At 42.5% G+C, this 72,089-nt stretch overlaps 1 protein-coding gene across 6 annotated transcripts; it reads left to right on the forward strand.

Annotated features, from left to right (window-relative positions):
* Window positions 1-22,752: 22,752 nt before the first annotated feature.
* Window positions 22,753-39,783, forward strand: LOC148028758 (RNA polymerase Rpb7 N-terminal domain-containing protein). 6 transcript variants are annotated; one of them, XR_015692323.1, is made up of 9 exons: window positions 22,753-23,003; window positions 23,110-23,205; window positions 23,297-23,384; window positions 36,861-36,936; window positions 37,074-37,143; window positions 37,228-37,317; window positions 38,679-38,779; window positions 38,887-39,060; window positions 39,198-39,783. XR_015692323.1 is itself a non-coding variant. In XM_087687543.1 (8 exons), the coding sequence occupies exons 1-8, from the start codon at window positions 22,893-22,895 to the stop codon at window positions 38,884-38,886; spliced, it is 657 nt and encodes a 218-aa protein (XP_087543669.1). In that variant the 5' UTR covers window positions 22,753-22,892; the 3' UTR covers window positions 38,887-39,764. The 6 variants fall into 6 exon arrangements, 5 of the variants coding, with proteins under 5 accessions (XP_087543669.1, XP_087543666.1, XP_087543668.1 ...); XM_087687543.1 differs by having other exon boundaries at window positions 38,862-39,764; XM_087687540.1 differs by having other exon boundaries at window positions 38,887-39,759.
* The last annotated feature ends 32,306 nt before the right edge of the window (window positions 39,784-72,089 follow it).

The raw sequence follows: 72,089 nt of genomic DNA on the forward strand, positions 1-72,089 counted from the left end.
CGATGGTATTTTGGAAGCTGCAAGTGTAGTAGAAACAAGTGTTATTGAGGATGTTGCATGTTTTAGTTCTACTCTACTAAATGCTAGAGCACCACTACCATCTACTCTTGAGTAGATTCATTAGGAAAATAGAGATGCAAAGGCTCTAGCCTTAATTGCATTCTTTGGTGAATGTACCATGATCCCACATATTTTTTCATGTAAGACAAATAATGAATATATGGAGGAAATTGACTTTTATAGACACTTTTTGACAAAGATCGAAGATATGAGGAGCATTTTATTACTGTGAGGAGATTTTTCCAAACAGTTCACTTGTGCAAATTAATATTGATGGTCTTCTTGATTTTAATCAAAGTTTCGTATCTACTCTCCATATAATGATGAAAGGCAATCTAATGCTTCATCATTTAAGGAGCTAGTATATCTTTTCTATGAGAGGAACAATCTAGCTAAAATGGGCCCGTTATGCATGTTCCAAATCAAGCTTTTGTAGCTAAGGAAAAGCTATCTTTTTGGCTAGTAAGTAGAAATTTGCAAATACTATTCAAACAAAGAAAGTGGTTAAGGATGAGAAGAAGAAAGACACTAAAATCTATTGCAAGTATTATAAGGTAAATGGTCATGTCATTAGGGTTAATCCTCTTTACTTTTATGTATAAAAAAGACACATGTATGCTCACAAGATATTTACTTGTTGCCTCTTTTCGGTGGTGGATAGTCAAATGTAGCACCAAATGCAACAATTTTTTAGCCATATTGGTTTCTTATGATTCCTAGATCAACCTACTTCTAATGTATGTGTGATTGATGCAATTCTTGATAAGAGAGTAGAGATTAAGCAATCCAGGACTATATCAGAATGGTTGGTGTAAACATCTTGATTGATGCAATCCTTGATAAGAGAGTAGAGATTAAGCAATCTAGGACTATATCAAAATGGTTGGTGTAAACATTTACCGTTGTCAAAAATGATACTCAGTTCTTATGTGACTTGCATCTTGCCAAAAGCCCATTGATACTAAGTGGGTTTACAAGTTGAAGTGTGTAAGCCATATAGTAATATTGATTGCTATAAGACTAGACTTGACAAAGGGTTATTCTCAACAAAAGGGCATTGACTTGATAAAATTAGTCGTGAAGACCTTACGGAGAACCAATTAAGTTAGTTGCATAACATTAGAGCTTTAGATAGAAATAAATTCACTAAAAGACTACTAGTTAGTACTCTTTTATGGACACAAGTAAGTAACCTAGGATTGTGTCTTTTATTGGTTTGAAGCAAGCACCTAGACTTGGTATGAGAATATTCATGCATATTGTTTTTAGAATGGTCCAATTGTGAGCACCTTATGCATTAGACGTGAGGGTTGTTAAAATGTATAGTGCTAGAGGCACATATATGTACCACATGCACATGTAATGAATCCCATAAGCATAGAGAAAGGTGTGTATCCAAGTTAAAAAGCTATAAAACGGTGCACTTGCAACCATCAAATCAAACAAGTCTCCTTCACGCCAACATGATTTCCTACTTGTTCTTCTTCTTTCCCCCCATAACCTACTCTTACATTCTCACTCAACCATGTTTTGCAACATGGTATTAGAGCCTCTCTCCTAGAGGTTGTGGGAGCCTTTGTAGCTCTCTCTTTAGGATAAGGTCCCATGAAAACTTCTAATTTTTTCATTTCTTTAGTACTATTATATTAGTGCCTAGAAATATGGGTTTAACTTTGTAATTAGAAGGTATAGTTTCTAGATTTAGTAAATAGCTTTCTTGGAAATAAAATCATGTATCTTATCATCATCATCATGCAATACAAGCATTTGGTGACCTTGGACCAAACAATCCATTTTAAAGAATGATAACAAAATGTACATGGATTGAGGTCTCTAGTGTATAGTGAACTCAAGAGTCTCTTCATTAAAATGAGACATATACTTTGAATCATCATCATAATCATCTTCTCGCAAGAAATTGACTTGAGCAAGTTGCTTCCTCCAATTACAAAAGAGTTGCAACTTCTAGCAATATGACTTGATTGGGTACATCTATAACAAATAATACTAGAGGGTCTAACAGAAGAATTTGAGTAATGTATCAACCCATTCTTTGCATAATTGGATTTAGAAAAAATTGAAGGTTTTATATTATTATTATCATTGCCTTATGAAGAATGGAATTCTTTTTGCCAAGACCTTGGATTGGATCTTCAAACCACACGCACAGATTCATCCATTACTTCATTATGTGGACTCAAATGTTTGCTATGCATGCTATGGGTGTGGAATTGAGTAGGGGTAGGGAGAGGAAGATGTGTTAGATTAATGCTGTCCTAGGTTGTCTTTGAAAAACCAGAGGTTCAATGTAATCCAACCTTCTAATTTTGAAATTTACCTCTAAAACTTGAGTTGAAAAACGAAAAAGCCTTCAAAATCTAAAGAATTTTAATATAAAGACCTTATATAGGCATTTGACCTCTTAAATTTTTTATTTAAAGATGAAAAATGTGTTCTTAGAGAATTAAGTTATTCTTAGGGTGTGTGGTTCTAAGTTGGTGTGGGGTGTAGGACTAAGTAGCTATGAGGAGGAGGACCTAGCGAGTAGGGCCATGGGTAATTGGAACACCAATGATCCCACCCCTAAGGTAAAAGGGTCAATAGAGTTTGGCTAACAATATTCCATTTTAAGTTTTCTACCAAGTGAATTTTTAAAGTTTTTTTAATGGTCAAACTATTTATATCATAAAGAGCTCAAAGAAAAGACGTTGAGGTATATATATCTCTCTCCCCGTCTTTGTGCTCTACTCATCAGAAAGAGCATCCATGGCAGCTTGATCTCACACCTTGACGCCGGAATCGCTACCTAAGCTCTCTATCTCTCCTCTCTTTTCATGCCATGCTCTGATAGAGCATCCATAGCAGCCTACTCTACTTAGAAAGAGCATCCATGGTGGCCTACTCTTGCACCCTAAAGTAGGTTCTCTCTCTCTCTCTCTCTCTCTCTCTCTCTCTCTCTCTCTCTCTCTCTCTCTCTCTCTCTCTCTCTCTCTCTCTCTCTCTCTCTCTCTCTCTCTCTCTCTCTCTCTCTCTCTCTCTCTCTCTCTCTCTCTCTCTGCCTTCATGGCAGCACCTTTAGGTAAAGAGACTCCCTGCCCCCTCTCTCGCTATGCATCCATGGTTGCAACTTCGCTATTGTGCAGGTAATCTCTTTCTCGCTTTATAAACCTTTTTAGATTTTTGTTAAATATCCTAGAAATGTTAGAGTTGAAACTCTAGTCATTTAAAAAATCCATGGTGGTTGATCTTGCAAACAAGTAATCACTGGATGGATAGCATCCATGGTGCCTAATCACTGGATCAGAGTGCAGATATCAGATGAGAGATGGATCTATATGGCAGTATGCTACTTTTCACCACGAGGGTCCAGATATGCTACTACGCAGGGTGATATTCAGGCCAGAGATTCCCCCTCCCCTTATTCACAGCTCTCAGAGGACATTATTCTGTATTCTAGTTTGGGTGAGGTCTTCCTTATGGGGGACTTCAACGGGCGCACACAGAGCCGACAATGTGAGAGTTTTGATATGGAGCAGCCAGAGATCATGAGAGCATTAGACCCTGAGGAGTTGGGGATCAGTAGGGAGTCAGCAGATACTGGGCCAGACGCCACAGGGTATGGAGGGCATTTACTTGAGCTTGGTAGTAGACATCATCTCGTTATTTATAACGGGATGGCACGATGGCCATATTCAGGAGGTCTTACATGCTTCCCACATGGGGGGGGGGGGGGGGGGGGGGGGGGCGAGAGTACTGTAGATTATCTGCTCGGACCGATCGATGGGATGCATACTATCGAGTCCTTCGGCCTTGGGAGACTTCCACTCGGTGCCGATCACACCTTTCTCAGTTTCTCACTCCTCACCTCATTACCATCACCACCTGCAGATATCATACCCCACATGCATACTACCATACACTTCACTCATGAGCTCTCACATGTTTACTCACAGCATCTAGAGGAGCACATCAAGTCACTTGATCCATACGTACCCCTTGATACACTGACCACTGATATCACACGCATTCTGCATGATTCTGCTACACTCAGTTTTCCACATCACACATACACGCACCCCCCTCGGACCGGTACCATGCCACAAAACAGGTGGTATGATGATGAGTGCAGAGATCTACGTCGACAGCTACGCGATTTGGAGGCCAGAGGAGAGATCACACACAGACAGGCGCAGAGACGCATGCACCGCTTGACCCGCCGTAAAAAGCGGGAATGGGAGGAGGAGAGATATTGGGATATATACCACCTTCTTATGAGCAGAGATTGTGCAGAGGCATGGAGGCAGATCAGAGAACCACGCTCACCCACACCGATACATGACCCTGCAGTATGGCATGGATACGCATAGAGTTTATATCATGTACCCGCACAGCCGCTGATACCCACACCATGTACACCGAGACCAGGTATTTCATCCTTTTTCACCACTAGTATGGTGAAACATGCTATCTCACGGTTACAGCATGGCCGCGCTCGAGACCAGTTTGATCTTCAGGCAGAGCATATTATATATGGCAGAGACACATTGGCTCCACTCATTGCTCACCTCTTCAACCGTGCATTGTCTGAGGGGTTCCCTGACTCGTGGACAGAGCACATCATTGTACCTATCCACAAGTCAGGGGATCCTATGGATCCTAACACATATAGGACCATCATGATTGGGCCAGTTTTGTCCAAACTTTATGGCACGGTGATGGAGGAGGAGCTCAGCACGCTGGCAGAGAGAGAGTGCATGCGCACACCTGGACAGGCAGGGTTCAGACGGGCATTTTCTACCATAGACCACATCTTCACTCTCCGTTGTCTGATCGACCAGACACGAGTGAAGAAACAGAGATTGTACTATTGCTTTGTAGATTTCCGCAAAGCCTTTGACACGGTTCTGAGAGAGAGGCTTTTCAGACGCCTACTTGATCTGGGGGTGGATGATGACATGATGTGGGGTATTTATGCACTATATGAGTGGGTTACTGGCAGAGTCAGATGTCCGGGAGGTATATCAGATCCCCTTGTGAGCACCATTGGTGTGAAGCAAGGATGCCCACTCTCACCGACTCTATTTGGGCTATACATTGATGAGATAGCAGAGTTTATTCAACAGCGAGCCGGTGGAGATATAGATCTCAATGGAGCCACAGTTCATATCTTACTATATGCAGATGACATTGTGTTGGTCTCAGACTCAGCTCAAGGATTACAGCAGCATTTATTAGCACTGGATGATTTTTGCATACAGAGAGGCATGACAGTGAACCTTGGTAAAACCAAGGTTCTTATATTCCATACATCAGCTCAAATACGCAGACAGAGTATTTTCATGGCAGCAGGAGGGAGTATTGAGGTCACTGGATCATATGTATATTTGGGAGTCACCTTTACAGCAGCTTCATGGACTTTCTCGATGACACAGGCAGCTTGTGACCGCCTCACTAGAGGATACTCAGCATTGGCTCTTATGGAGCGACAGTGTCATCAGGCACATTTCCAGGAGCCCCGCACCAAGGGGTGGCTCTTTGATACTCTAGTCACTCCAGCACTGATGTATGGAGCAGCTATGTGGGGGCCAAGCCTTGCCGATTATGTATGGACATTGATGGAGAGACCTCAGGTGATCATGATATCTAGATTGATTCGCAGCAAGGCCTCAGTCCCACATGACATTGTGCGAGCAGAGCTTGCCACACCGCCCATGCTAGTCAAGGCATTATTTCAGACAGTCTACTTCCTACACAGATTTCAGGATATGGACAGAGATCACATTGCATATAGAGCATATATGGCATCTCAGGAGATGGCTCGAGCGGGAGATACCACATCATGGTATGCACAGACTAGAGCTTGGTTTGACAGACATGGGCTGGACATTGATAGACTCCCACCTCTTCTATATGATACTCAGGCTCCCACTTACACCCTCTCTCTCTCTCTGAGAGGAACAGAGTCATCAGACAGGAGATATGATATATTTATATACAGAGGACATGGGTCAGCCCTGCATAGCCACTGCCATCGAAGATGGCACATTATTATACACAGTTCTTGAGGATATCAGAGCAGGGATTCATAGAGATTCCGAGATATATGCAGATCTATATGCCACATCGATTGAGAGTTCTTATTGGACAGCTCAGGGTATCATCACATCAGCTTATGATTGAGAGTGGCAGAGCCAGTGGCATCCCGCGGGAGGAGAGGATATGCCCCCTTTGCAGATCAGAGGTGGAGAGTGAGGAGCATTTTGTTCTCAGATGCCCGGCATACTCAGAGTTGAGATCTAGATACACATTGAGCAGCTCACTTCAGGGATGTATGACTGATATGGATCAGAGATCATTTGGCCGTTTTCTGGGAGAGGCATGGCACATCAGAGAGCAGAGCACACAGCGGGTCCCAATCAGAGAGGGGCCCACCCAGACGACTATTACATAGTTCTTTCAAACAGATAGAGTGAGAGCTACTGTACCAGCCTCCAGCCAGACCTCCGGGCTCACACTACAGCAGGCTAAGAACCAGTGTACCCGACGCCGCACGAGGATCCATGGGTTTCGAACCCCACAGCCACATCGACAGGAGATCCGGAGGATTCTTGATCTACATCGACAGCAGACTGAGATCCAACGACACTTGACACATTGGATCTCAGATCTCCAGTTTGCTCTTTCTCCACCGCCGATGTACCACATCCTACATCCAAGAGGGATCACCTGCTATTAGCGACTTCGATGACTGCTACTACATCCCAAGATAGTATATCTCCCTGCATCTGTTACATATACACATCGCACCACTTTATCACAACCGACAATTGTTCCCCTATCACAACCGACATTTGTTCCCCTTTTGTAGCCATTATCTGGAGTACCAAAGCTACATACGCACATACACATACACGACACTTATCACACTCACAGCACTGTATTTTCAGTTTCCAGTTTTTAGCTTTTCATTCAGCACTTTTATTTTGGATAGCTGGACCTCATTAGTTGTATCACAGTTTGTCTCATAGGCCAGTTTTGGTCTTTAGAAGACGTTAATATAACTTTCTCTCTCTCTCTCTCTCTCTCTCTCTCTCTCTCTCTCTCTCTCTCTCTCTCTCTCTCTCTCTCTCTCTCTCTCTCTCTCTCTCTCTCTCTCTCTCTCCAAGCTAGAGCTTCACGTGATCTTAAAGTACTTGATGACAAACAAGCTAGCTGGCAATCCAATGGCTAAACCCTAAACCCCTCGAGGATCTCATGGACGAACCTAAGTGGAAGTGGACCAAGGTACATAATCTCCACGATGTACAATTGGGCCTTAGTCACAAATGAGAAAGAAGAGGAGAATAGAAACTTAGGAGATGGTGAGCATTCAGACGAAGACAATTTGGATGACAAGTACGAAGATTGCGGTTCCCTCATAGAGAAGAGAGAGAAGAGAGAGAAGAAGAGATTGATACAATAGAGTATGGCATTGATGGACATGTAATTGAGAAAATATGAGTAGATTCCAAACTGCAGAAGGGGAATACCTTTAAAATCGAGAGAGGAATCATGCAAATGGAGTGCAATCGCACGTGGTTGGAATATTTAGGGGCAATTGTTCACACGAATGAGTAGGGCTCACCCAACCAAGTGTCGCACTGCTATTTAGAATGGAATCACCTTCAAAGCTACGACCACCAAGAGAGACTCCCTCTTCTAGCGAAGATGGAGAGTTCAATTCTAAGTTGAAAGTAAGCTCAAATAGTGATTATGAAATACCCCAACCACCTAAGACCAAATGCACCAAGGGGGACCTACCATTCCACCTAAGTGCCAACGGTTAAGGGAGGAGAGAAAGAAACAACCTAGGGAGTCAAAAGCTGAGAAGTAGAAAAAACAACAAGATCTACTAAAGCAATTCACAAAATTCAAGAAGGGTGATAGAGTAGTGATCTTACTAGGTGCCAAGAGGCAAGGACGTGCAAACGAACCCGTAGAAGGGCCTACCAAAGTCAAGGAGGCTGACCTGGCTAGGAAAGGGGAGAAGGCCCAACCTATCTTCATAGCTAACACCTTAGTTGAGTAGGAAGAAGAAAATCTCATTGAACTCCTACAAGAGTATATAGACATATTCACTTGGTCCCTCGACAGAGCTAAAAGGAGTAGATTTGAGTGTAGTGACTCATAATATTCCAATGACACCAAATGCAACGCCGGTCAAGCAGCGACCATATTCGATGAATCCCAAGCATGCTCATACAGTAATCAAGGAGGAGATAAGAAAGTTGTTACGAGCTAGATTCATCTATGAAATTGAGCACACCGACTAGGTTTCACCCGTCATAATCATCGTGAAGAATAATGAAAAAATCAAAGTGTGTGTCAATTATAAGACAGCCAATGCTACTACAAAGAGAGACAACTATCCACTACCGTACATTGAGCACGTGCTGGAGAGATGACTAACAAAGAAGCCTACAATTTTCCAAACGGCTTCTCAGGTTACAATCAGGTGCAAGTGCATCTTGATGACAAGTATAAGACCACATTCGCTACTGAGTGGGGCATCTTTGACTACATAATCATACCCGTCGGGGGGTTGACAAATGCACCAGCCATGATCCGATGGCTCGTGCGTGCAATGGCGTGCTTAGGCACAAGCTATAAGTGTTTGTTGACGATATATGCATTCACTCAAGTTGGAGGGAACACATAGATAAACTCCACATAGTCTTTGAACGATGCAGATTGTATCATCTCTCATTGAACCCCCTTAAGTGCCAATTCTTGGTGAAACATGGATACATCCTGGGGCATGTGGTACCCAAGAATAGCATTACCATCAACTTCTCAAAAGTCAAGGTTATTGTTGACCTTCCACCACCAACCAACTACAAGGGAGTTTAGTGCTTCCTAGGACATACAAGGTACTATCGGCAATTCGTGTTGAACTACGCGTTAATCACAAGACCACTCTACAAACTATTGATAGCATTCAAATGGACTGAGGAATGCCAATGGGCATACAAAGAGTTAAAGAAAGATCTAACAACTGCGCCAATCCTAAGAGCCCCAGACTCGACCATAACCTTCCACGTACATATTGATACCTCGAAGTTTGCTATGGGAGTTGTTTTGTGCCAGTCTGGTGAACACAACCTTCCTAGACTATCCAATGAGCTTTGCTAGCAGACAATTCATGAATATTGAGATGAACCATTTCACAACTGAGAGAGAAGGTTTGACCATGGTGTTTGCTATGAAGAAATTCCAGCATTATCTTTTAGCTGCGCCTTTCACTTTCTTCATAGACCATCAGTCTCTATTGTACCCCTCGTGAACAAACCTTGCACTACTAGTTGGACGCATAGTTAGGTGGCTACTACTTCTACTAGAATTTGACTTCTTCATGGTTGTACGCAAGGGGAAGCCGCATTACATGCTCAATCACATGTCCTGCATACCCATGGGAGAAGCCGCTGGTGGATAGGGTATCATATTTAACCTATCTAGCAAGAAGGATTTATTTAGAGCTGACTTGACTCCATACTAGGCAAATGGAGTATGGACTACCTGAAAGACCTATCAAGAAGGCCTAGCTTAGGTGACTTATCCTCAAGATGCAACCCTATCAGTTGATAGTCGGTCAGCTCTATAGGTTAGGGCAATATGCCTTACTACGAGACAATGTGTGTGTGAACACGAGATACATAACATACTTGTGGAGGCACATGGCGAAATCGCTAGAGATCACTTTAGCAAAGACACAATAGTGTGCAAGGTGCTGCAGACTCAACTGTGGTGGCCCACGCTTTTCCGTGATGTAGCATGATTTGTGAAGCACTGTGATGAGTGCCAACACACCAAGGTCTTGATTCACAAGGATAGGATGTCCCCAATCATCGCAAGGCAACCATTTGAAAATGGGGGATTGATTTCTTTGGGCCAATTAGTCTTCTAACACAATACTTGCAGGCCAAGTATATCATAGTAGCCACAGACTACCTCACAAAGTGGGCAGAAGTATGAGCTACTAGGAAAAATGATGCTAGGACCACAGCCAAGTTCCTTTGGGAGCAAGTGATCTCATGATTCGCCTGCCCATTGAACTAGTTAGTAACCAAGGCATGCACTTCATCAATGAAGTGATTGCCCACCTCATGTCTACCTTCTTGATCATCCATAGGAAATATTCACCCTACTACCCTCAAGCAAAGAGCTAAGCTAAATCCACAAATTAGATCTTAGTGAATGTCTTGACTAAGGTAGTCTCTGCTTCGCGCAGTGACTAGGACAACAAGCTAATGGTAGCCTTATGGGCCTATCGAACAACCTATAAAATGGCTATGGACATACTCCCTTTAAGTTGACATATGGCACTAAAGCCATTCTACGAGTGGAATTCTTTGTCCCTAGCCTAAGAGTAGCCATCCAAGAGAGATGGGATGGAAAGGAGGCATGCATGGAATGCTAGTTGAGCTGGAATGCATATCAGAGACTCTTCTAGCTACCCATGCACTAATTTGTGAAAAGGCATGACGTAAGAGCTAGTTTGACAATCATGTCAAGTAGCGTGACTTCAACCAGGGTGACCTAGTATTGTTACACTCATTGAAAGGCCATAAACAAAATATGAATTTTAGGGGATTAGGGCCTTTTAGAGTCCACACCATCAGCCGAACCGGCAATGTAGAGCTCAAGACCCTAGACAGAGAGGGCACAAACTTCTTCATCAATAGTCGCATAAAGAAGTACTACCCTCCCACACATCCATTGCACAAGCCTCCAATGCAAATCTTTGCCTCGGTAGTTCCCATCGAATTCTAGTGGCTTAACCTGCTTAAGGAGATACCTCTTCTCCTCAATTTTAGTTGGTTAGTTGTATTACCCTAGGTTATCATAAGTTTCACGATTTAATTCAGCGCTTAAACTTTTCAGCTTCATTTCCACATTAACATATCTTACTAGATTTGTAAAACAATGATGGGCCAAAGAGCACAATATTTTTACAAAATCTAGCCATTGTTATCTTTTATTATCAGTAGCCATATGCTACGATTTTTACAAGGGGTATTTACAAATGGCAAATGTTTACAAGTAGAGATACATCAGCATCAATAAGATAGGCTGGATGCTTTCTACAATTTCAAAAACAGGATATCATTATATCTTTCTTTTTTAGGGATGGATATTAGTTACATTCATGTAGAAGAAAGTAGGACAATTTTTGTCTATGTTCAGAAACCTGTACTGCGAAAATGGCAGATCTGAAAAACCATGGATATAGTAATCTCGATACTTGCGACGTCCTTGGATTATAATCATGTCGGCTAGGATTACCTTCAGTACCTTATCATAGACATAACATTCTAGATATATTTGTTGATCATTGGTAATCATAAGTGGATTCCTTGTGGATGGACAAAAGATAAAGCCTCAACTACTTGTAAATTTTCCATCAATTCAAGGCATTTCAGATTAGTTTGCATGTTGAAGAATCAATCTACCTCGATGTGACAATAATGCTCATCCCAGAACCATCTTCTTTCATGATATAGGCGATCGAGTATCCTCATCATTTCTCTTCTCAACTCGTCACCCCTAGAGTTCAGCACAAATGTATACATTGCTCAAAAAACAAGGAACTGGTTCTAGGCTTCATTATTCTTCCAATGTTTATCCCTTAACAATTAGCATGCTCGTTATTCCCTAGAATAGCTGGTCTTAAAAACCATAGATATTTTTAATTTCAATTATGCTATGATACCACGTGTCAAGTGCTTGCCTAACAATTCCCTGGCAACATGTTTTAGTGGTCCATCGAGGAACTATCCTAGACAGCTTTGCCTGGCACTCGCAATAATACACGAGGTCTATCATCTAGCTTTTCCCTCTCTCTCTCTCTCTCTCTCTCTCTCTCTCTCTCTCTCTCTCTCTCTCTCTCTCTCTCTCTCTCTCTCTCTCTCTCTCTCTCTCTCTCTCTCTCTCTCTCTCTCTCTCTCTCTCTCTCCCCCCTTGTATTGTTTTTTTGTGGATTTTAAGAAGGCTTTTGACACTGTACCAAGGGTTGGCTTATGGCAATGAATACAAGAATTAGGGGTCCCAAATGATCTATGCATGGGAATTTACAAGATATATCAACGAGTGGTGTGCCGCCTCAGAGGTTGCAATGGGCTGTCATAAGTATTTGAGAGTAATATGGGAGTCAAACAAGGTTGCCCGCTCTCCCCTACATTATTTGGTTTATGCATTGATAAGCTAGAGTAAATACTTCTCATAGCTATGAATGAAGACTTCTCATAGCTATGAATGAAGAGGAAGCCAAAAGCCCGCATATTGGTATGTTTGCCATCTTGCTCCTGCTTTATGCAGATGATGTGGTCTTCTTTACATATACTTGGGAACGTATGCAACAGTTCATGGGGATTCTTAAACGGTTTTGTCAAAATAGTGGTTTGATGGTGAATGTAACAAAAACAAAGCTAATGGCTATGCACACCAAGCAATCAAAGACCCCACCAAAAGTACACTATGCGAGATAGTCTATAGAGGTAGTATCTACTTTCAAATAATTGGGGATTGAGATACATGTAGACCACATATGGCATACATGTGTGGGGCGGCGATTAGAGGTAGGAAAAAGCAAGTATTATCACTTTGAAAACAACTATAGCCGTACAAATACTAAATACTAGAAAATAAGTTGTATGATTTTTGATGCATATGTTCTACAGATGATATTATATGGAGTGGAAGTGTGGGGAGGGAGCATCTCCTCATTTGCATGGAACGATATTGAGAAGTTGCAGAAAGCTTTTATTCGTAGACATTTGGGCATCAAAAGCACCACACCATATGTATTTATCCTTTTGGAAACTAGCCGTCGGCCAATTGAGGTGCATGCTATGATCTAAGTATTGAGATATGCCACCCGAGTATGTCAAATGGATGATAGTAGGCTCCCCAAACGAGCATGGGATGCTAGCACACGCCTACAGAAAACATGGAAAAGTAAAGTACTTTCAATAGGATGGATGCTGGATATGCGAAAATGGTTTAAAGGGTGGGGAGTGGATAGATATCTAGATATGGCATCCAAAGATATATGCATGGACACATTTCAATCAGACCTCTTACGAGCGTACCAAGCAAAACATCAAAGCAAGGGAGCAAATGGCAAACTTTCTTATTATAGTATGCATATCTATCCTTCATGTTGGGAATCCTACATGCATGCAGAGGCACATACATAGCCATACATAGCCAATCCGCTCTCAGTGGTATTTAGACAGAGTATTACACGACTTCGAACTCGATCACACACTTTATTGATCGAGGCAGGTGCATGGAGTGGACATGCAAGAGAGACAAGGGTATGCAAGCTGTGTGGACTACAATGTAGAATCGGAGGAGCACATGATTATGGCATGCCTAGCATATGCACACATACGGGCTGACTTTGATATCCCTTTAGAGGGGCCACTTCACCAGTTTTTGACCGCTACTCCTATATCCAAGTTAGGGGCTCTCATCACCCGCATGTTACGCTTTCGAGAGAACCGCTTGCATAAATCGTTCTTTCATCATAGCAAAGCAATATATATATGTGCCTACTCATCTTAGCTTTAAATCGTGAATTTATTGTTCTTGTAGATGGATACTCTGAAATCATCCATCTCCATAGCCATGTCATTGAGCTATGGTAGTTCATGTTGACATGCATGGGGTTGTGCATCCAATGTTATGACTCCTTTACCTCCAACCAGGCACTTGCAAAACTAGATGATCAATTGATTGTGGCCTCCCCTTCCTCTTATTGGAGACCCAACAATGCATTGGTAGTTAGGTGTAGCCTATGGGTGCTAGCTAATTTTTAGTTAGCTACTAGATCGCTCTTCTTCTTAAATCCCCAACAACATCGTGCCAAATCCCCTACAGCATTTGGTCAAGATTCATTCATTATAATGATGATTTTATATTCTGCTTGACACAAGCTTCCTACTAAGACTACCACTTTGTACTTTTTTTCTTTACAATTTAACTTAAGCTTGGAAATACCAAAAGTCTTTATCCATCTAACATGTGTTTGTAACTTGTACTTTCATGTAGTTCAATTACATGAAGTTGATCTATCATTGATTCATGTGTATTTCCACATGTTCTTTAAAAAAATAAGAGACCAGTCTAACAACATGCTTTAATTGTGATTTATTGCATCAAAAGAAACGATTTGTGTTTGATTCATCATAACATTTGGAGCCCTTGCAATTTGTGTGTGACTAGGGCCTTTGTCATGTACTTGATCTTGGACATGTGTACTTGTTGTCATTTGCAATGTAATAGTCAAGTATGGTTTTTCAAAGCTAGGATGAACGTAATGACCAAGGAGTTCCTTAGATTGATACACAAGCAAATAGTACATATGCAACTAGATGATCCAACTATACAATCTCTAACGTCACAATGCATTTTCTCCATCCCCATTCCTAGAAAACTTGCATCCCATGGGTCCCTCAAACACATGCAAAAGACAAAGACATGCCTACAATATCCATAGACATACCAAAAAAAATTGTGCAAATTATCCTCCTAACATATTGGTATCGGTGTCATAACCCATTAGCACAAGCTAGATGTTCCTTGCCCTACTCTTTGCTTATGTTTTTCCTCTCACATATTGCTAAATCGACCCCATATACAAATCAAAGGCATAATGATGGTTCATGTGGAGCTAAATCATTTTCGACAATGGTCCCCCCATCAATCCATGTGGTGATTGTCACACAAAGAGAAGGACAAAGGAACTCAACTTGACCCATTGTGGTGGACTATGGCATGCACAAGTGGCTTGCTACTACCAAAAGACACGTCTATAACTTCCCCAAATTTCCAACATAATCAAATAATCTTTTGCACGCCCTTATATTTATCTAAAACCAATCTAAGTCTACTACCCAAAGAATCTATATAAGCTAATGAACCATCAATCATGATCCCTCTCTACAATAAACACCCATAACAAAGAGCTATTTGAACACCACAAAGATGCTATCCTACACTACATAATGTAAGAGGAGTAGCATTTGAACACATTGGAAGAGTGTTTGATCAAAAGTGTGCCTCTCTACATTATATATATAACAAATGGTACAAAAATCAATTTTATATATAATTTTACATGGCAAATGTTGGAAAGGAGGGCAAAGGTTCTTGCTTTGAATTGGATTAGGATTTTGACTCATGCTAAGTTAGTTACATGGAAACTCTTGAAATTATTAACACCTTAGTTAGATTAGTTAAAGCTAGTAGCACCACAGAGAGAGAGAGAGAGAGAGAGAGAGAGAGAGAGAGAGAGAGAGAGAGAGAGAGAGAGAGAGAGAACTTTGGGGTCACTCCAGTAATAATATGAAACATTCACCAAAACTAATAGATGTCAATATCAAATGGTTTACGAAACCAAACAACTTTGAGAGAGAGAGAGAGTAGCAGATATCAACGTCAAATGGTTGTGAAAACCAAAATTTGAAATCCCAAAAGTCAATGCCATTCATAAACATGTATCCATGAAAGTTGCTTTGGTCCTTTGATAGCCACATAGATCTTGGCAACAAGGATTTAATGTCAATCAACTTGAAGCCTTCATTGGTTCTTCCTCCTCGCATGCCTTGTTTAATTTTCCTTGCATTGTTACCTTAATTTTTTTAGGAGGCTTTGGAAAAGAGGGGCGCTTCCTCAACTATGCTTTCTACCTCAAAACTGTTTTTTGACAACCTATCTCAAAGAATGGACATGCCCTAGCTAGTGAATTCCCAAAGCTATCCTCAATAGGCTACAAGCTACTAAGTGGATGTGGTAGCTATGATTTTGTCACCTTTTCTTGTTGGATAGACATCTTCATCTTAAGGGCAAGACATCAAGCAAACTCCAAGAGTTCTACATCACCATTTGCCAAGCAAACATTATTTCAAGAAAACCATAACATACATAGTAGATCAATGCAAAGAATGATCACTACCAGTACATACCACATTGGAAAAATGTCTCATTAGCAATTTGTTATACTCGTGCAACCTTATCTTTATTTGACACGATTGATGAGCCTAGTAGAAAACCACTTTCCATTAACAAATGTTTACTTGCAATAATTTAACAATGTTGGTTTGAAGTTATTTGTACATGCATCGACCCCACGAGGAGACATGGGAAGTGGCTCCTCAATATCAACCAGGTCAATTTGGCATAAGAATCCATGACCTGCCAAAATTATCAACGCATACTTACTTGTCAATTTAGCTTACAAGGCAAAGCAAGGTAGTACTAGGAATATAATTACTCACATGGTATATCCTTGTTGGGCAAGTTGTACAAATCCATGGATGCCTTGATGACATGGGAAAATTGTATACCATTAATCATCATCACCTTGGATTAATTTTTGTAAAGGTTGCTATGCATGGCCCACTCACATGAGCAACATGCCCGCTTGCAATTTTCATTCTCCACTTTGTGCCATAGATCACTCGCTCTTGACCAAGGCCACCTAATGCTTGCTATCCGCGAACCTTACATGTCATTAGGGATTTCTTGGGCACGTTTTATCAAGCTCGCAAGATATTAAAATTCTTTTTGAACCCAGACTCCTTCAATGTGTATTGATACTAATAATAGGAATGACAAGGACCCAAAAGCTTTTGTAGGAGCCAATCCACCCTTTGACCATGGATTCAGTAAGAAATCGTGATTTCAAAATACCATGATAGGACTCGATGCTACCATTTGTCTCTTGATTTGAGTGTGTTAGGTTGTGAGCTACCCTAATCCACATTCCTTGAAATGCAAAAAGTAAAATTATGCAAATAAGAGAGGCAAAAGTATTAGCTAAACCACAAGCCATTACCTATTGTTGCTATCCACTTGTGTTTAAAGTACATGATGTAGTCCTCCTCCTTATACATATGCAAGAAAGCATTCACTAGATCCATAGCTTCTTGCTCTATACTCACTTGATTGGTGTTTGCTTTATTTTGCGTGTTCATTATTTGACCTACTGCTCTAAACATGTCTGCCCATTTTGAGGCATTAGAAACCTTCTTGATCAAGTTTGTTAACCAAGGCCATCAAACATACCCAATGCAAAGGTATGCTAGCACACCAAAGACCTCCCTATCACCAACAAAATACAAAAAGACCCCAAATAAACATTGAATTCCATAGAAAATTGTGGAAAATTAGAGTTTGCAACAAGAAGAATGTGCCCAAGAGGGAGATGAGAGCTCAAAGTCTAAGAACAAAATCTTGCTTACTAAGTTGCTCAAAGTACAACTTGGGTACACTTTATCTCACACTTGATAGTGACCCATAGGCTGTTTATATAGCCTCTGTCAAGCTAGGGTTAGGATTTCCCTACCCCTTAAGGCCATTCACATCCATCTGCCCTCATAGACCCTTGCTTAGGGTGAATTCCCATGCCTATATTGTAACACCCCCCCTCAATGCTAGGGTGGCATTACATCACAAGACATGTTAAAGCTCCCCTCCTCAATCAAATGGGATGCCTTTATAAATCAGGCTACAAGGATATTCGTAGGTAGAGGATGTTACAAGACTCAAAAGAGTCGGTCATCTATGGATTGGGAAGCAAAGTTGGCCTCCAATTCGTTAGATACTGGTGGAACATTGGGACACTTATTGGTGATATGCCCAGTCTTTTTGCATTTGTTGCACTTCATTTTGTCGAGGTATTTCTTCCAGCAATTGCTTACAATGTGCCCTTTTTTGTGACAGAAGGAGCACTTAGTAGAAGTGGTATGGACTAACACTTGCTCACAAGAAATGACTACTGAAGTTCCTTTAGTATGGTTTCTCTTCTCTTCATCCAGGCAAGACTGGATGGTACTTGCCAAAGTTGGGTTCAGGATATTAGTTAGGGTAGTCACAAGAGTTGGAAAAACCTTCTTCACTGACTTTAGCAAGATGGCAATGGCATCTTCATCATGGATGGGTGCTTGAATGGAGGCAAGTTGTGCCATAAGCCCCTTCATATGTGAAATAAACTTGCTTAGATCTTCTCCCTGTTTGTATTCCAAGCTGAAAAACTCAATCTTGAGAAATATATTGGAGTTCTTCCATGTAGTATCGTAGAGCCTTTCAAGCTCACCCCACTTTTCATTGGCGGTGGAGAGTTGGTCAATATGATGAATTAAAGATTCATCTAAATGAAGCTTGATGATGGCATGAGCCCATTCATCATCTTCTACATCAAGGGGATTGGATGGATCAATTACTTTGGTCCCTTTTATGAAGGGCCAGTAGCCTCTTTCCATCATTTTGTATTTTACCAAGACTTGCCAAGTATGGAAATCTTTTCCATTAAATTTGTGAGTTTGAGGCCCTACATCTACATAGGCCATGGCCATTATAGGAAGGTCTTACCAATTGCCTTACACGATGGCAATGTCTAGTCCTTTATAGGTGGCTAAGTACAACCAAATAGCAGAACTGATAGCCACGTTTTAAAGTTGTAGAGTTGAAAACAATTGGACATCATACATATGCAATATCTGAAGATAGGATTTAGGAGGTGCTATTCTTCAAACAACCCTTGATTTAGGCTTCACTGTTTTTCTAGGTTTCAACGAGGTGAGCTTTGACTCGACTTCAGGATCTTCCCGATAATGTGGCCTATCAAAGGAATTCTTGGTGGAGCATGGCTTATCGATCAACTCTATGCTCTTGGATGAATTAGAGGAGAGTACAATAACACTCATATCTCTGATGTACTAGTAGCAGACTAATATTGGGATATAGTCTATGTGTTTATAGTTGTACACATAGCCTTACAACCAAGCAAGAAGAGATAAATATTATAAAGCACTTGATGGATTTAATTTTTTGATAAAAAAACCAGATTGAGTCAATATCCAACTAGTAACATGATTGTAAAATGCAGCATTAGTGCTTACAAGCACTCATCTCAAGGTTTATGCCACTTGAGATGTAAGATGTGGATTTAATGAACTAAAGAGATCCACCGAGGTAAGAAGTTTGAAATAGAGCTTTCAAACCTTCAACTAACTTTGGAGAAGATCAATTAGTGATTAGAATCACTGTTAGTGCTCAGAAATTGAAAATTTTGAAGAATGGAAAAGCTTGAAGCTTCCTGGCTATGGTTGCCATGAGAAATAGGTAGTTAGGTTTACTGATTACAACCACCACAAGAGGAATTTCACCAAACTCTCTTAGAGGGAGATAGCCCACTAGGGGGGCTCTGAAAGCCCTATGGTGGCCAAGAAGATTGTGTTGCCTACAGATCATGCCATGCACTCGAACTTCACGTTGCCCAAAACTGCACCATTTTTTGGAACTGAGCAATGCTACCCTCCACATTGACTAATCCCTGCGTTTAACGTGCCATGATGAAGCATCTTATGTTGGGGAAGAAGTTTCCTCAGTTGAAGTCAAGAGCTGAAATGCTTTCCTTTGGCTTCCCCGGGTCCTCCAAGGTCAGGGGGTCAAGTTAGCTATGGAGGTTAAACGTCCAAGATGAGAGAATGAAGCTTTTCTTGTGCACTTAGTGAAGCTGAGGTTAGAGGAAGCTGAAAGGATCAGAGGAAGCTCTAATACCATGTGGAAAATTAGAGTTTGCAGGAAGAAGAATGTGCCCAAGAGGGAGATGAGAGCTCAAAGTACAATAACAAAATCTTGCTTACTAAGTTGCTCAAAGTACAACTTGGGTACACTCTATCTCACACTTGATAGTGACCAATATAGCCTTTGCCAAGCTAGGGTTAGGGTTTCCCCTACCCCTTAAGGCCACATCCATCTGCCCTCATAGACCCTTGCTTAGGGTAAATTCCCATGCCTATATTGTAACAACAATGCAACATAAAGTCCCAATAAATGAACATTCATATACAATGCAATATAAAGTCCCATAAAATAACAAATTATGTAGAGCTCACCTAATGGCTTGTATTTCTACAAGGGTGCCATCTACCATAAATGTATTAGGTTGCCATGATTTTTTTGCATCTAACAATTGATTTCGAAAGGCTACCAACCATGCTCAAATGTCAACCACGGTGCCTAAAGATGTAATAATCTAAGCAAAAGGGATGCCATCATTCTAATGAGAGTCAAACACCAAGATGGTGTATAGGTGAAATTACAAAAGATCATTCTAGTCAACATTAATTAAATTTGTTTCTATGCACACAACAATTTCAATACAACACCTTATATTTATTGGTGCCAAAGGTGGCATCCATTGCTAGCAACACATCATCCCCATGTGTTTTTGCCATCTGTAGTTGCCAATTGGTTTGCACAACAAGCATAAATGCATGCCCTTTTGCTTCATCAAAGATCTAATTAAAAATTTTTTGACTCTTATTGCGATGACCCAATTGTGCATGCTATGTGCATCATCTTGGTCTGTTTGCAGGGCGATGCTTTCTAACTTGCTTGAAATATCCAGAATATCCCGTACTATAAGGAAAGTATCTCTTATGGTCTTCAATCTACCATCTCTAGCACCCCTCTACACTATGTGTATGTGATGTTTCAATACTTGTTGCAGGGTGAATCCTTTGTGAAGCATGTCACAAATCCATGATTGTATCTTCACTGACAACCATGGTGCAACTGCCATCCTTGCATTGGATTTTCATGTGTATAGTGTAGCATGGCATACATTTTCTTTTACATCAACATGCTAGTATTGAATATAATTCAAACAACAAATTGTGGGCCAAAGGTATAGTTGTGCAGCCACAAAATGACATTGACAACCTATAGCATAGGTTTGGAACTCAACTTTATGTTTGCTTACCTTCTAGTGGGATTTCATTATTGGTGGGTTATCACAAGCATTAGTGGGGCCAAAGTTGCACCAATACTTGTACAATAAAATAGAACATTTTGTAGCATTGCAAAAAGTATTCCACATTGGAAAAATTTGCTTAATTAGAGTATGTCGCATTGTGGTTTGGAAGTATGGATTTAGCTTGATAAGATGCATGTGACTATTTGCTATCAGACATAATAGTTTGCCATGTGTATTCTTTGATGTCCATTGCTTGCAAAAGCCAATTGGTGCATCCTCTCTTTGAGATTCACCACATAGTATGAAATCATCCAACCAATCCCTGTAGGCAATGTTTTGGACTTCAAAATTTGATGATGGATTTGTATGTGCTTCTCATTGAAAGTTCAAGGCATCAAAAAGGACTAGATGAGGGACTTTGAGCATTAAGTTTTGGATTTGTGACGATAGGGGTGGCATGCTTGACAATGATGGGAATCATGAAGAATTTTGCAAGCACCCATAAAATTTGCTTTAGTTGTGACGGATAACTTTGCTAAGGTTTTAGTTTTAAAAAGGCAACTTCAAGATAGGGCTACTTCAAAAAATGGTAGAAGTGGCAGCTTCGCAATATTGCATGGGCTTGAGGGGAATAGATGAGGGATGTTGAATGGAAAGAACTAGAGGAGGAAGACATCTTGCTGAATGAGAGGAGGGGGAGGAGACTGAAGAATGGATGTTCTTCATCAAAAGAGGGGGAATTAAAGTATTTAATTTTTGAGTTAGATAAAACGCACTTGATTTCAATTTTTAAATAAAGGTATAACAACCTCATAATGGACTCATTTATGGGGCCAGAGTATCTTTGTGAATTCCTGGCTTAATGACTTCAATGTCAACCTCACCTACATGCACATGGGATGGGTATGCATGCCATGCACGTCATCCATGGCAAATGATGAATCAAGTCCTTAATTTTGGCTTAGTTCTTTTTACATGCATGTGGGTCGTGCATGTTGCACCCTCATGCTACTTATGTGTACATGGGACAAAAAACCCCACTTGAGATATAACTTGACTCAACCCAAGGAGGTAATGAACTTCTAGACAAGCAATATATGTTCCCACACCTCATGGAGCTTTGTGTTTAAGGGCCAACCAAGCGGGTGTTGTATTGGGATGACCGGGCATTAGTGGGCATGATTGGGGTGATGACTTTAGGGGTCATGTACATGCACGACAAGAACATGTAGGCCTACTTCTAGACCTCCAAGGTGCACTTTGTGTTGTGCCCACAAAGCCAAGATGATGACACTAGCATGGTGTAGGGCATAGTGGTAGCAGGTCTCATGTTCATGCACCACTAAAAGGTAGTGGTGGTGAATGTGGCAGCCAACAAGGTATTGGAGTATCATTATAATGCCATGGAGGAATTGGAGGAGCTGGCTAAACTGCATGGTGATGATGACAAAAAATGATGGCATTTAAAATATGTATATCTCTATTTACACTATGTTTATGTCTATTTGTATAAATTTATTGCCTCCAATGTGCATCTTTTATTAAAACTATGTATGGAGATTGTTCTCTACAAAAGTGGCAAGCTTTAATTAAAAAGGGGAGGTTCAAGAAGGGGGGTAGGCTCGGGAAACCCTTTGGAAGTTTGGGGTGGGGTTTCCCGAAGCTACAACCAAACTAATAAATTAACATAGATATTGGAAGTTTTGCCAAAATATGAGAGCTGCTTCTTTATACTTTTAAAAGTTGAGAGATATTCAGATAGTTTTGTTAAAAATTAGAGGTCGCTTGACTATTTCTTTACACATAAAACCAAATATTAGTGTATAAATTCAAGACAAATCTAATTGCTATAGAAATGTCTCTCTACTAACTTTAGGCCTAATGACTACGGTTGAAATTAAAGGCCATGCTGTGCCTGCGCCAGGGATTAGATTGCACACGATTAGTGCTAATGTTCAGGAAATTGGGGAAAGGTTTTCTAGACTAGAGCGCGTGCCTGAACTCGTTTATCGGGAGGGGGTGAGACATGTTTTTCCTCTCCTCGCTTCAGGATACCATCCGCATACCTCCTCACAACCTCAGCTTGCCATTGCTGGACGCAATCCGAAGCCAAATCGAGGCCCTCTTCTTGGACAAGGCGAGTGCCTGTGTCAGCAGTCAGAGATATTTGCAGGAATCGCAGGGCTCGTCGATTCCTCTCATTGATTTTAGCATCTGTTCTTTGCACATTTTTTGTTCGGCAGGTCATCAAGGATTTGGGTCTGTGTGTCACAGTATATGACATACAATCGGTTGAAGGAGGCTTCGTATTTGCGGGTGATGGTGCTCCAACTTACACAGTAGGAATTTCATGGGCGATATTTTATGCAAACTTCGTTCTTTTGCTGTGAGAAGATACAAAGCACAACCGATTGATTAACTGATTTTCAGGTCGAATTCCGGCTAGTCATGTTTCGGCCTTTCATTGGAGAAGTGCTTATCGGAAAGTTAAAGAAATGCGACAAATCTGGGCTCTTCTGTAAGTTTCTATCACTCACTTGGCTTTTCGGTTATTTGTATGTCTTATGCAAGCATAATGGATGCAATTAATTTCATGCCGGAGGACAATCTCCTCATAAAACTCATTGGCTGTAGTTCTTATAGTACCTGCTGCAAGACTGTTAGTTAATCACCTAGTGATACCTCACCTGATATGCTCAGATGAGCCATCAAGCAGTTAAGTGAATTCAGTTGTCCTTATAACCCACTTGGTATATAACACTCTAACTTGAGTGGGGTCCAGACTCCAAAGCTTTCTAAAGTCATGTTATGTAGAAACTTTTGCTTTAAAGTACTCTGAGAGTACACAAGGCTCTTAGTGTTAGGAGTACATATTGTGCGTCATCTCCTTGCTGTGAGTGCTATCACCTGGATAGTGGGAGACGTCAAGGAGTTGTGTCATTTATTGTCCTTTTGTGGTGAGTTTGGTCAGTGATCAGAGACTTTCTTGGGTCCATCATTAAATCTTGTAGCACATTCACATGCTTGCTAATGCATGTTGTGGTCATATGGTTGGCATACAGGTTGGATTCTTGCTTTTATTCTTGGCTACTTTGGAGCTTGGGAGACTCTGTTTGGATCATGTCCATGGTTGGATATCTCTTTTAGAAGCTTTTGTTTGCTTCAGTATCAAGAGTCCAATTTGAGCTACATAAAATTTCCTTATAAATAAGCTGAAATCTGACCGTCTGTAGTATTGATCACAACCAAACCAATGCCACAAACATCATACTAGATATTGTCAGAAGTGGATGCAACAATGAAAGTGAATACATATGCTAAAATAGATTGTTGAATACAAAACAGAGAGAAAAGAAGAACACTGCAAAAGAAGAGAACTCAGAAGAATGCTCAGGAAATGGAATTCATATACCAAGACATGAGGCAGTTGCGTATAATAGTGAGTCACCAGCTGCATTGGCACTGGCACTGGCTTCTCTCTTCAATAGGATCTCTAGGTGACGAATACATTGATTGAGGAGGAGGAGCACAGAATATATAGGCAATAGATATGCTATAAGTTTAATGCTGGCTGACTAGCATTAAACTACCCTAAAATGCCACAAATAATACTCAATAAAAATGCCTAAAATATTTGACATATGCCCAACCCAATCTGGTATGCACAGACTCACACATGAGCTGACATATTTGCTAACACTCTCTCAAATCATGGGTGATCTGATACAATGCAATATACAATGATAATGTCCCATCATTGTACATACAACAATGTCTACTGCAGTAGAAACACGGATACCCAAGCAGTGGGTGTGCAAGCCACCACCAAGATGCCTTGGAGAGAACTTGATATCAATGTCGATTGTATCAGCTCTTGAAAATAGAGGAGAATCATAATAGCTCTCAATATTTGTCAACAATGTCTCACAGTAGGATACAAGACCATCTTACTAAAAAATGCCTATGTACATGCGTGACCATGGATTTCCTAGACCGCCAAAGTGTCCCCTCGTGATCTTAGACTAGAGCCAATCCCTCTCTTTGTCAAATACTAGCCCATTATGGACTTGGATGTCAATCCCAACTCCAGGATTTGTACATGCTAGACTTTAGTTGATGCGTCAGGGACGTCCCATCATGGACTTGGATGTCAATCCCAACTCCAAGATTTGTACATGCCAAACTTTAGTTGATGCGTCAGGGACATCCCTCTTTGGAACCCATGCACTTGTATACCCGTATAGATGAGTTTACTTGCCCCATCTCACCACCCTCTCACTCTCCCTCTTTGGCATTGGAGAGTTGTGGGAGATGATTGCATCACCTGTGCTAGAAAGTAGCATAGGAAGGGGCAGCCAAGCCTCCTTGCTTGGAGCAGAAGATGAGAATCCCTTTTGCACCTTGGCTTTTGCCTTGGTTGGAGGATTGGAATCGGAGTTTGAAGAGGAGGATGACTCAATGAAGGAGTCCACATCTTGCTTCTTCTTGTTGGAAGCCACTAACTCTTTATGGTCCTTTCATGGGTATCTCTTCTTACTACAATGATAACATTGGGTCTTTGACTTCTTTTTATCACCCCTCTCTAAAGCTGCAAGAGTCTCAATAGAACTAGTATAATGAGATGAAAGCATGCCATGTAGAGGCAAAGATGCCTCATGCTCAAGTAGCATGGAAGGCATATAGGTAAAACTCATAGGTGTCGAGGATGTTTGCGACATCAAAGTATTGACCTTGCCATTAAACTCTGGGGGGAGCTTGTAGAGTATTGTCCCCACAAAGATGTGCATGTGGAAGAGTAAACTGCAAGTGTCGAAGTTGGTCCTATATTTGTGTAACACGGAACAAAAATGATTGAATAGCATCCTTAGGTTTGAACTTCATTTGTTGCAACTGTCCATAAAGTGTCACAGCATGCATGGTGGAAGGTGCTTTGTACAACATCTGAAGCTTCAACCATACTTTTGGAGATTCCTATAGGACATAACCGCTGGTAGAACTTCTTTAGAAATACATCGAAGAAGAGTAGATTAAGCACATGCATTGTCCGTATCCCATGTTAGCACAACTTCCTCTTGATTGTCCCCTTCAAAATCGTTGAGAATTGGAAAAGGACGTTGAGGATTTGGAATAGCTCCACAAATAATGTACCATGATCGCTTCTACATGAAACACGATTTCATAACACTCAAAGTTACATACTCAAGGCCATGTAACTTATCATTAGTAAGAATGCATAGAGGAGCCAGTTGGAGAGGATAGAAAGAGAACATGGAGGATAGAAGATGGGCAGAGAGAGAAGACAGCCAAAGTAGTAGCAAAGACTGTACAAAATGAGAGTTCACATGTAGTGGAACCAAAAGCTAATCAGAAGATGAGGGGGACTGCTGCAAGAAGTTAAAAATACAGCCAAAAGATACCAAAAACATAAAAAATAACTTGTATACACAATTGCCCAACTAGCAGTCAAGGTCAGAAAGTCAAAAGTGCATGCAAGAATGAAAGCGAATATATATGCTGAAATAGACTGCTAAACACGAGATAGAGAGAAAAGAATATTGCAAGAGAAGAGAATTGAGAAGAATGCTCGGGAAATGGAATCCATATACCAAGACATGAGACAATCACGTACAACAGTAATAAGTGACTGTTTGTGTGGGCACTGGCATTGGCTTCCGTCGAGAAACCCTTCACCCTTCACCCGCAGTTTGCATTTTTGGGTTTCTGCGTTTTGCGTTTAGGGTTTGCAGCCCCAAAAAGGGGCGCCATCCTAGATTGACTATGCCTATTTATAGGCCACTCTCTCATTCATTCCTCACGGCTAATTCATTCAGTCCGTCACCTCTTCTCTCCAGCCTCTCCACTACCCTCATACCCCTTCAGGAGGACATTGCGGTTCGTGATTTGTGGCTGTCTTCATTATCTTCCTTGTGCTACGGCACCCTTGTTCCCTTGTATCACATTCACTCCATGATTCAGATCTTCATCATTCCATTTATCAGAGTTTCTTCTCTCTTCTCTTCTCTTCTCCATGTTTGCCGAGTTCACTTCGAGTTCCTCCTCGCCAACCCTACATTCTCGCTGGTACATCATCTTTTGACATGGTATCAGAGCTGGATCTGCTCAAACAGCGGCAAAGATCCTCCACTCCAATGAAGGCAAAGACCGGTGGCGGGTTCAGCGTCCACTTTTCTTCTTTTTCCGCTGCATCAAAATCTCGTTTTTGTAGGTTTCAGGTGTTTTCAGCTTGCTGCCCACACCCCTTTTGCGGAGGATATCGCAGTCTCAACTGTCCCTTGCTGTCATCTACAGTTTGGCACTTGTTTCCAGCCTTCCACCCGCAGTTTGCAGCTGTTTACAACAGAGCGACTATTGCTGATTACTCTCCATTCAGAAAACAATCTCGTTTTTGCAGATTTTAGGTGTTTCAGCTTGTTGCCACACCCCATTCGCGGAGGACATCTCAGCCGAAGCTGTCCATTACTGTCTCCATCAGTTGGCGCTTGATTTCCAGCCCTCTTCACGCAGTTTGGAGCTGATTTGAGTCAAGCGATTGCTGTTTGTGTGCAGACCTGGGCATATCCTTATGGTTCTCGGCACCACACAAAGTCCGACATTCGTCCTATGCATTGCATGATTTCATCATCTTTGTACTAGGGCGCTTGGGCAAGTGAACAATTTCCCCATGAGGGACACTGTCCAAGTGGCATCTACTGCACGAGCATTCTTTAACCTGTAGCATTGCATCTCCATCTCACTCCTCTTGTTCCTCTTTTTGGGCTTGGAGGGGGTGTTGAGAAACCCTTCACCCTTCACCCGCAGTTTGCGTTTTTTGCATTTCTGCATTTTGCGTTTAGGGTTTGCAGCCCCAAAAAGGGGTGCCATCCTAGATTGACTATGCCTATTTATAGGCCACTCTCTCATTCATTCCTCATGTTTGATTCATTCAGTCCGTCACCTCTTCTCTCCAGCCTCTCCACTACCCTCACACCCCTTCAGGAGGACATTGCGGATCGTGGTTCGTGGCTGTCTTCATCATCTTCCTTGTGCTACGGCACCCTTGTTCCCTTGTATCACATTCACTCCATGATTCAGATCTTCATCATTCCATTCATCAGAGTTTCTTCTCTCTTATCTTCTCTTCTCCATGTTTTCCGAGTTCACACCAAGTTCCTCCCCACCAACCCTATTGTCTCGTTGGTACGTCATCTTTTGACAGCTTCTCCCTCCAACAGGATCTCTAGGTGATGAATACATTGACTAAGGAGAAGGAGCATATAATATATGTGCAATAAATATGCCATAAGTAACAGCTAGTCAGCCAGCATTAAATGTTGACTGACTAGCATCAATATGCCCTAAAATGCCATAAATAATGCATAATAAAAATGCCTAAAATATCTGACATGTGCCCAACCCAATTTGGCATGCATAGACTCACACATGAGTTGACATATTTGCTGATAGATACCCCACTATCAAAATACCATGTATGTTGTGTTTCTATAGCATTAAATGCTGAATCAACCATAGATATGTCATAGCTGCAAGTTAGAAATGCATAGTCTTCAACCAAGTTGGTTGTAGCATCATCATCTAAAGATTGAGTGGCTGATGTTTCATGGATAGCCAAACCGGAGTCCTCCTTTGCTAACCTCTTTTGGCATTCGTCTATGTAATGGCCAGGCTTTTTGCAATAGTGGCATTACTCTTTTTTTTCCCTTTGTTTGTATCTTGGGCAGCCTTGCTAGATGGCCTCCCACATTAGCTTTAGGCTGATTTTTCACCTGTTGCTTGCCTTTGCCCTTGCTTTTATACGTAGAGAGCATAGCTATATCACTTGATCTCATAGCCGCATTCTTTCAAGTCGGTTCCTTTTGCAAACAAGAGGCACGTTAACTCCACGAATGTGAGGGATTGTTGTGCCCCCTCTAAAGACAAATTCAATGAAGTGTGAAAACCAAGATAAGACTATGGAAGAGAGTTCAGGGTGATGTTGACCATCTCCTCATCGGTCATCACCCCAAAAGGAAAGAAGGACAGAATGTTTACGTTGGATGCAGACATGCTTGAATTGAGTGCAGCAATGTTTGCACATGGGACCGGTGTAGTTGCAGATATTGATATCTGGCATAAACGCATTGGTCATGTTAATGTACAATGACTTAAATCAATGCAAGCCTAAAATATTGTTGCAGGATTACCTAAATTCAAGGTTGCAGAAATGCATAAGGTATGTGAAGCCTGTCAATTTGGAAAACAGGCAAGGAAACCATTTCCTAGACATGTTCAAGAGAGTAAGAAGCCATTGGAATTAATCCACTCTGATGTGTGGACTACTAAAGCTGCATCTCTTGGAGGCTGTCATTATTTTGTCACTTTTATTGATGACTATAGCAGAAAAGTTTGGGTGTATTTTATGAAAAAGAAAAGTGAAGTTTTTGGGCATTTCAAAACTCTTAAAGCTATGGTTGAAAAAGAAACAGGCCTGCAAATAAAATGCCTAAGGTCAGATGGAGGGGGAGAGTATCTCTCAAATGAGTTTGCAAGGTTCTTGCAGGAGCATGGCATAAAGCAGCAATATTCATGTAGTCATACCCCACAACAAAATGGAATTGCAGAAAGGAAAAACAGGCATATTGCATGCTCAACGAAAAAGACTTGCCAGATTTTTACTGGGCTGAAGCTAAATGTGATTGATGATGTAGATGCACATAATGGTAATGCTGCACAGAATTCACAGCAGCAGTCACAAAATATTAGTGGACCTGGAGCGTCCTCTAGCAGTGGTTCACATTCTTCGCCATGGACAGGCAGATTGAGATCAGGAGAATCTTCTCAAAGTAATGTAGATAGTGGTATGCAGGTATCACGAAAAGGAAAAGAGAAGGTAGATCAGCCCATGTTGGATGTGAATGCAGGTCACTCTTATGTGGATGGTGAATCCAATGGCTCAGAACAGAGCATTGATGATGAGTTGGGTATTCCTTCTATTGTTACACTCGGAGTAAGGAAGACCAGGGATGTTTTGAGAGCACCTGGGAGTGAACCTACTTTGCGCAGGTCTATCAGAGCTAGGTATCCTGTGGATAGGCTGAAATATGATGGATTTACAGCCATTCACTATGCCTATATGGTCAAAGTGATACGTGAACCAGAACCCACTTCTTTTGAGCAAGCCATGGGAAAAGAAAAATGGGAGAAAGCCATGGATGAAGAAATAGATGCCTTGGAAGCAGCTACATGGGAATTTGTACCTTTCCCTAAAGATAAGAATGCAATTGGTTGTAAGTGGGTTTATAAGGTGAAGCACAATGCAGATGGTTCTGTAAACAGATACAAGGCAAGATTAGTAGTCAAGGGGTATGCATAAACATATGGGATTGATTATGAAGAAACATTCAGTCCAGTTGCAAGGATGGCAACCGTAAGAGCAGTCATTGCTATGGCTGCATCAAAGGGATGGTCTTTACATCAGATGGATGTAAATAATGCCTTCTTGCATGGTGATTTGCAAGAAGAGGTCTATATGGAGCAGCCACAAGGTTATGTGCATGCTATTCATCCTGAGTTTGTTTGTAGGTTGAAGAAAGCCTTGTATGGCTTGAAGCAAGCATCTAGAGCATGGTCTGACAAGATATGACAGTATCTTGTCACTATTGGCTTTCAGATTTCCAAGGCAGATTTTTCACTTTATGTGAGAAAAACAGAGAAAGGTATTATGTTGCTTGTCATTTATGTTGATGATTTGATTATCATAGGTGATAGTGATGAAGATATCCTTCATGTGAAAATGCTATTGAAGCAGAAGTTTGAGATGAAGGATTTGGGAGAGCTGCGTTATTTCTTGGGCATTGAGGTGATTAGATTACCAAGTGGGATATGGCTCTTGCAGAGGCAGTATGGATTGGATATGCTGCCCAAATATGGGATGACAGGCTGTAAGCCTATTTCAGTTCCTTTGGAGCAGAATGTGAAGCTGAGTGCAGATGCAGGTGAGCTTCTCGAAGACCCCTACTATGTACAGACGCATAGTAGGAAGTTTGATTTATATGACTATTACCAGGCCAGATTTGAGCTATGCTGTTGGATTGGCAAGTCAGTTTATACAGGCTCCAAGGAAACCACATTTGGATGCGACTAGACACATACTCAGGTATGTGAAGTCCACATTGCAGTATGGACTATTTTATGAGACTGGGGTTCAGATACAGTTGCATGGATACACTGATGCTGATTGGGCTGATAGTATTTCTGATAGACGATCTACCAGTGGATATGTGTTCTCTTTTGGGAGTGTTGCAATCACTTGGAGCAGCAGGAAACAACCTACAGTTGCCTTGTCGAGCACAGAGACTGAGTACAGGGGTGCAGCAATGGCTGCATGTGAGGTAGCTTGGTTGCATAAGCTACTTTATGATATGCATCAGTCTACAGATGGGACAGTTGTCATTTATTGTGACAACATGAGTAGTATACACTTGGCAAATAACCCAGTCTATCATGCTAGAACAAAGCACATTGAGGTGCATTATCACTATGTGCGGGAGAGGGTTTTACTAGGTCTTATTGATCTAGTTTATGTCAGCACAGAGGATCAGGTAGCTGACATATTCACGAAGGCATTGGGTGCAGAGAAGCTGCACAAGTTCAGAGACCTGCTTGGTGTGCAGGAATTGGGATTGAGCTCGAGGGGGAGTGTTGAGATATCGAGCTCCACTCGTGATATGCCAGGGTGACCATTGTGCATTTATGTCACCAACTTGTCAGTTGCAGATGCGGTTGGTACACCGCCCATGAATAATAGCTAGATGACAGCTATCCTTATCTACTCTAGTTCGTGGCTCAGTTAGTATGCCACCTTAGTTAGTTGAGTTTGGTTTGAGACCCATATATAGGGTTCCTTCTATTTCTATGTACTTGAGTTCTTTTGGCTTACACAACTAAGAAGAGGAAAACCGTTTTTAGCCTCCACCTGTGTGTGTATTCCCCCATTGTGCAAGCAAAAAAGCTATAAGTGAGACTCATTTCTTCTCTTCCACAATCTTGACAAGCAGATGGATGGAGTGACACACGCCATAGGTCCATACATGGCATTGTCGCATATTCTCGTGGAGATGTATACTTTATTGGTAGTCATGATGCTTTAAAGACTGGAAAGAGTGCAGATGTATTGGGATCCGAGTGGTGCGAGGCAGTGCAGGCTGTTGGGGCAGAAAATGTAGTGCAGTTTGTGGCAGATGGTGAACCTACAAATAGGGCAGCAGGAAACATTTTAATGGCAATGTATCCACATATCACCTTTAGTCCATGCATGGCGCGTGGCTTGAATAACTTGTTGAAGGATATTGGGGATTTGGCCATGGATTGCATCTCTTGTTACGAAAGGCAACAAGATTATCACATTTATATGTAATTATCAGTACTTGCATGTTGAGTTTCGCAAGAGAAGTGACAAAGAACTTCTCAAATACTCGGATACATGATTTGCATATAACTTTCTTATGCTTGGTCGATTGCACTATTGCAAAGGTATAATTAGGGAGCTATTTGCTAGTGATGAGTATGAAATTTGGATTGGGGCTGCCACTGCTACAGCTGTGTTATGCAATGCATGTCTCTGATAGAGATTTTTGGGATGAGGTGAATCGCACCAACCAAATGGTTGATCCTATTATGCACATGTTGAGGCTTGCAGATGGCATGGATCCATGCATTGGAAAGATCTATGAAGGTATGGATCGCATGATTGAGAGGTTGGAGAGTTTGGGAGTGATGCATCAGTAGATGGAATGAGTATGACTCTTCTATGCATGCTGCAGCATATGTGCTTGATCCTGAGTTTCAAGGAAAGATGCAAGAAAGAGACCTTGAGGTGGTCAAGGCTTGGAACACATTGCTTGCCAGGCTTTATCCTAGCCGTGAAATGCAGCTCAAAAGGAAACCCTCTTGGGTGGAGATAGTCCACTTGGGGGGCTATCAAAGCCACATGGTCGCCGCTACCATTGCACTTGCTATAGGCCCCGCCACCGTACGAAGTGCCCGACTGTTCAGAAATGTACCAATCTGAAGATTTCCTCAATGCCGTCTTACATGCTGCCCAATGTTGCTCTTTGATGTGCTAGGATTGGTCACCTTGTGTCAAGGAAGAAGTTCTTAGTTGAAGCGAGGAGTTGAAATTCTCTCCTTTGGCTCCCCCAGGTCCTCCAAGGTCAGGGGGTCAAGCTAGCTATGGAGTTTGAAGGTCTAAGATGAGAGAAATGAAGATTTATATTGGGGCTTTTATGGTGGGAGGACTACGAGGCAGGATCTCTAGAGTTGGAGAGTTTGGCTATTCGTATTCTTAGCCAAACAGTTAGCTCTTCTTGTTTAGAGTAACTATGGAGCTCATTCAATCACATTCACTCAAAGAAGAGGAATCGTCTTGGTACAAGTTTATGTGAGCTCCAATCTTCGCTTGCTAGCTCGTATGAATGAGAGCGCTTAAGCCTTAGTAGCTAGCCTTTTGGAACTTTAAGAGTATTGACTTGGAAATTGGGGCTCTTGTAACTTGGATCTTTAGACTTTAAAGTTTAGTGCATATTTTGTGTCTTTGCAATGTACACTTGTTGGACTTATGCAACATTGTTGATTACAATGTTGAATCATGAATGCGACAATTTATTTCTGATTACAATGTTTTGAATGTTTATTATTGATGAAACTTGATTATTATGTCTCTAATTTCACCAATTATGGTTGATATGATATCTCTCTCTAAATTCTAAGACTTAAGTGTTGATTCTCTCTCTCTCTCTCTCTCTCTCTCTCTCTATATATATATATATATATATATATATATATATATATATATATATATATATATATGCCGTTCCCGTTCCCTAACTTTGGGCGTTCCCCCCTGTTCCAAGGGGTCCCGTTCCCCGTTCCTGGTAACTATGGTCTTGCTTCTTACTGACTCCCTCACTCTCTACTCTGTACTCTCCATCTCTCATTGTGCATATCTCAGCTCCGCACTTTGTCTCGATCCTCGCGCCCACGACAACAGGCAGATGGTTATGTATTGGGTGGAGGCTATTTTGTTTCGGTTAGAAGCAACAATGGGCCATAACAATTGCATTCCAGCAGGAAGGGCAGTAAGAAGCTATGTTTTGAGGGCTAGATGATGGAAGTGATGTTGTTTGATGTCTGCAGCAGTTGTGGTAGCTGTGGATGATGTGGTGGCAGTCCAAGATCTGTTGTGGCAGCAGCAAGGGCAGCTGTAAATGATGTGGTGCAGTCTAGGAACAGTCATGGCAGCTCTAGAGGATGTGGCGGCAGTCCAAAAGCAGTCATGGCAGTAATAAGGGCAGCTGCCAGTCTCTAGAGCAGGTTAGGGCAGCAACAAGGGTGATTGGTAGGTAGTGTGCGGACTGCAGGCAGCTGCATGCTGATGTGGCATGATGAATACTGATGGATGGAATAATGGGGTGTCAAAAATAATAGGTATGCTCTAATATCATGCCAAAATAGGTGACACTGCAGAGAGACATTAGGGTTTGCGGGGAGTAACAGAGAGAGTGTACGGAAAACATTGAGAGAGAAGAGAAACTCAGAAACACGAAAAACACGGTGATAATGTACTGAATCATGCTATGAGAAGAAAAGCTGATACAGCGGAGCCGAAGCTCAGAAGATAACTACACTGTCTTATCTAAATCAAGCGGCAACATCTGAGGGAAATTTGCACAGTGAAGGGAGAAAAATGCAGTCCTCGAGGGAGTGGGCTATTGAAGTAATCATTGGAAGGTGAAAGACAACTGTCGAGGAAGTGAATTGCAGTCCTCTGATGTGGTCATAGATGTGGAAGATGATTACTAGTTGTAAAGGGAGCGAACTGCAGTTCTCTGAAGGCGGGGAGTGAACTAGGCAGCAAAACGCAAATCCTAGAGTGTTGGAATTGTCAAACGAGGGAGAGTAGCCTAGATGTTGACGCCAGGTGGATAATGATGATGCCAGATGATGGAGGATGAGCTCGGCTGCAAAAACGCATGTCCCAACAACCTTTGTGACAGACGAGTGATGCTAGGTGATGGAGGAGAAGCTAGGCTGCAAAAACGCAGGTCCTAGCAGCCCCTGTGATAGATGAGTGATGAAATCACTGACTCTAGGTGATGGAGACTGTTGCTAGAGGCTAGGACAGTAATGCCAACTTGGAGATGATGATGCCAGCTAAGAAGATGACCTCTGGATTGAAAAATGCAAGTGAAGGTGGAGCATGATGGAAAAGGGGTTGACACCAAACAAATGATAGTGATGTTAGGTGGAAGATGCTCCAAGCGCAAGGCCTAATGATGGAATAGGGTGCTTGAAGCAGAAGCGGAAGGGTGAAGGCAGCCATGAGCCATGAACCGCAATGTCCTCATGAAGGGGTGTGAGGGTAGTGGAAGGGGTTGGTGAGAGAAGGGAAGTGGTGGTGGTAACCGAAGAAGGTGGTCAAGAATGAGTTAAGAGAGAGGTGGAATGAATGAAGTGATTGTCTATTTATAGGCATAAGTTGTCTAGGGTGGCGCACCACTGTGTGGGCGCCCACTGAAAAAGTGGCCAAAATGTGGACACCGGCCCTTTTTGGGGCTGTCAGTGTGAAACCCTAAATGAAGTGTGCAAACTGAAGAATTGGTTTCTCAACATGGGGATCATGGGACAATAAATGGTTCCTCTTGTGAAGATATACTAGTTTTTGCATGGAGAAAACACAAAATCTATGAACACGACTAAAACATGATTACTTAGACAAAAACACAAAAACCACAAATAGAGGAAAGAAAACTCTGAAGTAAATAAATGAATGCTGTAAATGGATGAAAGTGTGTACAAGATGCTCAAAGCCATAGCTGTCCAACAGCTGGTGACTCTTGTGGGAGCAGTCGGAGAGTGATGTCCACTCAGAGAGGGATCGCGAGGCCTGTAACCACCAGTCAAAGCTGAGATGATGCTGAAAATGGAAGGGTAGCAGCCTGGAAACCAAAACACAGCAGTTTTGTTGCTGGGGCTGGTAAACACAGCAATGTTCTGGTTGAAAAGGAATGCTGCTTTTCACATGCAGCAGCAGAGAGCTGAGCGACAGTTGGGAGAGTGGTAACTGATGCAGGGTGGCGCCTGCACTGCTGCAAATACAGGATGGTTTAGATGCCTGTGAAGCTGAACAGCAGGGCGGCCTACTGAAATTGAAAACACAGTAGTCTAAGGCATCAGGAACAGGTTGCCAGCTGATTTGGCAGTAGTGGCAAACTGTAGACAGGTCGCTGGGTGCTGAGGGAGATGTGGCAGCAGTTGGAGGAGTGATTGCTGGCTGCACGGTTAGGACAGTTGATGGTTGGAACTTACAAAAAAGGATGGGGTAAATGGCTGGCCAGGGTCCTACTTATAGATGTGGCTCCTCCCAAAGTTTGGCTGATTGCTTGTGAGACAAAAATTTGGTAATTTTTGAGTTTTGGGGCTGTTTTAATGAGATTATTAAGGTTTACTGAGAAATGTTCTTTTTGAGCTTAATATTTACCCCCCTTTTTATAGATCTTTTGTGTGTGTGTGTGTTTTTTTTTTTGGGGGGGGGGGGGAGTTTTAGTGTACAAGTTACAACTGTAATTCAAGCAACTAAATCTGGCCTTTTTGGGCAGTTCTCAAAGGAATAAATTGGGCCATTTAATGAACATTGTGTTGTGTCTAATTCAGCCTTGCTTGACAACCCAACGGGATTGTCTCTCAACCTGAGACCTTGTTTTTAGCTCAGTCGTACTTTGGACTAGCTTGATATGCATTACGAGTGTATGATGCTTATCATTAAACACGTTTGTTGCAGACATCTGAATCAACAGTAACTCGTAACGCTTCCACATCTATTGAACACATGCTATTCATGACTGTTGACTGAGCATTGTTCCAAGATTCACATGGTGATGGGTTTTGTAATTGATTGATCGACTGAGTTTTAAGTTCAAGGTTTTGCCTGATTCTGCAGTTTGTTTGACAGTGTCACTTGGCTTTTTTGATGATATTCACGTGCCAGAGCATCTTCTCCAACGGCCATCAAAATTGTACGGCTTCCAACCTATATAAAGGATATGCAGGATTTACAGACCACATTAGCCATTGGTTCTCCTCATCTTTAGTGGCATGTGTTTCTTGTGGGGTGTATTTCACTGAAGCAAGTCATTTCCTTGTAATGCTGTAGTGATGAAGAGGAAAATCTGTGGGTATGGAATTATCAAGGGACAGACATGTTTATGGATCTGGAGGAAGAGGTTTGTGTTTTCCAATCTGATTGTTTGCTGCACTTTGTATGCACAGATGCATATAGAATGTACCAAATTATTTTGGTGTATCAGGTCCGTTTCAGAGTTGAACAAGTGAAGTATCAACCTTTGCCGATTGAGCAAGAGCCCAATGCAAAGCCATTCGCACCCATGGAAATAACAGTAAGTGTTTTACTTATCTGTCCTCCATGTTAATTTCAAAACTCGAGAACTAAAATCTCCAAAAATCTCATGATACTAGTGTTTTGGCTTTGCCTTTCCACTATGCATTGTTCCTTCTGCATTATGTTGAAAAGGTAGGATGTTAACACATACGGGATGAAACAAAGCTGTATGCTGTGCATATGCTTATCATCATCTCTTGGTTGTGAGCCCTAAAATAAGTCAGTGGTGACACTACAGAGCTTTGAAACTTGTACTCCATTGGTTTGGTCACTTAAGTCAATCATGGCTAGTTGAATAATACTAAGGGTTTTCTATGAGCCTAGTGCTTTTCTATTCCTGGCTTTGTGGCCCAAACACCACATGTGGTTTTGTAGCAGCCTTTCTCACAATAACACACCACTTACTTGCGCATTGCACTCGCTCATGGCTGTCAACTTGTATCTTGCTCTTTCCATCTAAGGAGTTCCATGGCTTCATGCGTTCATCCTTCTATCACTGCATCCTCTGAGATGACATGTCCTGCTACCACAGCACAAGAATCTGAAAGTTCCTAGTGAGAGAAGATGACAGAAATTGTCTTGGAGCAAAAAAGGGGCCAAGGGGTGCACAGAGCCATATGTGTTGTGAAGTATACCTTAAATTAGAGGTGGTAAGTAATGGTGTGTTGATGGTAGACTAGGGGCCATTTGTAATGATGAAGGAAGATCTCTAAGTGATCGAGCATGTGGATGACTTAGGCAGGTAAGAATTTTGATAGACCCTGCTATCATGTAGCAAGGGGCTGTGACTTTTGGGAGTGCATGGGTGGTGGTCATATGAAAAGCCACAGGAGAGCCTTCAACAACAGTTGAGTTAATGTAGTGGTAATTATCTTAAATAATGAGGAGGTCAATGGTTTAAGTTTGCCCAATTCCACACATACTTGCACTTGTTTTTCACACCTTTTAACCCAGTGCTTAAAAAATGTGATTCAACAAAAGCATAGTGTATGCTGTCTAAGAGTGTGCACATGAATGTACAAAAGAATCCGTGTTGGACTGGAACCCACTTGAGGTCTTTAAGGACAGAAGTGGGAGCTAAAGAACTACCACAATTTAAAGAGGAGAGTTTGACACAATTGTTATCTCTAGGCGGTGTAAAAAGTGGGCTGCAAGAGGGCAGAAAATTGAAATACGAGTTGCATATATTAGGAAGGTTGCATGTCATGTGGCATGAAAACTGCCTGCCTAATTACAATGCAAGTGATACTAGATAGAAATTGTTGTTACAAATACATGAAGTGTAATACTTTCTTGACTAGAAATGGTTTGGTTCTGCATTAAAGAACTTGAACGTTTGAAGAACCTGCGATTGTGCAGGATTCTTTATTATTTTGTTTGGCTGGTTGGCTTGCCTTCATTTGCACAGCTGTGAGAGTAGAATTCAATCCACAAGGATTAAGTTTCCTCCTCAACACTCTGTAAGGGCTAGTTCTACCAAGATTTTCTATCCTTCTTAATCGATTTACTGATTACATACATCATAATGCTCAATAACTCCAGGGTGTCATCAATGCGGATGGTTTAGGACTGGTTTCGTGGTGGAGCTAACGGACACGTCATAATCAAAGGAGTTGATTTGGACAACAGACCGGAGTTGTGAAGTGACTCTTTTCAATATCTGAAGCATCTGTACAAGCCGTGACACCCCTAAAGTCATGTTTTTAAACCATGCAAATTGCTGATGTCAGAAGTGGTTCAGGTAAGCTTTGCAAATTCGCTTCCACATTATTGGACCATTGGGCTTTTAACTTGAAAGGAAGCTGAAGAAAATTAAGAGCAGCTTGTTCAAATGGATTGATGGGGTCTACATTGTTGTTCTAACATATGGTACGCCAGTTTATAGGTTGCAATCATATGCAAAGACTGTTTCTATATAACATGCAAAGCTTAAACAAGGGGTGGGCAAAGACTGGCCATCTGCTTGTGCAAGCTCCTTTCTTGTAACCTTTTAGTTTTTGGAAAAACAGATTTTGACCCATGCAAATTGGCGTGGTCATAATAGCAAAATTTCTCTGGTCCATGACAAGAAATTGTGCTCTATGAAGGTGCTGTTCTGTGAGAAGTAGGTTGTGCAGCAAGCAATGCTTTCTATTTCTGGGTAAGCATTGTTTGAGAGTCAACATTTGCCTTGTCCGCGGGCAATCTTTTCAGAGTGGGCAAATTTGTATTCCAATCTGATCTGATACCAAAGCAGAGCCTCTTAGTTGTTTCTTGTATGTCCAATGTATTCATCGAAGTCTGCAATACTGTGTTTAATGTTGAAAATGCCTGCCCTCGGAAGATCTTCAATAGGTGACCCCTTTTAGGATACTTGATGTTCAAGCGATGTAATTAACTTTAGGATCATATCTTTTAGAGCACTTCTTGAGATGCAATTGATGTGATATTTTAGACCTTCGTAGGAGCTCAAGACCAGAGTGAACGAACCATATCAATTGAACCAAAAATCCCAATGTTCAATTCGTGTCATTAACTTTAGGATCCTATACATGTTTTAGAGTAAGTTGGGATCTTTGGTTTACTCTCGTCTTGGTAACTCTATGCAATTGCCAAGCATCTTTAAAAGGGAAAACTAATCTGGAAGTGTGGTCAGTTTAATCCATTAGCATTAGTAACAAAATTCAGCTTTTTTTGAGGGGCCTTAAAGTAGTGGAAACCACACAAATTTCAAGACGGTCTAAATTTATAAACAAGTAGTGTTAGTGGCCAATTTCATACCTCAAAGATCCACATGTTTCCAAATGGATGATAGATAATTAATCTCTTCTTTAACATGCTTTGAAAACTTTGAAGTTTTATTGTGTTAAGTTGTAGACATTTCTTCATATTCAACAAATGTATGCAATGTTGACATTTGAAAGGAGCATGTTCACATTTGAGTAAACATGCTTGACCATACATGCAATCCTTTGGTTGTGCACAAGTTCACATTGCCCTCACATTTTCATAAAAAAAGATTTAGTTGCTTTCATGCATAATCTGCATGAGAATCACAATAGGAACTATTTGCATAAAAGCACAAACCATAACTCTCAATTATAGCACGATCTTGACCAATATGGTGGATTCGAATGATGTGGCTATGTAAGTGACTAATTCGGATCAAGCTTGATTACATCCAGAAGTTCCTTAGTAGTGTGAGTGTTTAGGCCTTAAAGGATGCCATGGCTTGGTGTATAATTGCCTATGATTGATCACTTGTCACATTAGTATTAGAGCGAATTGAGATTGGGAGAGCAATCATAGCCATTGCAAAACATTGTTGAGCTCCATTGTTTTGGATGGAGTGTTCATTTGCTTTGCATGGTGAATTTGTAAGTGTTGTTTGAGTTTTACATCTCATTGGCTTTTTTGTTAGAGATTGGGTCATTGTAAGTTGCTTCGGGAGTGATGTTTAATTTTGCCTTTCCTCACCCCTTATGGCCCAATTTTGACTAAATAGGACTGAATTGGAAGTGATAAGAAAGTAACTAGCTAACTACCCCAATCATGCTTGGTCACTTGCTCTAGGCTTCATGATCTGAGAAGGGGTATTGTGGAATTGAAATCAAAGTTAGTGAGGTCCTCTGAATTATGTTTCATAAATTATGGTCACTATCAACTCTTTCACATCCCTTAGCTAGATATTAACCAATTGCTCTTGTATGCTTTATCGAAGTGAAGCCAATGGTGTTATGAGAATTAATTTAGTTTTATTTTTATTAAAAATAAATGGATTTAATTATCATATCCATTGTGTATCTTTGTTCTATTTATTTGTTGCATAATAGTGATTAGTTGCACATGTAAATATGTAGCATTGAACACATTGTTAGGTGAGTGGCAGAGGATTTACTTTTTGTACCTTTGGTGAAAGTCATTAGTGATTATAGAGATGGAGATTTCATGATTTTTATACTTATCAAGGAGGCTTTGTTATATGCAAATAATATTTGGATACAATTGATGTGAGATGTATTATTTATGAGGGTGCTTATGCGCAATACTATTTATACGTTTTTGTAATTTTCATTTCATAGCCTTGTTGTTAAGTATTTATTTTGCTAAATCAAGATATAATTATATTTTAGGATTTGATCTACATATCAGGAAAAAACTAGGAATGGTGAGGTTGTTAATACAAAGGAGCATAAAGTGGATACAATGTTTTATTTTGAGTAGATAGGATTTTAGAATATTCTAAATACTTGCATGAGGGAGGTGTTCACCACTCATGGGGAGAGATTGTACCCAATGTTGTATCGTACTCTTCTCTCTCTTTGTCTCTCAATCTCGTCTTCTTGCAATTTTGGTTTAATTATTGTGCATCTATGGTGGAAGCTTTAACAAGAGGGCTAATTAGTCTTCGTCAACAAAAAAGCGTGCTTGTTTATATACAATAATTGGATTATTTAAGGTTTGTCATTATGATCAAGTTCTTTGAGATTTGTCAATGTTAAGATTATATATATCAATTTTATAGTTCATGCTTGTTCAGAAGTATATTAAAGCCATTTTAAATTTTTGATCTAATCTACTTTTTATTCTATCACCAAACTAATTAGAAGAGCAATATGAAAATCGAAGTGTATTCACTATAAAGCATAGAAATTGAAGTGTATATTACATGTATCTATTTGTATTTTTGTAGAGGTGAGCTCACGCTCAACCGACAAGATCCACGGATTGCTTATTGTTCAAGAATTTCAAGTGAATATTTATGGCTCTCTTTCATCTAGCCGATACACCTTTAATTCTACTGGGGTATAGTGAGTTTACCTTGATGTCCAAACGAGTTGCCTCCTCTCTTAAGTACACCACAATTTGTATTGCAAGCTCAAGCAACCTCAAGCCTCCACCTTCAAGCTCCATCCTCCATTGTTGCATGTAAGAGAAGGGAAGAGAAAATAGGAGATGATAGAGAGCTTCTTTTTCTTGATCCCTTACTCACACACACTCACTTTCTCACACTCACACTCCCTCTCTCAAGTATACACAAGCAAGCAAGGAGAGAAGAAGATGAGTCCACTTTGCCACACACCAAAGAATGAGCTACTTATTCACTTTTCAACTTTATATACAAAATCCTAAAATCTTTTTAGGCGGTCATTTCCTTATCTTCTTTTTTACATGGCCGGTCATGGCCTAGGTCTTTTTTTTCATTGTTTTTCTATCTTCCTAGCTTTCTTTCTACCATCCATTTATCTTTATAATTTGCACAGGAGGGAGCTTGGCGCTCTTTTACAAAAAGTTTTAGGGGTGCCTTGCATTTAAAAATACGCTTTTGCCTTCGCCTTAGCTTTTGAGGCCGCCCTTGCTCTTTTGATCGTTTTCTTTCTTGCTTCTTTCGTTGTGTCTGATTTGCTTTTGGGTTGTCTCTTTTAGCTCTAGACTTGCGCTTTTTTACTTTTTTCGCTTTCTTTTTGTGTTGAGGTTAACATTATCCCCTCCTAGCCTAGTGCTAGTCCCATGGCATTGATGGGTAGTAGTTGGAAGGTGGAATGGGTGTAATCAAATGACTTTTTTGAGTTTGTATATAAATCATTACGGAGGATTATGTCGGATGGATCGATCCTTGAAATTGAAGATGGTGTTGGGTTTGGTCCCTCGCTGACACGGACGGTGAGGGGATTCATCCTTTGAAATTGAAGATAAGCTTGAGGCGGGTCCCTCATTGATGGTGGCGGTGGATGGATTGATTCTTGAAATTGATTGATGTGTAGTAGTTGGAAGGTGGGATGCGTGTAGCCAAATGGCTTTTTTGAGTTTGTATATAAGTCCTTGCGAAGGATTATGTTGGATGGATCGGCCCTTGAAATTGAAGATGGTGTTGGGTTTGGTTCCTTGCTGACACGGATGGTGAGGGGATTCATCCTTTGAAATTGAAAATAAGCTTGGGGCGGGTCCCTCATTGACGGTGACGGTGGGTGGATCGATTCTTGAAATTGAAGTTTGTGTTGGATGGATCCCTCCTTAGAGAGAGATGAAGGGGCAGATTTATCTTTAAAATTGATGATGGTTTTGGACAGATCCGTTTTCTCGCCCTCCGCGATTGCTACGACGCGATCTTAACATGGCTTTTGCCGATTCCCGTCAAGTTGCCTTATCCCTTCATCTATGTCCGTTTAGAATTTATAGCTTGCACAAGAGGGAGCCTAACACTTGTATAAAATGAATTACATTGCGCCTCGTGCTTTCCTTGCAAGATCCTTGGGAGGTGCTCCTTCACCCTCCTTGAGAGAGCCTTGCTAGAATATTCAGAGCTTTTCTTCATCTTGGAGAGAGTATTCTTCATCCTTGAGAGAACCTTCTTATCCTTGAGAGAACCTTGCCAAAGTAGTTGGAGCTTCCTCACATTGTTTCTAAGGTTTCCATCTGTTACACTGTTCTGAATGGGCTTCTTCATTCACTTTTTGATTGGGGCTTCCTTGGTCTTTCTCTGCTTCGTTTTGGTTGCATAGTAACATGTGCAATAACGGTGGTGTAAGTTGATGATGATGTGGTTGCATGGGGATTCGTCTTTGGAAGAAACGGATCAATCGGTTGAAATGGTGGGGACCAAGAGTGTATTGCATGGATGATGGGGCTTTCGAAGTTAGTGGGTGGCAACATTTATATTTACTTAAAAAGAAAAGAAGATGTACTACCTAGGGGTGTGTCTACCTTAATGTGTGGTGCATTATGCTTGTGATAGTGGAATTGGGAGTTGGGTCGTCGAGCCTGGGTGCTAGTGGAGCTGGGAGTTGGAAACCACAGGCAAGCTTGGGTAGTGTCCCACACTTGAGGACCTAGTTCGTGCATTAGAGGTGCGGTGCATGGGAGACAAGTCTAACCATAGGCGAGTGTGACCTTTCTCGGGATGTCCTGCCCTTGATGTGCCCTAAGCGTGATGTGGGGAACCAAAATGGGCTAAGGGATTAGAGACGGAGTCGGCCGACCAAAGCCACCGAACATTACTAACTTGAGGACCCCTAGGTGCAGTGTCTGTGGCCTATATAGAGCGAGATCGTTTGGTTGCTCTTTTTGTAATTTCCTTTCGTGATCTCTTATTCTTTTCCTTTGCTTTTTTCTTTTCTTTGTATTTCCTCTATTGGTCTGTTCTTTTCTTTTATTCTTCTTCGTCTTTAAAAAAAAAAGACGAAGATTCAGTTCTCGTCATCAAAGATATGAGAGGGAGGGGTTGGAGGCTTAATGGATTTGCTAAGAAATTGTCTATGTTGGATGTATCCTTTTAGGCCTAGTCGAGCATTAAGAGGGGTGGTGGATAGGAAGGGATGGTTATAGCTAGTGAAACGACTGTCGCTCATATCCTCTAAGAGGGCGACACAAAAAGAGGGTAGGAGGGCAGCACACATCATTAGCCTTGCCATTGCACAACTATCTGCCAGCATTGAGATAAAAAAAGAGTGGTGGGAGGTGGCGCTCCTGTGGTGTAGGCTCCTGTCTAACTAGTACCATAAGCAATCTCAGATAATTACAAGTAGTAATAAAGGTAGGATCTAGACAAAGTGAACTTGTTGAGAAAATGGGCGATTGAGTCCTGTAGATCGGTTTCGAAGAAGGTCAGCTGGCTTGGTGGCATTTACGTTATATATCTTTGGAAAATTGTATTTGCCATGGATGTTAGGGTTGAAATCCACCCCTACCTTTCTTGGATATGGCATATGTGTGGGGTCATCTCTCTGGAAGGGTAGTATGTTGCAAAATGACATCAATGCATCTATGTTGTTGTCCTAGATTCTCTTTTGCCACTTTGGTTGGGACTCGTAGCCTTGGATTGTTCGGGGCACCTCCATGACTCTGTTTTCCCAGTATTCGGGTGTCTCCATTTGCCATCGTGTCGGGTTCTTTTTCCTTTCGTGGTGCCACCTACTGTCGAGCCTTCCTCCTATGCTTATTACCTCGTCCACCACTTTGGTCATTAGGACTCTGCATAAGGTGGAGGGGATTTCAAAGGTGAAGTCAAAGGGTTGGCGGCCATTTTCTTTTTGCTCCCACACAATGAGTTTTACATTTCAATCCACTGGGAAGCAATCCGCTCGTGGTGGAATGGGTTGCTTGAGTAGCCATTTTTGGTTGGGCTCTTAATCTTCTCCTTGCTTGTTTCAACATCCTCACCCTTTTTCTCTTGAGTTCTGCTCTTCACTCAGTAGTGGGGTCCACTTCTTGCTGCATCTTTGGTTCTGGAGAGGGAGGTTGTAGTCCTAGCTCCTCTTCAAACTCCAGCCTGGCTTCTGGAAGTGGCCTTTGCCTTTTAGCTTCACTCATATGCCCTTGTGGTTCTTTTTCCTTGAAGCCTAGTAGGTCCACCCCTTCGACCATCAACCCTGCCCTTAGCAAGTAATCCCTTTGCTCTTCATGGCTTAGGCTAGTCCCTTTTTCCTGTGGTTGAGCACACAACCCATATCATATTGCTTTGCGGGCGATCTCTAGCTTCTTCTTTAGGGATTAAATGGCCTTCTCCTCCTTTGACTCTGTGACATCCATTATAGTGCTGAGGAAGACACGTTGTTGGGGTTCTAGTATTGTCTGAGCGGTCTCTGCCCTGCTCTTCGCTAATACTCTATTTCCTTCTGCAAGGGCTAGGCAATCGTTAGGGCTATCACTATTTCTTCGATGCTGTTCACCCAATCATTTGCTTTTTCCCTCATATATTCTAGGCTTTCATTGTGCGTGTAGGCTAATGCCTTTAGCCATCTCTTCTATTCTTCGATTTCCCTTTCCAAGCGCTATTGTTCTTCAAGCTCCGAGGCTAGCCTTTATTCCAGATTTGCTGGATTCTTTCTTCTTCTATTGGTGCTAGCTGCTCTGCAATATCTCAGATTTTTTCATTTTCTTTTTGCAACTCTTTGTACAATGCCACTAGCTCATCAAATTTGCGCTGTAGGCTCATAAGACTATGTTATTTCGTCGTGAGTTTTGCTTGCCATCTCTCATCTTCTCCTTCGTTGGCCTCGAGCTTCTCTTTTAGCTCCTTGTTCTCTCTTTGATAGAGGGTCACTTGATAGGTTCTTTCCAACTGAGAGGCTGCCATTGTCTCCCTTTTGGCCTCAAGCTCAACTACAATGATATTTTTGTCTTCCTTTGCCCATTCCAGCTGTGACAGGAGTTCCTGCACATAAGCATTGTAGGTTGTGGAACAAGGGTAGTGTAGAGGGACCAACGATTGCAGATGCTTTAATCTTAAGTCGTTTGAGGTCCCGTCTAGATTTCACGTCAGCAGTTGCTTGTCTTCTTGCTCCCATCATAGGGGTTCTTGCACTTGCACCTTGAGTTGCCTCCTTGTTAACCAGGAATTGCACCCATGCCACAAGATTGCCAGCATCTACTATGGTAGAGGAGTCTTGGGTGGGTGCAATGATCGGGGTGGCAGGTAGTAGGACGGTTGGGATAGGGTGGATCAAACCCTTGCCCTTTTCCTTGGTCACTAGGGGTGGCAGGTTTTTGGGTGCATTGGAGCTGGTGCTTGGACCTTTGTGTTGGGGTGGGCTACCAACTCTTCTTGCCTTGAAGTTTGCTCCACTAAGAGGCAGATAGCGAGAGCTACGTCTTTTTCCTCCTTCTTCTTGAGCTTCATCTCTTCCTCCTCATCTCTTCTCTTTCTCTTGTTCTTAGCTCTTCTAGATTCCTCTTTTAATATCTTCGCCTCATCCCTTTCTTCTTTCTTTCATCATTCTTTCATGCTTTTGGACTCACTTTGTGCTTTGTGTAGGTCTGTTTTCTCCTTCTACTCCCTCTCTTCTTTGGCCTTCTTATTGTGTGGAGTCTCTTTCTTTGACTTTGTGGCCCTTTCTTGGCCAGATTGTGCTTCTTTCTCTCCTTTGTTTTCATTCACAGTCCTTTCACTGAACTGTTCTCGTCCTTAGTGCGGAAGGGACCTATCCAATATTTTACCAACTGCCTCGTCTTGTGCTTTCCTTATTGCTTCTCTTATGATGGCTATCAAGATTCCTCCGAAGCCAATGATGGAGATATTTGAGGATGATGATTTCCTAGCTTTAGAGGTTGAGGAATCTCCCCCTTCGGGTCTTCCGCCGATGGCTAAGGCTTTTGCCAACGTCCTTATCGTCTTCCTCAAGAAGCCATTGAGGTTTACCTTGTCGATGAAAGGGATGCACGAGACACGGGAGAGAAGAGCACACACAATGTAGGTGATGTCAACAACATTATGACAGCCTTATTGCACTTTCATATATATATGAATAAAGAATATGGGCGGTCACTATATACGGGCAGGCCCAAGGGCCTTTTACCCCAACAACCTCCCACTAAAAGGCTAATGGGCCAAGGAGTGAAAAAACAAAACAAAAGAAAAGAGACAGGGCGAGGAATCATGACATCTCACCCAACACCCAATTGGAAAAGCGAGCTGTGCAATAAGTGGCGGGAACCTCCTCACAAGAAGAGTCAAGCCTCCCTGAGTCCATGACATCCAGGAGATAAGTGATACCATAGCTCTAGACAATAGATCAATCCATGACTGCTTCCCATGAAGCAAGCAACACAACTCATAAGTGCACGGCTGTAAAGCATCAGAGTGGCGCATAACATCAACGCAGCGCATAAAAAACAGCGGAGAGTATACAGACTCTCCAAGGTCAATCATTGAAAGAGGGCCAACATGCCGGACACAAGTCAAACGAGGTCTCAAGACAGTATGCAGCCTCAACAAAGCGGAAGACTGACATACGACTGTAGAATCAGCCATAAAGCGCATTGAACGCGCATCAAGAGGCCTGAGAGGTGTCTGCGTCTCATAAAAGACAGCATGACGGTTGCATAGAACCTGCTAGGCATCTAAATTCTAAAACCTGTAAGTCGTAAAGTCACCATCTCCATAACCAAGGAGTATGCATCTGCGTGACATAGGCTCATGTGGCATACTGACAGATGCCTAGCAGCCAAACATCCTTAAGTGATCATAGGAGGTTCTCATGCCACTCCATGCCTCATGCGGAGTAATAACATCCAAAGAGAAACACGATGTTCAATTAAGCAAGTAGACTACCGTCATAAGGGCATCAGCCCAAAAGCCATAAGACAACCTAGCTGTGGTAAGCATAGAAGCAACCTTTGCCTGTAAATTCAGGCACATGCCATGAGCAATCCCATAATACCGTAGGCATAAGAAATCAATGCAATATTGCTGACAAGAGATCCGTAAGCTGGGAAAGATAGCATGACTCTCATAATCCATCTGCAAGCATTTAGGCCTGCTACCAACAGAATCCATAAACCTGTCAAGCATAGTAACAACATCCTCAATCCGTACCAAAGGGTAAGCCCAAACACGGTGGGTAGCATGATCCATGAAGGTCACAAAATACGATGCTCCACCAAGTGACTGGGAAGACATAGGTCCATATACTGCAACATGGACTAGATCTAGAGGAGCATGCCTCACGATCGCCATAAGGCAAAGAGGATCTGCACGGACCATGAGTACAATGAGGGCAAGTAACATGGGGAAGAGCAGGCAATAAGCCCATATCACATAAAGCATCCATCTCAGTGTGTCGTACATGGCCTAGGCGACAATGCCATAACAATGCATGTGGTATCTGTGTAACTACAACCATAGAATCTCCCACATGAGAGACATGCACTACATAGTCACTGCCATATCTAGCACCTTTGGCCAATACCAAGCAACCATGACGGATTTTCCATGAAGTATCCCCAAGAGAGACATAATATCTTGCACCATGCAACTGACTGACAGAGATCAGGCTCTTACTGAGCATAGGTATATACAAGACATCACAGAGCATAAGAGAAGACCCATTTGGCAAAGCCAAGTGTATATCCCCTATACCAATAACATGACAATCCTGCTCAAGGCCCAAAGAAATACATCTGTCAACCTCCGTGTAAGAAGATAACCAAGCTCTATGCGGAGCACCTAAAGGAGTCTAGGCTCAGTTGCATCATCATGGGTAACTACATGCACCATACCACTATCAATAGTGGTCTCACCTACTGTATCACTTACTTTACTCTCATGTCTAGTGCGGCGTAATCTTTTCTGCTCTCTAATCCACTTGAAGCATTTACACTTCACATGCCCTGTCTTTCCACAATGAAAGTAAACAGAACCTATAAAACCTATAGAAGAGGACAACTGCTCTGTAATAGCATGAGTAGGGCTGTCCAATACATCCAAGGAGCTCAAAGAATCAGGGGAACTCTCATCAGAGAGAACAAGCTCATCAAGAGGTCTGTCTGCATGACTAGAAGAGCTAGAAGTCGTCATAGCATATTGCAAAAGGGACTCATCCAAACCAGAAGGGGAGAACACGAAGGCATACACCATGGATGCAAAAGCTCCCACACGGAAAGCCTAGCAGACAAAAGCATGACATATCCAACTACTGTAGCTCATAGCCATAAAAGCATAAGCATGCCTCGGAGCCATAAATGCATAATCATCCCCGAAATATAGGAGTATACATAACTTTGCAGTGTCTCATACCATGTACTGACATACATGTCTAGCCAAGAACGGTAGGTGGAAAATAAACCTGCAAGAATCAAGCTCCAATAAACGCCCAAATATCTATGTAAAAGTATCTAGGTAAGAGGCTCTGTGAAATACATAGCAGCAGACCATGTGCATACACGAGTGTCCATAAAGATCAACTACTCCCTGACATACACGGGCAATAGCAGCCCAAATAGCATAGATACCATGTAACAGAGAAGCAGGACAACCATAACTGTAAATCCCAAGCATTATCCAAGTCCATTGATCAGTAAGTATCCCGCATATCAAATGCAAATGAGTAATCACATCTCAATAGGCAATTGCCAAAACAAGGGAGCAATTCACTGCTCAATACCTATAAGTGCATCCAAGTAATAGCCAAGATCCATAATCGGAGCATCAAATCCCATATAGCATTCAAGGTCGTAACGGAAAAAGCCAAGTCGTAACGGAAAAATCCAAGTCAATGTCCAATTGCTCAAGGGAATACTCAAATGAATGTCGAGACGAGCTCAACCAACTGCCATCCACAGCCAAAACATAAAGCATTCACCAAGACATTATAACCCGTACTGGGTAGTCTAGGCATAAACCATGTCATAGATGAAATGCTAGTTGCAAAGAAGTGATAGTCAAACCTAAATCGAGCTCTAATCTCAGCTCAAAAGCATTCTGGAGCATAAACAAGACATGTGGCATAGTCCAAATACATCATGATATCATACCGAGTAGTCGAGAGCACCTCGTGACCAATAGGCATAATCTAACTATAGCATAAATAGCTTCAACCCTGAAGTTTCTAGCAGCAAATAACCTTTGTAAACTGAGAAAATCAGTGCTCAATCCAAGCTCAAATCCATAGGCAAACCATAGGCATACATTCCCGTATGTATAGACACCAACCGGGCATAATTGGGCATCAAATGCCAAGACCTGTAAGCATAAAATTGAAGTAACAGGTGGCTGCCCTGTTTTGGACAGATGTGGGACTATTCAAAACAATCAATGACTAATCTAAATCAACTCAAAATGCATCTCACATAAGAGGCATAACATCCACAAGTGATTCGATATCAATAGACATCAGTAGAAGCATCACATAAGTCGTAGGCATACAAATACATGTTATCTCAGACTCGAAATCTGTTGTAGAATATCTTGTCATCAGAATTTGGCAAATCCAATCACCATTGCGTTTGGAGCGTGCCAAAATCCCAACTTAGACTCTTACCTTGCCTGAATCGGGTTCCGAATGCCCGAGATATGACAAAAAGAGTGATTTTTGAGCCGTTTTTGCAAACAGGCGCAAATAAAACATGAGCATGCTGTTGTACTTGAGGGACCGAATCACGGTGGGTAGGGGATAAGTAGTAGCCCAATGAAGGCCTACAATAGGACTACACAAGCCTAGGACAAGTCCAAGCAAGAGGTGAAGAGAACAAGCTTCAATGATGGAAGCTATGACTGCCTCTTCATGAAACCCTGCTGTTCATGTCAAAGAATGGTTGAGAATTGAGTGAGAAGCAAGCTCTCATACGTCGTGTAGATGTCCGGGAAGGCCGGGAAGTGCTCGTAAAGGACCTGCTCTGATACCAGTTGAAAGGGATGCAAGAGACGTGGGAGAGAAGAGCACACACAATGTAGATGCTGTCAACAACGTTATGACATCCTTACTGCACTTTCGTATATATGTGAATAAAGAATATGGGCGGTCACTGTATACAAGCAGGCCCAAGGGCCTTTTACCCCAACAGTCGAAGGACCGGGTAGCAATGCTCTCCAGCATTGGTACATTGATTCTGTTCATCAATGCATTATATCATTGACTGGAGAACAGAGCACACACCATTTTAGCCTGGATTTACACATTGGGGTTCGGGATGTTGGCTAGGTTGATGCCATCATTTGTGTGGACTATCACTTTGTCCATCCCTAGCATGTCATACATATCTTGCTTTGGCCATTTTTCCACTTTGTTTGGTAAGCCTAGTGCTTTTTGTATCAGGTCAGGGCAGCTCATCTCGATTTCTACTAGGTGGGCTTCATTTTCTAGGTGCGCTATCATAGGCCCCAATTTCGGTTGAAGGTCCGAAGGAACTCAATGCACTTCTCATAGTCGATGGCTTGGCCCACCTTTTCCACATACTTCCGCACCTGCACTGCTTCACCAGTTGCTGGATGGCTAGTTTCTCTACGACTATGTCTTCTAGATTCAGGATATACCTGAATTTGAGTTGATTATAAGCCCTTGACTCCAACGAGAGGCCGTACTTCACTTGCTCCTCTTCTGAAAATGGGGGTTTGCTACTTTTATCTTGGCCTGCCATAGTGGGTACCTGCCATAATGCCATAGTTCACCATTAGTGTCCTCAAGGCAATTTCTTGCAGAAAGGTGAGCAAGAATTGATCATTCTTTCTAGGGAAGAATAACATGCTTAATTACAAAGAATAGCATTTTTTCCTTTAAGTAGTCCATTCATTCTAAAGATTTTACGACTTTTTTGTTGGGGTAAAGGCACCTCCGTCGTGCCGCCCTGTGTATTACTACACTGACAGTACCTGCCACTGCACACGCCAGGTGGCGGGCGCCCGTCACGTCACTTGATTCTTTACATTCATTTTAGTGACTAGTAAATAAAGGAAGCCCGGTCACACATTGTGACTGTTGGAGTTCCCATTTCTTGTCTCTCTCTTTCTTGCTCTTGCTCTCCCTCCATAGCTCGCGTGCAAGCTTCGATCCTTCTCACCTTTCAACTGGTATCAGAGCTTGGCTTCCTCTTGCTCGAGCTCGACTCGGTGCTTCTCTACCTTCGCATCGACTCCCTTCAGGCATTGGATCTCCATCCCGGCAGCCATATCCGATCTCCTCGAGCTTCCGTCACTCCCCGGCTTCCCGAGCACCTTCCCGGCCTATTGAGGCACCTTCAAGGCATTAGTACTGAGTTATTTGATCATTCTTTTAGGGTTTTATTTCAGTCTACAGGTTGCAAACAGCAAGGCAGCCATGGCTTCAAGCCCTTGAAGCTTATTCCCCTCATATTGTGTCTTACACTTATCAAGGCTCAAAGAGGCTTGTCATAGGCCTTTGATAGGCCCTTCTTGAGCCCCCCATTACCCCCTTTCAGCCCATGTGGAGCAGCAACAAGTTCAGCACCAATAGGGCAGATTGCACCATTTTTTCGCGGCTGTTAGCACTCGTCTACTTCAGCTCCACACTTGGCCATTGCTTCTTGCTCTCTACCTTGATCAAGAGGGCTATTAGACTTCATGTTTGATGTCATTCAAGCTTTCGGCATTGGTCTTGATCATTCGGGGCTGATTTCTTCAGATTTGGGACTATCATAAACTGTCATAACAGGCTAAAAACAGGGCAACACCATTGGCATTAGCATTTGTTGCTTACACTCCATTCCAGTTGTGCTATTTGATGCCCGTATGCGGTCTACTTGATGCCCGAATGCCTTGGGAATGTATGCACATGATTATGCCATGATTTTGGCCTGAAATATTGGCTGATTTGGGACTGTCATTTACTATTATACAGTGCTTGAAACAGGGCAGCCACACTTGGCATTGGCATTTGATGCTTATACTCTACTCCTGTTACCTTGTTTGATGCCCGTATGCGGCCTACATGATGCCTAGTGCCTTGGGAATGTATGCACATGATTATGCCATGATTTTGGCCTGAAATATTGGCTGAAATTTCTCATTTTGACAGTCAAACTTGGCTGTAATAACAGTGGGCTGAAGGTACTTTGGATGCTTTGTCACTTACCTATTGGTACCGGATGTATGCTTTGGGATTTGCCATCATGTATCTAACATTTGGGGACGACTTTGAGCTCATGTTTGAATCTATGGAATGTATTTGAGCTACGCATAAGCTCTGTCTTGGTTGGTATTCACTGGCATTTGGACCGACTTGGCATGCTCTTGGACCGCTTATACCTCATGTCTATGCTTGACAGTTAGGCTTCATACATTACATGCTTTGGTTCGTGATATATGCCCCTTGGTTCGTCTATGCTTTACCAACATTGGGAGCTTTGCATTGGATGTATTTGAGCATTTTCGACTCAGTTTGATCGTTTACTTGGTTGCTTCCATCAGTTGCTTCATGTATGTCATGCTCTTGGGATGCATATGACGCATTGACTTGGCCACTTGTCACTGGTACTTTGTTTTGGGTTGCTTGAGCCCTTGAGCTCATTTGTACACCTTTTGTGCCAGTGGGAGCATCTTGCATGCTTACTTGACCTTGAGCATGGATTACATGCTATTGGAGCAGTTACATGTATTGGAGCAGTCTATGTCATTGAGCAGTTACATATGTATTGAGACTTTGGGATTATACTCCAACAATTGGATGTTGCATTGGGTATATGTCTTGGTTCACAGGATGCTTATGAGCTGACTCTCAGTTTTGGATCCGCTTTCCTTTGAGCAGACACCTATTTGTGTCAGGTTTTGGCAGTTGCAGGTACATTTTGCCTGGATTGTCTGGGGGTGTGCCTCTTACTGGCAGATGCTATTTGACATCTCTCGGTGTTATGCTCATGTATTTTCACTGTCATTTGGCTTTGCTTTGTCCTCTTTATGCCGGCTTTGGATCTAGCATTGTTTAGTTGACATTAGATCTAGTTTTGGGACAGTTTGCTCTCATTATTGCAAGTCTGAAATTTATTACAGCAAGCATTTATTGGTGGACTGAGCATTATTTTTTATGCTAAAATATCCTGATTTGGTGTATCGCACCTAGTACTAAGTGGGCAACATCTTTTGGCACACTTTTCTCGCCATTTGGAGCTCATTTCAGTGGATTTTGAGCATTTTCTACAGTAAAACAACCAGCAGTTTTACATTGTCTGTGCATTTCCAGCCTGCATTATGGCATCCTCTTCGACTGATAATGCCATATTTAACAACATATTGGAAGAGTCAAATTTGGTAGGTCTTGGTGCAGAAATCTCAGATTAAGCCACTTCGGTTGAGCGGGGAGCAGCCTGAAACTATGGACAATGAATGACAACTAGCTTGAACTTGATGAGCTATGCAAGTCCACGATTGTATTGTCTCTCACTGAACAAGTACATTATAATGTATTTGAGGAAGCACAGAGTGCATGGGATCTATGGAATAAGATCAAGAATCTTTATGATATAAAAAGTCCGACGAGTCAGATGTACTGGTTGAAGCAGCTTATGGATCTGCACATGAAGGATAATGCGACTATGTCTGCTCACTTGAGCCAGTTCCATGCTATACTGAATAACTTGACTTCGCAGGATATCACCTTTGGAGAGGAAGTAACTCCTCTTTTCTTGCTTGGGACTCTGAATGAGTCATGGGATGTATTCCGCACTGCCCTATGTGCCTCTAGTGCTACTCTGAAATTGAATGATGTTGAGAGTGCTCTTCTGCAGGAAGAGGTTAATCGCAAAAACTTGGATGCCTCTCGTGTTTCACATGCTTTGACAGTTAGAGGCAGGAATGACAGGAATGATCGTGGTCATGGCCGTGGCCGTGACTCGCAGAAGGGTTGGTCTAAATCTCGTGGAAAGTCGCGTAGTAAGTTGCGTGGGCGCAACGCTAATGTCACTTGTCATCATTGTGGGAAAAAGGGCCATATCAGATCACAGTGTCATGAGTTGCGCAATGAGAAGCGCAAGGATAAGGGGAAAGAGAAAGTGTAGGAGAAGTCCTCTGATCGCAGCATAGTACCTGCGAAGTCCAGCGTCAAGATTGAAGAAATTAATGCCATGCAGACCGAGGATTCCGATGGTAGTGATGAGTTCATACTTGCAGCTAGTTCTTCTCATGCCTCACACTTGACTGAGACACTTAGTATGTATACACAGTGCTGGTTATTGGATTCAGGTGCGTCCTTCCATGTGACGCCTTACCGTGAGTGGTTTCACTCTTACCGTACTGTATCTAGATCAGTCAGACTTGGAGATGACAGGTCTCTTGATATTGTGGGCTGTGGAGATATTCAGTTGCAGTTTTCCACTGGCAGTTCCTTTTTGCTTAGGGATGTACGTCATGTACCTGCGCTTGTCAAGATTGTGGGAGAGAAGGAAGGAGTCTCACTTGTAGCTTTCTTGCTTGCACAATGGGGGAATACACACAAGGGTGGAGACTGAAAACAGTTTTCCTCTTCTTAGTTGTGTAAGCCAAAAGAACTCTCGTACAAAGAAATAGAAGAACCCTATATATGGGTCTCAAACCAAACTCAACTAACTAAGGTGGCATACTAACTGAGCCACGAACTAGAGTAGATAAGGATAGCTATCATGTAGCTATTATTCATGGGCGGTGTACTAACCGCGTCTGCAACTGACAAGTCGGTGACATAAATACACAACGGTCACCCTGGCATATCACGAGTGGAGCTCGATATCTCAACACTCCCCCTCGAGCTCAATCCCAATTCCTGCACATCAAGCAGGTCTCTGAACTTGCGCAGCTTCTCTGCGCCCAATGCCTTCGTGAATATGTCAGCTACCTGATCCTTTGTGCTGACATAAACTAGATCAATAAGACCTAGTAAAACCCTCTCTCGCACATAGTGATAATGCACCTCAATGTGCCTGGTTGTACCCTGAGAAACCATCCAAGAAACTGTAGGCTTCCTTGCCTGCCACCCTCTCTAGCATGTGCTCGGTATATGGCAAGGGATAGCTGTCTCTCTTTGTAGCAACGTTCACCTTCTTGTAATTGACGCACACTCGAATTTTGCTGTTCTTCTTCATCACAATGACTATGGGTGACACCCAGTCCGTGTGCTCAATTTCGTAGATGAATCCAGCTCTCATCAGCTTGTCGATGTCATGGGTATGTTGTGAGTCACAACACTTGGATCTACCCCTCGTAGCTCTTCTAAGGACCAAGCAAATACTTCTATGTACTCCCGCAAGAGAACGATAAGACTCAACTCTTCTTCTCTAGTCAAGTCATCGGCAATGAACACTGGTCGAGGTATCTCCCCTTCTAGGGCTAGGTTTACCTCCTTGACCTTGGCTGGTCCTTCGATTGGTTCGCTCGTCTGCCCTTGACGCTTGGCACCTAGCAGAACCACTACCCTATCCCCTTTTTTGAATTTAGTGAAGCATTTAGGGAGGTCCTGCGGCTTTCATTGCTCTTTTGATCGTGCATCTTTGGGGTACTTTGCCCTATCCTGCTTTGACAGTCTGCATCTCAGGTGGACGGGTAAGTCCCCCTTGGTGCGTTTGGTCATGGGTGGCCTAGGGATCTCTGGGTCGCTATCCGAAGTAACTTCCGATTCAGAGTCAAACCCTTCATCTTCGCTGGAAGAGGTGGTCTTCCCTGGTGGCCGCAATTCGGATGGTGATTCGGTTCTAAGTATTGATGTTGTTCTTGATTGGGCTAGGCCTACTTGCTCAAGGTCTATGGCCCCCATACATTCCAACCACGCACGATCACATTTCATGCGTATAACTCCTTGCTCCAGTCTAAGGGCCTGCCTTTTCTGCGGCTTGGCATCTGCTCGTATCCGCTCAATCTCTCGTCCTTCAGTGTCGTACTCTATGGTGTCCACTTCACCCTCGCTTTCATCACTGAAGGATTGGCAGTCTTCGTATTCATCGCAGGAATCCTTGTCATTTGATTGCCCATCGTCTCCTAGGGCTTGGTATGCCCCGTGTCGTTGGTCTGGGATCAGGGCCCAATTATACATGAGGTTCAGCTCGTGCACCTTGGTCCATTGCCATTTAGGATCCTCTAAGAGATCCTGGAGCGGTTTGAAGTAGGCAGCCGGGTTGCCCGCTAACTGGTTTGCTAGGTGTTCCAGTACCCCATGGAGTTCCCTTTTGTTGGATGGCACTTGGAAGGTAACAGGCTTAGGCCTTCCATGGAGGCTTGCTGCCATCATGTAGACTGGTGTAGAGAGTGCTTCATTTGTCTTGCCGATTGTTTTGATGGCCTGCTCATACGCCTCATGGTCTGAGAATGGCAGGTCAATTGTAGCAAGAACGTGCATCCAATCCTGCTCATCCTCTGGGCAGGGGATATACTTAGTCAAGGGCCCATAGGGCTTCCTGACCTGAGTGTTCCCTTTGAGCATAGTAGAGATGGCGTCTAGGTCGACTGGTGAGGTCTTCCAAGTGTCCATCTCTATTCTTACGGCATCAGTTCTATTGCCAAGGAAGATCAAGCCGTTACCCCAATCTTCGATGACTCTAGCGTTGCGCATCCAGGGTCGGCCTAATAGGACATCGTAGTCCACTCCCTTCATGACTATAAAGTCGACAGAGAACTGGACACCTGCGATCTTCACTGGACAATTCTTCAAGACCCTGAATGGCTTCACTCTCATACCGTTTGCTAGCGTGACATTAAATCGAGCAGCTTCGACAGGCGGGTTTCTCCAAGTCTGCAACACTGTGTGGCTAAGCACACTAACCCCGGCTCCTGTGTCTACAATTCCCTTCCTTGTTGTGTCACCTAGGGCTAGGACCGACAGGAATGCGTGCATCTTAGAGCCCTCCCAAAAGGCGTTGACATGTAAGGATTTAGGCACGGAGTGCAGCATCAAACTTGGCAATTGCGTTTCTGCATCCTGGTCTTGAGGGTCTGTGGGGACCTGTTCTTGTGATCCTTGGACCCACTGCTTAAGGTCTTGCCATAGGGCAGGGTGCTGCCTAAGCAGATCTCCCAGGCTAAGTGTTACAGGGTGGTCACTAGAGTGGTCAAGAGACGGTTAGATTCTCGTCCTTCCTTTAGCCCTGACTGTCTGGGCCAATGGCTGCGGCTGAGCTGCGGCTCTGTTGCGTCTAGACTTGGTCTCAGAGGCACTGCTCGTGGCTTAGTGGCTTCGGCCGACTTAGGTTGAGGCGGTGACATTGGCGTGCTCATGCTGGAGAGATCATCAATCTCATCCTCTATGATGGGTTCAACGTCTGTGAGATGCTGTTGAGCCTCCCTCACCCACTCCCTCACCTTTTCTATGGCCTCTAATTGTCGCTTTGGATAAGGGTATTCCCCTATCTTAGCGCTTCCCTCTTCAGCTGTCTTAGGGGCTGAAGTCACTGCCTCCGCGTCTGAGACTTTCTTCCCAGTAGGTAAAGACGTAGCACTCTCGGTCTTCAATGTGACCTTAGCTTCCGATCTCTTCTTTTTCCGCCTGCGGCTTTTCTTTCCTATTGAGGTAGGGTTAATATTGCTAGGTCCTGGCAGAGAGATGCCGGCCTGCTTCATTTGGGCTTGGGTCATAACTCGCAAGGGAATAGGTGTGGCCTCCTCGTCGGGGTTTTCGACACCAAACAGCCCTAATGGGATGGATGGCACATTAGCTGAGCTAGGGGATGGCTTCCGCTTTGGGCAGTCTATGAAAAGATGGGTGATTCCGCACTCTGCGCACCTTTGGTCAGCCTTGTCCCTGTTTTGCTGCTCTCTTTCAGGGCAGCGTGATGAGACATGACCGGGGTGGCCGAAAGTCCAACAAGTGACCGGATCCTATGGCTGCTCTCCTAGGCCTCTACCCCGTCCTCGTCCTAACGCCATCACCGACATGGGTCGATAATCCATGAGGACCGCATTGCCTTCGTCGTCATGCGATACGTAAGGGTATATGTAGGTCTCTTCGTCACTAGGCTCCTCCACGTAGTGTACTAGACCGTCGCTCGGTGGGTGGGTCACATAAGGACCAGGCGGTCTAGGAATGCCGGTAGGATTTATGTCCATTCTAGGGATAACTGGTTTCATATCGTTAGGCGCGGGTAGAGCCAATGGGGCTCCCCTTCCGAAGAATGACTATGGCTTGTTAGCTAGATAAGGCTGGCCGTAGGGCTGCGAGTATGGAAGTCTTCGTGGTAGTCTGCAATGTGCGACATCGTGGCTGAACCTACAGCAGTTAGCGCAAGGTCTTGACCTAGGGTCTTGACACTCAGCTGGCAAGTGGTTTCCGCCACAGTACACGCACTGGATGTGCAGATGCGTTGGTCGTCTCAACGTGTCTTGTATCTTGGCTAATTCCATCTTGACCTCAGCCAAGCCTTAGTCTGTCTCGGTGGCCTTCCCCTTATCTTGGGATGATGGGTTTGACCGCTCACCCGCGGCTGACGTTCTCTCCAAGCTTCACGAGTTAGTCTCTTCTAGAGTTGAGCTCCTAGAGCTTCGCTCTTTCAGCTGGTCATCGACTCTGATGGCTTCCTCAAAAACTCTAGCCACTACATCCCGTTGCAAGCTTGAATTGCCTGCCAATGCCTTATATAACTCCTCGTCTCTAATTTCGTTGATGAATACAGTTGAAACTGCTCTGTCAGTCGGTCGCTCGCCTAGAGGGATTCTCTTAAAGAGACTCCTCACATGGGTCACGTAGTCGCGGATGTCCTCCTTCTCTTTCTGCTTGACATTCATCAAGCGCACTAGCAGGTTATCAGAGTATCTGGCTCGGCGAACCTCTTGACGAAGAGATCCTTGAGATTATTGAAGTTGGCTCGCTCCACGGCATCCAGGCTTGTGTACCACGTCCTACCCTTGTCGCCTAAGCAAAGCCCAAATGCTTGCGAACCTTGAGTCTGGTCGTTGAGGCCGTTGGCTTCGCAGACTTGCTTGAGCTGCTCAACAAAGCTGTATGGGTCGTCATGCAGCTAGTACTTGTCGAGTTGTTTGGCAACAATCGGTATTTTGACCTGACTCTTTGAGCCCTGGTTTGCCCCTAATCGTGCAAGTAGAGACGTCGCTAGTGCGGTGGCACTCTGCTCTACTGCGGTGTTATCGAGCAGCCGTTTCATGAGGAGCTCGCTCAGCGTCAGGTCCCCCTCTAGTGCTCTCTCATGGTCTGTTTGGTTCCTGCCAGCCAAGTTCAGCACTCACTGCACCTCATGCAGCTCCATGCTTTGCCTTTGGCTCCTAGCCTGTTGATCCCTATTATAATCAGCTATGCCTTGCAATGCCTTGTGGGCTAGCCTTCTCTCCTCCTTTAGGTCTGCAATGATTGCATCTGCTGTCCTGCCCCGGTGCTCGTACCGGGTGTGCGCGTCGTAACTGCTCACCATCTGCTGTATAGCATCTGGGAATACACTCAAATCGAGCTCCTCATTAGACCAATGGTCTGAGCTTTCTTCCGTCATGGTCGAATTCTTGCGCCCCGATGTGCTATTAATTAGGTTGAATAGTCGTGACGGATCCCTGTTGTTGGCGCTCCTTGCTTGGTTCTACCCTGCGCTTCGCGTGTTTGTCTATGTCTTGGGTCCGCTCCTATTGGTGGGTTCCTTGAGCGACTTATCTGAGTGAGTTCCTTCGATTATTGAATACAAACCTCAATTTATGGTCACTCGATGAGTGTGTTGTTCCTCGTGCACTTGTGCCCAATCAGGCTTTCAGTTTCCTTAAGTGTACTTCAAGTGCGAAAATTCAATGTGAGTGTCGCAAGCAATTCCTCGGCGTCTTACTCACTCTCGCTCGTTTCGGCCTGATAGGCTTGTAGGTCCATTTTTCGGCCGTTTAGTCAGGGTTTAGGGTTTCCTTGTATGTTTCCTTGTTTGCTTTCGATCGATCAGGTCTTGTGGTTCAACAGCTCGCGTCCTAGTCCTTGGGTCCCTCAACTGTCTACTACCAACTACTAAGCGGCCGTGTACTACAACTTCTCTTATCACGTGTGCCAGAATCAAGTTCTGAACGCCCAAAGGGTTTCGACAAGTTGCGCTAATGCGTGTTTGCCGGGTCGGGTCAAATTTCTGACAGATTTGACAAAAAGTTGCACTCGGACCAACTGGTCCGAATTGCAGGGTCCGAGTGGGTCACTCAGACGGGCCGAATGGCACAGGGTCAAGGGCCGAATCTCTAGATCTGACTAGGACGATGTTTATTCGGACAGGCCAAATGGCAGGTTCGGACAGGATAATTCGGACGGGTCAAACCGTAGTTGGCCGAGGGCCAAATCTCGGATGTGGCCGAATTTCGAATTTGGGACTCGGACGGGTCACTCGGATGGGCCGAACGACGTAGGGCCGAATGTGCCACGTGGTCAAAAAGTTCTGGCTCGGACGGTCTGAGTAGGGTTACTCAGATGGGTTGACTCGGACGGTCCGAGTGCCGACTAGGGTTCTGGGCCGAGTGGCCGAATGGCAAGGGGCCGAGGGCCGATTCTGGGACTCGGCCCAGAAGCAACCACTCGGACGGGCCGAACGCGGCGCGACGGAGACAGTGCGATGTCGATTTCAATTGATTCTTGGGATTTACACAATCATACCAAGCACAACTCTCCAGATCCTATCTAGGGGGATTGAGGAAGGGATTCATATACCTGAATGGGTCGGTGAGTGCGTCGGTGACGCAATCGAATCACACGGCCTGGGGCTCTCTAGCTCTCTCTCTCTCTCTCTCACACACACACACTGAAATGGCACAAATGAGCTCCCTTTTGGCCTCCTGGCTCTTATATGCCTTCCCAGCTATGGCGTTGACGCCCCCAATCACTCTCTTGTCGATCTTAGGCCTCATTAGCGAGCATTTTGTGCATTTTGCACAATTTTTTCCCTGTTTTTGCCATGTTTTGAAATAGTGAACCCTACCCTTTTCCGGTTCGATTTCCTACTCTAACCTACGCTAAATGCAACAAAAATCGAAGGCAAAAAACTGAAATAGATCCTCCATGCTTTCCAATCATCAAACAACCAAAATATCCCAAAATACTTACTTGTTCCGAAGATTAAAAGCACCCAACTTCCTACCTATCTCAAGCTCCGTTTCGGGGATGAATACCCTACTTTGATGCTCGATGTGAGGCGCGCAAGTGCTCAAGCTTGAATTTGTTGGTCCCGGCAACGGAACCAAAATGTGGGAGCTTTCGCTCGACCGCCAAGACCCACGGACCGCTTATTGTTTCAAGCATTCCAAGCCGAGCACTAATGGCTACCTCTCACATAACCGACGCGCCATCCATATCTAAGGGTGTAATGAGCTTACCTCCATGCCGTTCGAGTTACCTCCTCTCCCGCGCACTCCAATAGCTCCACGATCCAAGTGCAAGCTTCAAGCAAGCTCCATCCTCAAGCTCCACGATCCAAGCTCCATTGCCGCGAGCAAGAGAAGAGAAGAGAAGAGAAGAGAAGAAGAGAGGAGAAGATGGAGAGCTTCTCCTCCTCGGTCCCTCACCCTCACACACTCACTCCCTCACACTCTCACACTCCCTCTCTCAAGAGTACACACAAGCAAGAATGAGAGAAGAAGAGAGGATCTTTTTGCCACACACCAAAGAATGAGCTTCTCATTCACTTTTCAACTTTATATACAAAACCCTAAATCCCTTTTGGGCGGTCATCCCCTTTTCCCTCTTTTACATGGCCGGCCGTAGCCTAGGCCCTTTTTCCCATTTCCCACCATTCTAATTTATCCTATTCCCACTAATGCATACACTTTGCACAGGAGCAAGCCTGGCACTCTTTTACACAAATTCGGGGGCGCTTCCACATTTTAATGGTGCGCCTTTTTCCTCTTTCGTTGCCATGGCCCGACACCGAAGCTTCTTGAGGGTCGTGTCCGAACATTTGAATTTTTCAGGGATTGGTTGCCAGTCAAGGCACCTTTTTCTACTTTTATCTTTTTTTTGCTTTTATCCTACGTCTTTTTTGCTATTTTCCCTTCTTCCCAGTTTCCGCTCCTTTGTGCTGCGGAAACACGGTCGGAAACACGGTAACACCCTTTTCTTTATCTTGAGTGCTTGGGCCTAAATTTTCGCTTGACATTGAAACTCTCTCACAGTTTTTGGCATTAGTCTCCTCTCATGTCGAGCTCTTGGAGCTTCTCTCTTTGAGCTGGTCATCCACTCTAATTGCCTCATCAAAGACCCTAGCTAGCACGTCTCGCTGTAAGCTTGAATTGCCTGCTAAGGCCTTGTAGAGTTCCCCACTTCATATCCCATTGATGTAGATGGTGGAGACCGCTCTTTCGATGGGTCACTCACCAGTTGGGATCCTCTTGAAGAGACTTTGCATGTGGGTGATGTAGTCTCTTATGTCCTTGTTTTTCTGCTTGATGTTCATCAGTCTCATTCACTAGAAGGTTATTGGAGTACCTAGACTCAGAGAATCTCTTAATGAAGAGACTCTTGAGGTGGTTGAATTCAGTTCGGTCAACAATGTCTAGACTCATGTACCAGGTCATCCTACCCTTATCTTCTAAGCATAGACCAAAAGCTTGTGAGCGCAGAGTAAAATTGGTGAGGCCATTGGCCTTGTAGACTTGCTCGAACTGCTCTACGTAACTATATGGGTCATCGTTTGGTTGGTACTTGTCTAGCTACTTAGCCACGATAGGGATTCTTGATTGGCTCTTAGAGCATTGGTTAACTCCTAATCCTGCAACAACCAATGAGGTTGCCATTGCAGCGACGCTCTGTTATGCTGTGACGAGTTGTCTAGTAGTTGCTTTGTAAGAAGCTCGCTCAACGTGAGGTCATCTTCTAGCGCTCTTTCCCTCTCCATGTCAAGTCCTGTCCTATTTCTGCTTGCTAGGGCTGGCACTCACCGAATCTTGTGCATTTCTATATTCTGCCACAAACTTCTCACTTGTTGTTCCTAATTGTAGGTCACTATCCCTTGTAAAGCTTCCCACACTAGTCTCTTTTTCTCTTTGAGGTCCGCTACGATATCCTCCGACATCCTACCGTGGTGGTCTGTCCAGGTCTGCAGGTTGTAATTGGTGACTAGCGGTTGGATTTTTGTTGAGAAACTGCCTAGGTCAAGCTCTTCGCCATGTCTGCTTGGACTCTACCATATTCGCAGTCTCATGCTCCACCAGGTTGTTGGATGAGATTGATCAAGTTGGGTAGACCCACTCCTCCAATGGTGTTGGCCCTTGTAGGGTCTGACTCATGGGTTGCGTCTGCGCTTGTTCCTATTCTTGGGGTTCTCGATCACACAACTACGTTTTAGGATTTTCTCCTACTAGTGGGTTTGTTTTTATTGTTAGGTTTGAGTGAGTTACTTATTATTTACAAACAATCCTTAATTAAACTTACTCGGTATGTGTGTGTGTGTGTGTGTGTGTGTGTATGTGTGTGTGTGTGTGTTTGTGCTCTCTTTTGTGTACCGTGCGAAATCAGGCTTTCACATTTTCTTAAGTGCACTTCAAGTGTTGGAAAACAATGTGGGTGTGAATACAAAGTGATAATTGTATCTCTCACACTCTCGTCTCAATTCTCAGCCTAATGGGGCTCTAAACTCGATTCTTGGCCGTTTTCTTTGGTCTCTAGAGTCTATGCTATGTGGTTCAACTTACTCAAGGTCAAATGGGATCTGTTGGTTAGCCTACGGCTCTAAGTGTGTTGAATATGCTAATATGAGTGTCAACACTATGCCTGGCCATTTGGTTACGATTTTTAAGGTCAAATTCGCCTGTAAGGCTTTCAGTGAATTCTCTTGTTGCGCGTTGCTCTCTCAATTGTCCTGGACACTCTAATTTGGTTAATTTTGATGTGTCAGAATCTGGTCCAATTCTACAGTGTCTGATTTCAAGAATCGGATGTTCGATTTGACAGGTGTCCGATTCTGAGATGTCCAATTCTATAGGGTCCAATTATGGGATGTTCGATTCTAGGAATCGAACAAAGTGCGTTCGATCGAACAAGTCATGCTAGTCCAATTTGAGTGTGTCTGATTTTGAAAATCGGATAAGATGGTCCGAGTGTCCGATTTTCAAAATTGGACAAGGTTAGATCCTAGTATTGGCCAATCGGACGATTCAAGTCCGAGTGGTCTGATGTTGGTCCTAGTATTGGCCGATCGGGCGGTCCGAGTCTGAGTGGTATGATTGTAGGCCGTTTGATTCTCGGAATCAAATGAGTCTAGAGAGTCCGAGCATCCGATTCTAGGAATCAGACACCTATGGATTGCGTCCGATTTTGTCGGCACATAAACAACTAGAACGAAAATCACTTTATGCCAACGATTTTTAGCCATGTCCGCTAGCAAGATTCACCAGGATTAAAGGTTGGATGCACAGAAAGGTTTCTATATACCTGATCCAAGAAATAAACTCATGTCGCCTTCGATCGATTCGCTGGAAGCACCAAGTCCTGCACAAGCTCTCAAGCCCTCTCTCTCTCTCTCTCTCTCTGTGCTGCAGAACTTGAAAATGAGGTCTCTCTTTGCCTCCCAAGGTCTTGTTGGAATCAATCTTAATCTACTCGATCACTCCCTATGAGATTCTAACACTTCCGAGCACTCTTTTTTCCCATTTTTCTTCCTATTTGTACCGTGTTTGAGCCTGTTTAAGAACAGAAACCCTAAATCTTTTTCCTTCAATTTCTTGGTCCTAACTTACTCCAAATGCAACAAAAATAAAAAACAGAAAACTGAAATGCTCCCTCCTACTTGCCTAATCATCAAAAAACCAAAATATTTGTTGCCAAGATTAAAAATCCAAAATCTCCTACCTATCTCAAGCTTCGGTTTGGGGATGAAACCTTTACTTTGTTGCTCGATTTGAGGTGTGCAAGTGCTCAATCTTGAATCCGTTGGTCCCCAAAACGGAACCAAAATGTAGAGGTGAGCTCACGCTCGACCACCAAGACCCATGAACCGCTTATTGTTCAGGTGTTTCAAGCGAACACCTATGGCTATCTCTCACCTAGCTGATGCACCTTCAATCTTACAGGGGTGTAGTGAGCTTACCTTAATACCCAAATGAGTTTCCTCCTCTCTAAAGCACATCGGTAGCTCCATGATGCGAGCTCAAGCAACCTCAAGTCTCCACCTTTGAGCTCCATCCTCCATAGCCACGTGAAAGAGAAGAGAAGAGAAGAAGAGAGGAGATGATGGAGAGCTTCTTCTCCTTGATCCCTCACCCTCACACACTCACTCCCTCACGCTCTCACACTCCCTCTCTCAAGCGCACACAAGCAAGCAAGAAGGAGAGAAGAAGAGAAGAAGATGAGTCCACTTTGTCACACACCAAAGAATGAGCTCCTCATTCACTTTTCAACTTTATATAAAAAACCCTAAATCCTTTTTGGATGGTCATCCCCTTATCTCCTTTTTTACATGGCCGACCAATCCTTTTTCCCATTTTCCTCCTATTTTCCTAGCTTTCTTTCTACCACCCATCTATCTACCTTTACAATTTGCACAGGAGGAAGCCTGGCACTCTCTTACAAAAAGTTTTAGGGGCGCCTTGCATTTAAAAATGTGCTTTTGCCTTCACCTTAGCTTTTTAGGCTACCCTTGCTGTTTCGGTCATTTCTGTCCTTGCTTCTTTCGTTGTGTCCAATTTCCTTCTGGTTCGTCTCTTTTAGCTCCTGACTTGCGCTTTCCCACTTTTTTCTTGTGCTGAGGTTAACAATTTCCATTTTTTCTTGACTTGAAGGACACACACATATATTTCTAGAATCTTCGCATAATTAGTATTTAGTAGTATTAGGAATGGCAAATGTTTCATTGAAGATGAAGCATAATGATTTCCTCTTGATATTTCTGGCAATATTTGATGTATTATGCCATTAAAGATAATCTAGTTGCAACATGAATCTACATAGCTTGAACATCCATGAAATTTTAAAATTTAATGAGTTTTTATTTAAATTGAAAGAAAGAGTTAGGATTCTTTAATTTAGTACCTTCAAGGTGTACTTGTTCTTTTATACTACTCTCGTGACAAATTGATGGATTCATTAAAAATGATGTGGATGGTGGTTATTCCTTAGAGTGACTTATTTTCTCAATTATTGAATGGCTTGCTCAGCTTGATGGAAGCTAGATGTTATAGCAACCCATATGGTTGGATCCTCTTATGGTCATGGTCAACCCTTTTTCTTACCTTGGAGCTACCTTAGTCTTTTATCTATTCAATTCAATAGGCTCAATGTCATGCCGAGGTTGTAAATTATTTATGGTATAAAAGCATGAAGCCTCTTTCCACCTCTTGATGAGTTCCATTATCTTTTATTAACTAAGCCTTGCCATTAGAACTTTAGATCTAATCGTAATTTTTTACTAACTTAGCCTTATCACTAGAACATTAACTCTAATCAATTTGTTAATTGAGTTTATTAATTGCTAGAATTAGTAGTTGTTAAAACTAGTAATTACAAAAAATAGCAGCTTTGAAGTCTAGAATGTTAAAGGAGCTACAAAAGGCGCCATGAATTGGCAAAAGTGAGAAGTAGCTAGTAACATTAGCAAGAGACTAAGGTGGAAACCAAGAAAACGATATAATTATTTTTGGGGATTTCTAAGACTCCAAGGTCTCTTTAAATTATATCACTTTTCATATTTTTAGTTCAATGACCACTTCATAGCATTTTAGAGTTATTTTGAAGACTTGCACTATGGAAAAATGTTTAATGTAAAATTTGTGCAATATGCTCACTCTTGCATAAATTTAAATAACTTACAAGTAGTAATGTCCCACAAACCTATGTGTAGTAGGCTATCCCTCAAGCTAAACATAAGATATTGTATATTGCATTTTAAAATCCTAGGGTAAGTCATGATGGCCTAGTCTAAAGATGAGACATTATAAGTGGACAAAAATGAACTAAACATTGGAGTGTGACAACCCAAAAAGAAACCCTATGTATATGTCATGAAAATGAGTAGAGAGTTCATTCTCCTATGGGTAAGCTTGAGAGCTAATGATTCTGTCTTCTCCTCCTCCTTGCTTCCATAATAGTTATATATATATATATATATATATATATATATATATATATATATATATATATATATATATATATATATATATATAATATATATATATATAGAGAGAGAGAGAGAGAGAGAGAGAGAGAGAGAGAGAGAGAGAGAGAGAGAGATTGTGAGAAGCTTTCCTTCTTCTTTTCTTCCTTCCAAGTTTCTTTTTTCATAGTAACAACTATAACATTGAGGAGGAGGGCAGTACAATAACCAATGAGTGCATCCAAGGATTGTGAGACCATTCGTTTCTCTCTCTTGGTGGCATTGAATTCAGCAAGGAAAGAAAAAGAAGGATGAGTCTACTACACCCTTCTCTTTGAGCATTTGTTATGCTTTAATAGCTTGCTTGAGAGTACAAAGTGCACTACTTGATTTAGAGCATAAAGTACAAGCATTCCTTCTAATCTTATTCTTCATTGAACTCTTTTGAGTAACATTTTGGCTTAGTTTTTGAGATTAAGGTGGATTATATTCTCTTAATGTCTGTGTTCCCACCATTGTATTAGAATAGGAAGCCATGATTTTTTGAAGGGAATTGAGTGATTTACCGCCGTTATCCATTTGAGAAAGCATAGCCATTCTAAAACAAATATACAACTAGTTTAGGATAGAGTAAGAAGGGAACAAGAGAAGAGGAGAAAGTAGAGATTAGAGAATGATATTAAATTATTTTTCTCGTTTTCAATTTCTTAATAAAATGAAGAAATAATAAAAAAAACTTGCATCTAGTGTAGAGCATTGGCAAGCACTTTATTCATTTGGATGTCTTGCATGGATTGTTTGAGCTTCATGCCTCTCTCACTTTGAGAGTATTTGAGTATACTTGTAAGATTTTAGAAATGTGCATAAGTCTTATGTTTCTCATGGTTTATGAGCATTAGCATAGAAAGATTCATGGTTGTTTCTTGTAGAGCATAATAGATAATACGAACTAGCATTCATTTAAAAGCTGACATCCATAGTATGATTTTCTTTGGATGCATGTGAGCATGCTTCCTATTCATGTTTGATGATCCAAACCACTTTTGTTCAAATTTTCATGGCTTGAATAACTTTCACTGCACATAGGGATCAAGAACAAACCACCATTGGGTTAAAAGAAGAAGCACTTAGGCACTCTCTTTTTGTCCAAATTAGTCCCTATAGTGCACTTGAGGTACTATATATTTTCACTTTCAAACATGCATACCTCTTGACTTGGCACTCAAAATAGGAGCATTTTTATAATAAAATGTTGAAAACAAAAATTCTTAGCAAGATAATGTGGATGAACTTGAAATTTATTCTCTCTATCTTAGAAAAATAAACTCAAGGTATTTGTGGGATGGATACCTCAAAGACATTGACCACATTGCTCTAGGCATTGCACCTCTACATGGCTTGTGCTCGAGTGCATTGTGTTTATGCTTGCACAACATAATTTCTTGTCATACTATTTGGAATTCTTGCTATTTTCCCACTTGAGATCCTTATGAGGTATTCCTTTCCATAATGCCTCGAGGGCTTATATTTTTGCTTCTTTTTATTTGTTGATCCCACACATCCTTTAATTGGTGATATTGGTTCATCTAGTTGACCATCTCTTATACTCAAAACTACTTGATGGTTTAAGTATGATCTAATCCACTTTGAAGTGGCTATCCTCATATCAAACATGGATCTTGTTGTAGGGGCTAGCTTACTTGATTGAAATACGGTGAGGGGATCCACTACATGCCATATAGCTCCAACAATGTAACACTCTTACCTCCTAGACTAGAGACCAAATATCCTATCATTAGACATTGCAATATGTTTGTTTGTCTCCATCTACTTGATCAAGTCCTTACCCCATATCTTCCAGGGGTATCCCAACACTAAATCAACCTGAGAAAAGTTGGGATCGTATTTGAGCTTCGAGAACACTTAAAAACTCACCTCTTTGCCTTGATTTTGGACTTGCATAGTAGGTAGACACAGTAGAACTAGTTCGAGCTCTCATTACCAATTCAAAACTTTCTTTTGAGAAGCTCTCAACATATTCCCCCCATTCTCCCCTCTTAACGTATTCAACCTCCACTCAAGGTATGACATTCCTTCCCTCTCTAGGTACTTCCTTCTCCTTGAGAGGGTGTTGAATAACTCCCTCACACCCACCTCCCCCCTTCAAGGTATTCCATTGTCTCTCTTGACGTATTTGATTCTCCCTTCTCTTAAGATATTAAGTCCCCTCTCTCAAGATGTTCCCTACCCTCAAGGTAAAAATTCATGCATCCAAAAACTAGCATAACTTTCAGCTCCAAACTCAAAATAGAGATAACTTTGTATTGAAAATGATTGTGACAATAGTGTGAGCAAGCATGAATGGAAAAAATTACCAAATTCTAGCTTTAACTTATAATAGTAGCCCTAAAGGTATTTATTCACAGAAGTTGAGGTCACATCTTTTGACCCTCGACACCACACAAAGTTTTAGTGGTTTGGACTTGCGTCTGCACTTTGAAGGGTGACAAGCATTGCTTAGATAGTAATTGCACCATTTTCAAGATTTAAAAAATGAAATTACCCTTTGGGAAAAACCACTCAAGTTATTTGATAAAGCAATATCCCGATTGCATTGTGGCTAAGTTCTTACATCCTAGTATGCCCCTAGACCATTTGTTGACCTTATTTCTAAGTGCTACAAACATTTAGGTTTGTAGGAAGAGCCAAGGCATAGATCAACCATAGCAAATGAGCACTTAAACCCATGGAAGAATAACATCAAGGTACTGCTTCAAGGATACCTCAATGCCTAGACAAGCTTCTAGAACTTTGTGAGCTCTAGTATCCATGCCTAGAACTTGATTTGTGTATTGGAGGATACTAAATATGCTTTAGGAGACTCCACGCCCTTGTAGAAGAAAAAAGATATCAAGAACTCTTGCACACTGTACCCTCGAGGTATTAGGAGAGAAAATATATTGAGGACATTTGTGACAAAGCGTAGATCCCTCATTAAGTCCAATCACCAACTTCTAGGTCTTGTCCTTGAATTATAAAGTGTTGCTAGCCCTACTTGGGAGTGATTGTACCAATCAAGAGATGGGAAGAGGCCATCATGTCCTTGCAAGCAACTCCTCAAGTTATTTCATGTCATACACCCCTAAGTGAGCTCAAATAAACATCTCTAGCACTTTGTCTTGACCCCTAGAGAGTCATTAACTCTATAAAGAGAGTGATAACATCATTTATAGGCTAAAGGGAACCATTGATAACCCATATGTATCCCCTTAAGGTATTAACATGTGGAATAACTCAAGTGTACATTTCCAAGGCCTGAATCCCATTGGGCCTAATCAACAAGCCATTGATTTTGCCCATGTAGCTTAGAATCCTATAAGGATTATTTGAAGAGTCTTTGCATCAACTCAGGTTTGCAAAGACATAATAAAAAATTAGAAAAATACCTTTGAAGTATGAAGGGAGAGAGTACCTCAAGGGTATGGGTCATTGGAGTAACCAAAGATTGACCAGCCTTGGAGTGTTACACTACTTATGCACTTAGGAGATCCATTAACACCCTGTAAGCATGCCCTTGAGGTATTTCTATAGAGAATACATCAAGGGCCTAACATCTCTTTTAAC

The sequence above is a fragment of the Lygodium microphyllum genome, chromosome 11 (assembly GCF_053477565.2).
Source record: "Lygodium microphyllum isolate KBCC chromosome 11, Lygodium_microphyllum_v1.1.10, whole genome shotgun sequence".
In the NCBI taxonomy this organism is placed as follows: domain Eukaryota; kingdom Viridiplantae; phylum Streptophyta; class Polypodiopsida; order Schizaeales; family Lygodiaceae; genus Lygodium; species Lygodium microphyllum.

Excerpts from the sequence above, each read along its gene's own strand:
- LOC148028758 (XM_087687540.1), top strand. The coding sequence starts at position 22,893 with ATGTTTTTCCTCTCCTCGCTTCAGGATACCATCCGCATACCTCCTCAC. Across the intron at positions 23,206-23,296 it reads ATGGTGCTCCAACTTACACA|GTCGAATTCCGGCTAGTCAT; the intron begins GTAGGAATTTCA and ends ACTGATTTTCAG. Across the intron at positions 23,385-36,860 it reads CGACAAATCTGGGCTCTTCT|TTTGTTTGACAGTGTCACTT; the intron begins GTAAGTTTCTAT and ends CTGATTCTGCAG.